Raw genomic sequence first — 55,804 nt, 5'->3', positions numbered from 1 at the left:
AAGAACACTGCTCCTGTCATATGTAGCATAATATTTTTAATACATGCTGTTGAGTATATACCAAAACCATCCTCGAAGAAGAGTTTAAAGATCATCATATCTGAATATAACAACGAGCAAATACAGTATCTGCCTGCAGCCGAAAGCCTGACTGTCCTCTTTGTATGGAAGGTGGGATTCTCCTTTGGTTGACTGCTAGATGTTTGCTTTCCATTGTGGGACACCACAGTTTAAATTTGGTCTGTTATATTTGTGTGAAATAGAGGCGCTTCTATCACGACAAGAGCATAAATGTAGCAGTGCGGTCACGCAAGCATTTTGACAAATCACTTAAAGCAAACAGATTTCCCCGTTGCTGGGTTCTGTGTGGTTCCACTCATTCCTCTGCATCCTCGAGTGTGCCAGGTACACACACACGCACACACACACACACACACACACACACACACACACACACACGCAATACAACATGACTTTCTTTTCCGGATTTTCATGAGATCATGAAAAGCAATATTACTGAGGTCATACTGAAAGTTTGTGGTCGTTATGGAGATGTGATGGGATTATAGATTTATTTAATGACAGGCTTAGACTACATCACATTTGTCTTTAGATATGGTCACCGTGTCTTTGCCAGGAGACAGGGCAAATTGTGCTCTCACCAAGGGCCATTGATTACCTTCTTTCAAACCATCTTTCAGAACTTCACTGGCCATTTGTCCAAATGCCTAAAATGGCCTATGTTTACATTTGCCTTAAAAGGGCCTCTAGTAGCTAAGTGAATTATTATGCTTGTCTGTCAGGAGCAAAAGCGTGACTGTGTTGTGCCAAAAAAACCCCTAAGGGAGAAGGAGGTGGTTGGGCCCTTTAAAGAATGTGACTTCGACGTGGTAGACCACTGCTTGCATCCTACGTCCTACCAACATCCAGCACTGCTGTCTTTTAATTATGAACATGATCTTTCCCCCATCTTCACTTTGTAGTTTTTTTTTTTTTTTTGCTTAAACGTAACCAAATGTTAAAAAAAGCAGAAACACTCTTATGGTTTCTTTTGGATGGCAATGAATAACCTTTTCTATTTGCTTTTTTTTTTGTTTAGTTTAGAACTTCACATAGCTCTCTGATGACCTGCATGATGTACTGTAATGAAGCGATCAGGCAGAGGCAGGGCAGAATCAGGAAAGTTAACCCCCATTGCATCGCAGATATTATTAGTAGGTGAAAGAAAGCAAACCTGCGGCACAGCTACAGAACTCCTCACCTTACCTGCTGATTTAATTATCTTTGAATCAATTATAGACCAGACTATCAGGCTTATTAGTCACACATTTGAATCAATCAATTAACCAATTAATAAAAAAGCACTGTGGCATGTGCAGAGTGGTCAGGAAGAAGCATTTCACAGTTTTTCAGTGCCTCATTTCCACCTTTGTTTCCTCTTGTGCAGACAAACTTAATGGTACAGACTCACACCTCTGCAAAACCCTGCATAGCACTAAGCTTCGTCATGCAAACAGTTACTGTGACGCTATTGTTCATGCACTTTCTTGCGTACTTTGTTTTTTTCTGGAGAATTAAAAAGCACTGTGTATAAATCATTCCTGTCTGAGTATTTCCCTTCTCACAAGTGACAACACTTAAAGAAGTTACAATGATTTACTATTGGTTTCAACTGATGAGATCGAGATCAGGAACAGAGAAACAGCCCCGGGCGATATTGCAGATGGTATTTACTAGTTTGACAAGCATAATTTGATTTTCCCTTCAAGATTTCGTGACATTGTTATAATGAACAGCTTTTTTATCCAGTTAAATATAAATACAATTTATTCATTAGTCAAATCCTATGACACACAACTGGCGGTCACTGGTCTTCTGTGCTTCTTGTGAGTTGTTAACCTTAATAATTCACAGTGTATACAGTGAGATAATTTGTACAACAGGCGCAGACTAGTAAATACCTAGGCATATTATCATGTATTGAAATGTAAGTACTGTTAAAGCTTTTTTCTGTTGTATAAAAGAAGATATAAATTGAATGAGGGGTGGAGGAACAGAGCCATAGCTGCAGGTTTCCAACTAGCACCAATGTAGGCTACCTAAGCTTTTTGTTTACAGCCTGTCATGTTTTCAGTGTCGCTCTTCATCTTTAAATATTGTGCGCATTGTTCACATATAGAATTCAGTCTAAATGACATGATTTAACTTAATGACACAAGGGAGACAACGTTATATTGTTCGCAGTGTGTTATAGCTTTGACACTGCGTTTCATTCCACAGTTGGGGTGGCTGGTTTACTACAAACACGTCAGTAAGTGTTCACAGATGGTGTAAAGTTGGCAGAAGTCAGTGTCCCCACCAGATACGTTCTCCTAACCTGAACATTTCATATGAGAGGGGTTTTGGCCTCACTTGGACACCAGCACAGGCAGACGGGAGGGACTATTTCCAAACGGCTATACAATGTGGGGATTAATTAGTAAGGAATACAATATGTCTTTGAGTCACCCAGTGTCAGCCTCACATTCTCTTTTTCTCTTTGCTTCACTCCACCCCTCTCTGCCTTCCTGTCTCTTTCTCTTAACAAGTCACTGAAAAAAAAAAAAATGTGTTTCCAATTAGGCGCTGAGGGAGAAAAGTACAACTCTCAGCTCTGTACACTAAAGAGCTGTCTGCTAGGTAACATGACATTTACATCTGAAAATATAGAGCCTATATATTTTCACAAGCTCACAGGGAAAATATGAAATGCACTTGTTTCACCTGTCTTGTCTTCAGAAGCCCAACCACAGCGTTCAGTTCAGAGTTGTAAAGATTTCTGTGAAGTTCAGCTAAATAAAATGTGCAGCACAGTTTCAATGCACTCTTTGTTGAATTTCGGTTTTTTTTTTTTTTTGCAGTGTGTGTTCATGTGTGCATGTGAGAGTGACGTCACATGCACTACTCCTGTGGTGTGTGTGTGTGTGTGTGTGTGTGTGTGTGTGTGGCGGTTGCTCAGTCAGAGGGAGAGAGAGAGAGAGAGAGAGAGAGAGAGAGAGCTGGAGAGTTGGCGGAGCGGCCGCGCCAGCGCAGAGAGGCACGGAGACGCAGCAGAAGAGAGCATCCGAGTTTCTTCATCTGGAACAAATAAATAAAGCATTTATTTATTTTTTCTCCAATAGACCGACATACTGGCGGCGAAACAATCGCAGGAGGTTTTGCTTTTTAGCACGGACATAAAATGAAAGGGCTACCTGGTTGCATATTGGATTTGGAGTCTAACGTTACGCTGCTGCGACTTTGACACACGGGTTGCGCAGGCAGAACCCAGTAGTTCTCTGCTGGAGGAACTTCAGGCACCCCGAATAAAACTTGAGCCGGACACCCAGGAGCCAGTAAGGGAGTGCTCTAAACTATCTACTGCTCTCGCTGGAAAAGACAACAGTAAGTTTGTTTTTGTCTTTAATTTCTTTTTTTTTTTTATTTCTTCTTATTGAATGAACCCTAAAAAAAAAAAAAAAAAAAAAAAGAAAATCACCTTTCATCCACAGAGAAAAGTTGTTTGGCTTGGGCACTATGCATGCGCAACATGGGCATCTTTACATAATCAAAGCTATACCTGCCACGTAGACGTGGCGAGAACACATTCGGTTTAGATAAAGGCTCTGATGGCATTAGCAGATGACCGAATCCGCAGCGCGCACCGTTATGTCGACGGGGAGACGCTCGCCTGTGCGCCTGCAGGAGGTGGCGAACGGGGGACGCGGCTGGAAGGAGTTGTTGCGCCAGCAGAACTGGGCTCTTAATCAACCTCTGGGTACTGGAACAGTGTTTGTGGAGAGTGTACAAAATAACAAATAAATAAATAAGAACAAATAAGAACAAGCGCGCGTTGGGTCTGGGAGTAAAAGTTGGACATCTGTCTTGATTTGCCACGCTCGTCTGCAGCCAGAGAACGCGTTTGGATTTTTTCTTGTAGCTTTCTTTACTGAATCCTCCTCAGCTCCACCCTCTCCCATCCAGCATCGTCCATCCAAGACCAAACACTTGTGCTGTCACTTTTTTACTAGGCTCTGAAACATAACGAGCAGGTCAGCGGTGTGTTGACAGTCCTCCAACATTTCTAGTGGCATCTTCCCAAACGTTACCTCCTAATGATGTGCATGTGTGCAACTGAAATTCAGCAGTTTTGTGAACTAGTTTGACTTCTCACTGCAGCAGTTTTAAAGATGTGGCACCGACGAAGGTAGGGCTTGGCCCTCTTCAGTAAGACAAGACCAGGAATGCCAGTGAGATTCTCAGGCAGGCTGGCAGTGCCCCACACCATCTGCACCGAGTATGATGAGATAAAGAACTCAGAAAAAGCAATAAACCTTGAAGTATTTGACTGTTTTCTTTGAGTGGCAGAAACATAAAGATCAGCATCTTATAATTTTGATGACAGATTGAAGGATTTATTTATTTTAAAAACTTTCGTTTCACCTACTTTTTACATGGACACTAATGGTTGCTAATAGGTTTATTCTTTTTTATTGATTGTAGAGGTCTACAGTAAAAAGCCACACGCTAAACCTTTTGATGGGACCTAATTAAAACTAACATGGGGCTCAAATGGGTGGCATTTGGATGTATATAGCTTATGTATTCGCAAGAAAGAGTGAGCATGCTGCTTACCTCCCACCTACTGCCACTAACCTCAGACTAACCTTTGATGCTGCAGGGGATTGCGAGGACCTTTTACACTCCTTAGTGACTTTCAAGCTGTTTTAATTGCTTTAGATGCAACTATCCCTGAGGGTCTCTTCAGCAACACGTATCTGAATGTACGATTTTACACAAGCCAGGCCACTGTGAGGGTTTATCAATCATGAGTAGATAAATAATAGAGTTGATTTGAAGTGACAGTGAAAGATTGAGACAGATAATAACTGCAACTGCAAGAGATAATGAGTTGAAGTGGTGAAGGTGGAGCTTCAGTTGGATTTGTGGCTCGTATTCAGGTGTACTATGATATTATTTTCCAGAACTTGTCACTACTGATTTGAATTTATCAATCTTCCAAGCTCTCATGGATTTAGCTGTGTGTGTATCTAGTGGATAGTCATACTGTGGTACCATAGATATGACACAGCAGCACTCCACATACAAGGACAAGATAGTTCTCAGGTGCTCAGCGGTTTCCTCAGTAACCAGAGAAGCAGCACAGGCCGTCAGTCCTCCAAGTTCTGATTGATAGACTTGAGAGAATCACTGAAACATCTGAAAGTTATTCCACAGTGATACGTTGATGCTTCTGACTTGTGACCTCCTTACTCAAACTAAACAAAACTCCCACTGCAGAGACTTTATCATCTCCCCCGAAGATGACTGGTTTACGTTTCCCTACATAAGCTCTGACATCCGTCAAACCAAAGTGTCCTTGAAACATCTGTGTTGTGATTACTTGAAGCATGATTTTCTCCTCCCCCTCGCCTAAGAAGCTGCATTCCACCCATTCTTGCTTCCAGCATCCAGATTGTTTCCACACTCGTGCAGGTAACAGAGTCACATTTTCTTTCAAGGCCGTATTGACAGGAAACTGACTCAAGCCAGAGTTTCAGCTTTGCAGCTATGGTCGTATTAACTTGAACATGATCTCTTAAGCTGTCTTTACATTGTCTTTAGCTGGACATCAGCTTTGTGATAGACGTCTCCGAGGTGTACCCTGCCTCTCGCCGTGGGGATAGGGAAAGGTTCCAGCATTCTCTCAAGGACATTAGATGGATGGAAGCTTTGCTCAACCGGCTTTAATCAAAACTGAAAGCAAATGCAAAACTATACCAATACTTTTTTTTTTTACCTAAAGCTCAACACCTTCTTGTTTTTATCATTCATCATGCTATAAACATCACGCTCTGTGTCATCAAGCTCCTCTGGCCAAACAGCAGCAGCACATTTAGCTGCAGTGTGGTTCACACCTTGTATCACCCTGTATCATTATTTGCGCAGCACTGTATAGAATATCATGACCACCATCATTTCACCATCAGTAGATGTCCTGCTGTGTGACTTTATGGGTGGCGAGAGTATAGCTCATGATAACGTTCAGCAGTCTGTGTCTTGCTCTCATATGGTGGTTGATTGATTCTAACGGATGCTATTTGCAGACACGCTTCATACCCTCTTTGTTCTGGAATTTCTCTTTTAATTTTACACACATTTGCTTGGGTCTTATGGACAAGGAAATGCAAATGTAATAATAGTTCTCTTGAAACTTCCCCTTCTGTAATCTTTATCTGCCTTAGCATGTGTGCTGTGGCTGTGACAGGAAGCTGCCCTTGTCAGCTTGATGACCTGTTATGTGTGACTAACACATATAGCATGTAATATAGGATACTTGGCATTTTTGATATTATTATCTTTCGATGTGGTTACTACTTGTTGGAAAAACAGTTTGAAGATAACATGTTGGAAGTCATGGTAGGAATTGTTTATCATATGTTCCAGTGGTTCTGTAACTTTTTGGCTCGTGACATCCCCTGTCACAGGATACATCTGGCGTTTTAATAATTTCCCTTTTGACTTGGCTGCACTTCATTAATCCTTAGAGAATGTGCATAACATTTGTTTTGTATGGTAGAAAAACAGCCAGTAGTTAGCTGGCTAGCTATCAGAGGTACAGTGCACACTGAAAATTGACTGAAAAGTCATGTTATTTTTAATTGCCTTGCTGGAAATACACCTCAAAATCCTGTAATGCATTTAACACATCCAGAGGGCTCAGAAATATGCAGATAGATACCGAGAAAATACAACAATCGTGAGAAAGAAACGCATTACAGTAGTCTTTTTAAAACATACATGTGTAGAACCATTTAGTCCACTCACTCGTTTACTGTGACAGATAGGCAAAGCAAGCAGCATCTTTGACAGCATGCATTTCAATTTCCAGAACCATGTAACCACGAAACTCCTGTGTGTAGTCCTGTGGTAGATGTCGTAATTGTCACCTTCTCAGAAGCAGATAAAGAAACAGAAATGCGATATAGCAATGCAGTGGTCAGCAGTATGATGTGATTTGCACTTATAATAGGGTAGTTTATCTAAATGTGGATTAAATTGACATTGCATCGATGACTCTCTGATTAGTTTATACTTCTAAACAAGGGAGCTTTGTAACTACTTATAAATATTGTATAAGCAAGTCCTGCTGCACTTCATCTGTTTCAGGCAACTAAATTTGAAGCAGTGAAAAGTATAATTTAATGCTGTGTTTTCAAAGTCAGCGTGCAAAATAGTTTTCTCTACTGCTGTTAGTTAGAATATTTGTTATATTTATAAATTTATTACGTTTGAGTATCAGTGTGAGAGATTCAGTACGTAAATCAATGTTATATCACAGACTGTCATTGCACTGCAATGAATAAATATTGCAAAATAACCTAATATGCTTCTTTGAATCTGCTACGAGATTCGTTCCTTTGCTGCAGTGGCGTTGAATACGCTGAAAGACAATGAAGGAACCCACGCAAGTTTTGGAAGTGCAGTTTTTCCCACGCTTTCCCAGTGCAAAACATGATTAGACCATTTAGTGTCTCAAGAGTGACTGTATATCTTAGGCAAATATTTACTGTGTCACTCTTAAATGTGTTAAAGATATCCAACTATAAGGAAATGTGTTGCTAAATCATGTTGTTCCACTTTTGCAGAGGGAAACAACATGTTTTAGAAGTCTCATCAGACTAAATGGCGTCAAATACTCAGACATTCTTGAGGACAAGGGACAACTTGAACCTGAGTGCACATAATCTAAGATGAGGACAAAGGTTTGCCTTGCAGCATGACAACAACCTTAAGCATACAGCCAAGACAAGGCTTGAGTGAAAGGCTTGGAGTATGTCATTGAAAGTCCTGAGGAGGCAGTTTACAGAGCGTTCAGTCCAACAGAGCTTGAGAGGATCTGTGAAGGACAGAAAAGCTGCATAGATAGCAACATGCTTACTTATTTTTTTACATTGACTGGGTTGGCCAGGCCACACTGTTGCTTGGCTATAAATATCCTTGGTTGTCATTTCTGTGCATTTCAAAAATAGTGTGCTGCTACATTGTTGTAAAATTGGGAACTTAGAGGCTATGAAAAGAAAGGGTAACAAGTTCACTGGTGAGCTGAACTTAAAGCTAAATGTCAGCACTTGAACCTGATAGTTATTGGTTGTCGTGTGTTGAAAAAAGAGCCAAAACAACAGAAAATGTGCCACTCTCCAAAAAAGTACCGACTGCACTTTATTTCAGTGCAGGGATTCTAGATTATGTGTAATGATGCATAAACAATGTTGTGTAAGACTGTATGCGTATTGTACACAAGCCTTGCAGAATGTGGTGGCACAGTAGCAATTGCCTTTGTTCTCAGTAATGAACTGAAAGAACTATTTTAAGTCAAACCCTGAAGGGTCACAGTCCCATACTGCACATGAGCTACGGTGATGTAATCTGTCAAATATGTCTCCAGTAGTATGATTTGACTGAACACAACCACAAATAACCTGCAGAGAAAGCTGACACAGACAGTAGAAGTTGTTTATTAGGATTCATCCACTAAATAAAAAAAATACATTGTAAATGTACTTCGTATTGCGTAAGGAGAACATCAAATGCTCCGGTCATGCAGAACCCTAAAGCCCTAAACAGAAGCCACATTTGAAATGAGTAATGTTCATGTTATGGGTTTCAGTTCCTTAGTTTCACTGTGTTAGTATGTGAGTGTATGTTCACTGTCATTCATTCACTATACAGTACATATCTATATTTTGGTGTGGATTATGTGGAACTCCTGTGAAGATGCATCATAGATAACGGTTTTACTGCCCTCATGTTTATCTGTGTTCGACCTAAATACACATATAATATAAAATACAAATAAAACTGGGAGGCATTTATTAAAACATTCCTCTGCACCGCTGCCGTCAAAAACCGACGAATGCCACAAATGTAAGTGTGAAGTTGTGTACAGTACTTGTACACACCATGTACCATGTATTTGTGTCATGTTGTGTTGATGTGGGTCTTAAACTGCATTTCTGAACGTTGTCCAAAAGATTAATTTCACTGTGATATTTTCTTGCTTGTTACGGCCATTAAGTCTGAAATCTGCTTTACCAAAACATGTGGTACAGATCATAGCAGAGAGACGTTTATTAGATGGACATTTTCAAAATGAAAGGGTGTCTTATGTTCTGCTCATAGAATAATAACCCCTGTGTCGGATGTCGGCTGTCACTAGGCTTTCCCTGGATGAAATTATAGCCAAATTAAGAAGGCTTTTATGTGTTATTTATGATTCTGGCTGTTATATTGAAATAAAACATCGCTTGCAGTGGCTTTGGGCAAACCAGAAGTCAGTGTGAAAGCCATTCAGGCTGTCTGTACAAAGCCGTGCGTAATTTAGAAGCAAAGTGTTGACTTCTTATTCATGGGGAGTAAAACATTGTTTTGTCAGAGTGCGTCCAACAGAAGTGCTTCTGTTGGTGGCGTGATGAAACGCTGCTCCATAAATCTCATTGTTATGAATATCATGCCCACGTTTTTTTTTAATAGTTGCTAAGAGAGACTATGTTTATGGATCATATATTAATATACTGGACAGACTCCCCTAATGGTCCTTGTCTGTTTAGTGTGGACTAGAAATCAAGTCAGGGTGTTATCTAGTCAACTCCACACATTCAACTCAATTTAACTCAAGTAAGTCGAATATTCTATTCTGGTCTTATTCAATTCAGTTCAATTCAATTTTATTTGAATTGAATTGAATTGAATATCTTGAATGAATGTCTTATGAAACTATTCACATGTTGTTCTGTTTGTATCTATTGTTCAAGTCAAACTTGAATATGTATGTATGTTCCCGAGGTAGATTTCTCCCAGAGAACTCTGATTACCAATGTAAACGTGTAACCTGGTTTCTGATCGTGTGTATGTGCATAATAGATCAACTAAATCTAAAGGAGTCTGTTTGTCCCTCTCAGGGTTGTCAGTCACCTCCTCTGAAACATGTGAACAATGGTTCCCAAACCAACACAGGCCAGAAAAGAAAATACTTTTTTGCTAAATGTATGCCTGGATTTCCAGTAACCAGGTGCATGTAAACTCATTCCCTAATTGCCTAAGAAACCTGGTTTCTCTCAGTAACCCAGTTACTGGAGTGCATGTAAATGCACTGTATTAGATATTTTCTCTCTATTGTTTCTCCTATTGTTTCTCCTAATGAGCCTATTTAGACCAGGGGTGACATAAAACCAACCTGGAGGATGCATTTGTGGTCTCTAACCAACTATTGTCACACTGAAGAAGCTACTTGGGTGAGTCCAGTTGCCATGACACATTTTCCAGATGTGGTTTGTGAGACTAATTCTAATCTATTCTATTCTATTCTATTCTATTATGATTCAACACATTTAATCACTGAACATGTGTCAGTTTGAGGCTTTGTGCACAGAGATGGCAGTGCTTAAGTGGTTAGAAGGGTATCATCCACCGGTGAGCTGTGAATCAGCCCGCGTTGTGGCTGCAGTCACACATGACTCAACACCAGCTCTCAATCCAGCCCTTGTCCTGAGCATGGCTGGTACACAGCCACTGTTTGAGAGTATGTGTGAGAGCGAGACTGTGTGTGCGATATGTGTGCAGTCGCCCATGATGTTAAAGAGAAAGTTGGAGAATGAAAGCCTATGTGTATCCTGGGTTGTAGAAGTCCTGTTTCGCTCTTTGCTTTCTTGGGATGGAGTATGAAAACAATGGGCACATTGTGTAGAGAGTTGGCAAAAAGGGGACGGGGAGGCGGAGTAGGTGGAGTGAGGTGGAGAGGAGAGGAGAGGAGGCGACAGGAGAGGAAAGCAGTGGAAAAGAGATATGATAGGAGATGAGTTGAAGGGGAAGAAGCGAGAGAAACAATAAGGGAGGAGTGTGGAGAAGAGTGCGAGGAAGGGAGAAACCACTGTGAAGAGATTGATAAAGAGCTTGTGATGCAAAGGAAACAACTGCCAGATGGAGAGAGAAAAGAGGAAAAAGACAAGCAAGTTTTCATAGAAGCTTTGCAAGTGAGGAAAAATGACAATGAAAAAGATGGAAGGTGAGATAAAAAAGTGGCCTGCAAAGATCTCACCATACAAATGCTTTGATGTATAACGAGAAGTAGATACCAGATGCTGTGAAGCAGACAGTTTTCTAATCCACTCAGCAAAGTTATATCACTTTCAAATGTTCTCTCCATCGCTCATTCACATCAAAGCCCGGTTGACAAAATGTTGCACGGCTGAACCCTACAATTTGGATGATTTATTTTATAGCCTAAAAATAGTTCCACATATCTTTAAAAAAAAAAAAAAGAAAAGCATGTTAATTCCCCAGATGTCTACAGTGGGTTCATTATTCAGTATGGTAATACATGCACAACTGTGACCCTTTGATTGGATCAAAATGATCAAATTCTCCAAAGCTGCAAACCACAGGGCTGAGAATGTACCCTGAGATGCCTCACTGACGAACAGCAGAGGACATTTGTTAGAGAAGAGAACATTCCCATTTCTCCTCTGAGATCCAAATGAGATTCATATGAACATATGTTCTACTATCTGTCTTGTTTTATCCATAAAAAGATACAGTTTTGGATTTGTCCTAATTCCCAGTGAAACTGCGGATGAGCTGGATGGACTTGAGTTATGTAATGGATCTGAGGGCTAAAATAATTAAGGAAGAAAAAAAAAACCCCCGTAGAATGCAGTGAAAAGCATATTTTAATTATCCATCTCTTGTCTCTGATCCCTGTGGGTTGTACATCTGCACAGACTCCCAGATTAGGTAATAGCCAGACATTTGTCTGACACACTAACACTGTTCACTAAAACAGACTAAACTTTCTCATAGTGTAGGAATAACATGTCAAACCTAAGATTTAGTGGTGTTCCTCTTTGGGCTCTCTTCTCCTCTCAGGACTGTATTAACAAAACCAACTTGTAGGTTGGATGATGAAGTGTTTAGATAGAGGACTGACGTTGTTGAATTCACTTTGCTTTTTACTCAACTGGCCTGGTAACTTGATCTCAGTGGCTGTTCAGGCAAATTCATACTAACTGGATTCGCACTAACATGGCGTCCATGTCCTTATTTAAATTGGTGATATGGACAAAACCATATATGTGGTTTGGTTAGGGTTAGAGAACGACAGTCCATAATCTTCCCCTCACCTTCACCCAGTCCTGTGATGCCTGAACCCAGCCATGAAAAACGTTAGTAAGATTAGAATCACAAAACGTGACATTGATCAGATATTTTGGCGGAGAAGAGCACAGGATGTTGCAGATCTGATATTTTGGTGGCATGTGTGCATTTACTTGATATGTTACGTAACATTGTATTTGCAACTTGTCGTTTCCACTTGTAAACACTTGTACAGCAGCTGCGCCTAGTCCATCCATCCTGATCATCACGAACTGGGATAGTTATGACATTTGGGTTATGGAGATGAACACAGACACAGAGACGTGGATGAATTCACATAAATGGTCCTTTTTCCTAAACTACTCAGCAAGTATGACACACATTGCGTTGTTTTTTTTTTTTAATGCTGTGTTGTTATGCTAAGGCACACCACTTGGGTTAGGCTAGATTTAGGGAAAGATCATTGTTTATGTCAAAATAAGCACATCGTTCAAATCAGGGAAGCAGCAAGGTTGAGTTTAAATGTACTCTTTGTTAAGATTGGGGGACGTCTGCGTCATGGTTACAGTAACAACCATATGGTTATGGTCAGGATGCGACTGCAGTCAATCTCCCGTGCTAAAGTCAGATATTACTTTTTATGACCCATAATTCCTCCCTCAGCTTCTATAATAGTGTCATACTGTTTCCTCCTTTGTGCCTGTCATAATTACTAGAGTCGCTAGAGGACTTTGTTACCCGAACATAAACATACTGTATACCTATCATTACGAGGCACTTACTAAAATCTCTTCAGATGACAATTTGAATGCTGAATGCTCTTGTCCATCAGTCTGTGACATCCTTTCTTTAATGCCCTTTTTTCAACAAGCCTTGTGAGATCCAATGAAAGTGGCATTTTCAAGTGGGATTTGGACTCTTGATCTTGCTGCTGAGTCTTTTAACAAGCTTTTAACAAGTGATGGGGCTGTCGAAATATAGGGGGTTGGGTCATTCTGTGTGGATTTAGTAGCATGTTTAGGTTTATACGTTTGCTCATTTGCAAACATCTGACAAACCAGAGAGAGAGACACCACAGTGCTTGGCGAGTGCGTCTGTTAATTAGCTGCACGTAATGAATATGCGGATGCAGACTTGCTGCTCGTGCTTGAGTTATGACCTCACTTGTATGGATTCCAGGGTGGTCTTTTCATAGCCTGTTAGACACGTACACGCTCACACAAAACACACTTTCTTCTCTGTCTCTCCACGCAGCCAGACTTTATCACACATTGCTAACAAGCATGAAGAGAGTGTGTCGACACACACTCATGCACAGCAAGGATTTTGTTCTCTATCTTTAACGCCCAGGGTTCTCCACACACACACACACACCCCACCCCGCATACTCACACTAAAAATACAACTCATTCAAATGTCTTTTATTGTGTGCATATCCACAGTCAGGAACATGGAAAGTTAAAACTCAATTCTTTCTGTGTCCTCTCTCTTGCTCAATCTTACCCTTCTTACAAGACCCACCCACCAGCTGTTGCAAGCAGACACACACACTAACACACACACACACACACAATGACAGGATCTCCCTCTGAAGGCTCCAAGGGTCTGATGAAAGTGTTGGGAATGTGAACTGAGAGGCCACTGACACTTCCTCCACTTTCTAGTACTGCTGAATTGCCTCAGCCATCTAACGTCCCAGTGAATGCTCCCTCTGGATGTTTAATGATCGTAAACCCCAGACGACAAACAGAATAGATGAGCTTTTTCCTCTGCTGTAGCAGTCAGTGGTAGAGTCTCACGCGCTGTGCATTTAGCCTGCATTACTTTTGCTGCTGCCCCTTTTCACTTCTTCTAATGGTTGAGTTGGTATAAGTGGCAATTAACCCCTCCTAAATCACATGGTTTCTTAATGTCCTTCTTAAAATCCATTAGGAATGACATAGACCCCAAAGGAAAGGGACGCTAAGAAAAACATCCCGAACAAGAAAAGGCTACCGTCTTCACATATTCAGCAGTTCAGGACTGATATGTGCTACTTTCAGAGCCGTAATGTCTGCATCAGCATTGTTAAAGATCAATTGTCATTATTTCTAAGACAACTCTAGATTTCTTTCCCCATCACGTTTCCTTTAGGGACCTGTTAATGGCTGATACTAACAGGAAGGATCCTGTTGGTTTCATTGAAACCAGTTTCATTGAAACCCATTTGACTGAACAGTACTGCATGGGCTCTTGACTGAAACGTTGCTCATTTCATCATTAGTTAAATGTTAAACACACATTTAAACTGCACAATAAAAGATACTGTATGTTTGAAAATGTGGCCCTGTTATAGGGATTACTGGTCAGTGTCTAGCGTTTGACATGTCCCTGCAGAAATCAGTGTCCTGAATGTAAGCAGACACATCCGGCCAGTCTGTCAGTACAGTATTAGCAGTAACTGAATATAGCTAATAGAATGTATCAATCCTCTTTCAGTGAATTGGCAATAACATTTTACATCCACTCCAAGCAAACATGGCTGCAGATGGAGATCACTGTCGGCCTGCATCAGGAAATTGGAGATGCAAGAGTCCCAGAAAATCATTTATTTAATTAATTAAAACCTCAATTTGAATGTTATTGATGCAGTGCCATTTGTAATGCTCACCCATTCTGGCTAAGGAATGGCGTTATACATTCAAACAGTAAGCTTAAGGGGAAGTATTTAGATTAAAAATGTGGGATATTAAGACATTTGTAACGTGGAGTAATATGAAACAATAGTTAAGAAATAAATGATGTGTTAAAGCTACTAGCAGAGAGATCCCACTACATTATATAACATGACTCCTATATCACAGCTGTCACAACTGCATTTTACCAAGGTGATTTAGCGTTTCTTTGCAGTAGAGGTGTGGGAGTTAGACAGTATTAATGGAATTTACTTGGAGCTTAAACCGCCTCATTTCCCAGCAGTAACTCTTGTTTTTCTTGGGAATTTCTTAGAGGTGATAGATTTGGTCTTTCTAAGAGGTGAAAGCTTTTCAACATTACAAATTAGTCCGGGGGAAAACAAAGCTCTTTGTGTTTGCGGTGCGGTTTTGGCAGAGTTGTGTCACTGCACAGATAAAACACAGTTTAAAGGAGCGGAGCAGTCTTATTAGAAGGTAAATCAAAAGAGAAGGATTTCCACAAAAACACCGGCCTCTGACCCTCAGCTTCTAATACTTGTTCGTTCCTTGTCTCCTCTTGTTTCTTCAGTTGCTTCCCCCACTCTATCACTCTTTGTCTTTGACTCACTCGTACACACACTTACACTCTACTCCAGCCCTGAGGTCCTGTTTCCGGTCGGCAGGAGTGAGTCTAGCCTCTGCATCTGTGTGGGACTGATTATTACACACATGTACGTAAACAAATATCTCCTGGGAGCTGGAGTTTTTGTGTGTGTGTGAGTTGAGTTGAGTTTAGTGTCATTTTGCTGCTGTTGCTACTTAGTTTTCTTTTTTTTTTTCTTTTTTAAGCAGGAACACTCATAAAATTTGGCCAGATGTGAGAAACATGCTTTAGCTTAATATCACACAGACAGATAAACAAATACACACACACACACAGAGCTTTGTATTGATCAAAGTGTAGTATGTGTATGCTTTCCTTGACTAAAGCACTAAAATAATCCATGCTCAGTAAAGTGTACACAGAAGTCATTTGTTTGGGTACTTCAAATCCAATATATATATATATATATATATATTTTTTTATCTTTAACTAATACATGCAAAGCAACACACACATTCTTAACACACAAACATGCATACTGCATAATCTGCTGTTAGTGGACAGACTACCAGTTTATGTCTGGGCTGACACAGAGAGACACATAATTCACACTTATTATTCATCTACAGGAAATGCAAAGTGGCCAGTTAACCCAACCGCATGTCATTGAACAGTGGGAGGAATTTTAAGCACCCAGAGCAGCCCACAACTGCATGGGCATAACATGCAAACTCAGTTACAGATCAGTGCACATGAGTTATAAAACTTTTTAGATAAACTCTCTTCAACCTGTTGGAGTACAAGCGCTGATCCGGTGAAATAACCACACTGTTATGTTATGTAATAAAGCTCCTAACAACTGTCATATACATCTATCTGATTTCCATAATGTTTTATATTTTCTTCTTTCAGAAAGCACCACTATCACTATGGATGAGGAACAGTGCTACTATAATGAGACCATCGCCTTTTTCTACAACCGCAGTGGCAAGTATCTTGCCACTGACTGGAACACTGTCAGCAGACTGGTAATGGGCCTGGGCATCACCGTGTGCATCTTCATCATGCTCGCCAACCTTCTGGTGATGGTTGCCATCTACGTCAACAGGAGGTTCCACTTTCCCATCTACTACCTTATGGCCAATCTGGCAGCTGCTGACTTCTTTGCTGGACTGGCTTACTTCTACTTGATGTTCAACACGGGACCAAACACAAGGCGTCTGACTGTTTCAACATGGCTGCTGCGCCAAGGCCTGATTGATACCAGTCTGACAGCATCTGTGGCCAATCTGCTTGCCATCGCCATCGAGCGCCACATAACCGTGTTCCGTATGCAGCTACATACACGTATGAGCAACCGGCGTGTGGTGGTGGTGATTGTCATAATTTGGACCATGTCCATAGTCATGGGGGCCATACCCAGTGTGGGCTGGAACTGCATCTGTAGTATTAAGTCTTGTTCCAACATGGCGCCGCTTTACAGCAACTCCTACCTGGTCTTCTGGGCAGTATTTAACCTGGTGACATTTGTTGTCATGGTAACACTATATGCCCACATCTTTATGTATGTGCGGCAGAGGACCATGAGGATGTCACGGCACAGCTCTGGACCACGACGCAATCGAGATACCATGATGTCCCTGTTGAAAACCGTTGTGATTGTGTTAGGTAAGAAAGAGAAATAATCTATCTATCTATCTATCTATCTATCTATCTATCTATCCATCTATCCATCTATCTATCTATCTATCTATCATAAGCGTTATCGAGAAAGTTGTGGATGAGTGTTGCACGCATACAACACTCTAATCTATAATTTTGCAGATTTCCAGAAAGTTGTGTTCTTTCCAAATACTGACTCTACATTGTGTCTGTGAGTCTTCTGTGTCTTGCTGCTTGTTTGGAAATCGGAAACCCATCCATTTGTGTAGCAGTGAGTGTGATATCTGAAGTCACCAGCAGCAAAAGAACAATGAATCTGTTGATGGGTCTCTGAGTCCAAGCATTGTGTCTGCCCAGCATGACTAAAAGCCTCATATACATCATCTCTTACTATACATCGAATGGCTGGTTTTAATTCATAAAACAAAGCACTGGTGCATTTCAATTAGGTATCAGTTTGCTGATGCCATATAGGGACAGTGTATATGGTCTGTATATAGAGATAGAGTCTCAGCAGTTGAAATAAGTAGGAAGCTCTTTATCATAGTTGAAAAGTGATAAATTCAAACAGTGTGAGGTTTGAAACCAGCTTCAGACCCTCACTGGGCGTTACTGTTTAGTAACTGGTTTGACTGTAGCTGTCACTTATCAGATTTTACACTGTACACATCACTCTACACTGCACTGCTATAAAGTCATCTGATTTCTGTTCAGTTGAAAGTTTTATGTCTGGGCATGCAGTAGGAGATATGTATTCCATATCTAGTTATCTATTTAGTTTGCTTATTTTTTGCATGTAGTGACAATAGCTGACTAACTTCGATGTGTGTAAACTGAGTGAGAGTGTGAACTGTGGGAAAAGGACTTCTTGGTGCCTGGAAGCAGGATGTGTTGGTCCTAGACAAAACATACCAAAGGATTCCATGTGATCTGTCTCCTATGTGCTGGTATCTCATCCTGTTGCCTCTGTTGTCTTTGCTCAACATTTAATTCAAAGCAGTGGACAGCAGAATGTGCACCTTCAGCCGACATACATTTCCTGCTGCTTTAGAGATGCTTTGCTTGTTTCTTCAAACCTGTGTTATAGTTCAGCCTCATCTGAGGCTAAAAGTAAAGTAAGTAAGTAAAGTAAGTAAATGTCAGTTGTGACTTTTTGAGTCAGTAGAGTCACGTGGCCTGCATTAATGATGTCTCAGTTCCACCTTGTATTTTTAGTTTAACTTGCAAGTTCAGTTGTGTTGTTGCTGCTGTTAACAGCGTCCTGGGCATCAATGTTCCATTTACTGCAACAGAAAAACACTAAAAATCATTCTTGCTATAGTATCTGTGAAAATTTTTTATAAATAAATAGATGGATGCAAACATGTTCCATCTGTTCACAAGAGACTTCATTCAGTAACAGCTGAGGATTCCTTAGAAATGAAACCAAAAAAGTCACACCCTATCTTAGATGTTTCCCAATACCAGGTTCTGCCAGTAAAAGGCCTGGCTTAGGGTCAATGTCCTGGGAGTATAAGCTTATTAATAGTTTACAAAAGCTGCACAGAAGGGGTTTAGTTGGCCACAGGTATTAAAGAACAATTAGATTTTAATATCAGAGAAGCAAATAATAATAACCTCTCAGAAATCTTCATGCAAGTGTGTAGCGTAGTAGATTCTCTGTCATTGGTGTCAGAAGTTTTATTCAAGTTATGACAGTTACATAAATCTCAATATTATACATTTAAATAAAAACTGTTTTGAATTCCTGGAACAATCACACTTGTTTTTAGAGACACTAAAAGTTCTCGAGCAAGGGTGTGATATGTTTTTGGTTGAGGCCTGGAATCCACTGCTGTTCCTGGGTGAGGTCATTCTGAAGCACTGAAGAATATGTTGAGTGTTTTTTTTTTTTTTTTTTTTGTTGCTGTTGTTGCACTGACAGAAGGGAGGTGATCGCCTGTTATATAACTGAGTAATAAAGTACAATCACTTATTCTGAACTCTTGCTCACTATTCCCCCATTTAGAAAAATCCCCGTTTGCCTGTTCTCAGGCCACTGTACAACAAAGAAGGTTGCAGGGTTGTAGGACGCTACATCTCTAGTGGGGTTCAGGTTGCCACAGAGTTCTGGGTTTTGATTATGTTCAACTTCTTGGGGGAAGGTTATGTTCAGTTCAGCCATTGATGCTTGACCAAAAAGTAAACCCCACCGCAATTCCATGTCCCGTTTCTCCCATCTGCTGACCAGATGATAGTAATCATTCCCCTGCTTCCTGCTGTCCTTTCCACTTGTTCCTCCTAGAATACTATAAAACCCGTTATGGGTGATTTCTTCTCGGAAGGACAGGATGAGATGGGAAAAAAAGATGGTTACACACACTTGCACATAAGTGCAGGCAAATACATAAACAGACATAGTCTGTCTCGCATTCACATGAACCCCTAGGCTTAATAAAGAACAGTGGGACACAAGGTTGGATTCATTCACATAAACTCTGATGTACTGATGATGTCAAGTGATAGGAAAAACAAAACCAGACTCTGGTTTGTACCTTATTTACTTTGCCAAAGCCAATAGAAATAGGGACGCATGAGGACATAGCATTCAAATACGTTATTAAGCAATAGTGGTGCTATGGAGCAAAGTTTTTATAAAATTGCCCTTGTTTTTTGACACAATACACATTCCTGCCAATGGTTTCGTGCTGTCCTACTGATCTACAGGTAGTGGGAACACGCCAAGAAACACAACAATGCGCCAACAAAGACAGGGCCGAAGAAGATGTAAACATGGATTTTAATAATGCATGTTTCAAAATATTGAAAGCATTGGTTTCTACAAATACTTTATTAAGATTCAAGTCTCACTTTTTTACCCCTGCAGAACACTGAAAGAATATGCTACCACGTTTAAAGGAAAAGTTCACAAAAATTCAGAGATTGAGTCTGTTATTTTGATGCTTCTCTCTTAAAATGAATGTTGACCCATGTCCATGGCTTTTTGCTAACTTATAAATTAGGCAACAATGAAACTTCCCTGCTTAGGAGAAATGGCTTTGAATGGCATTGACAGAAATTCTCTTCATCCCTCTTCAAATAGGACAAATTAAGCATGACCCATGTTCAGTGTGTGTGTGTGTCAGGTGTTGGCTCGTGTTAGGGTCCTCTGTGAATGATCTGATTATGTTAAAGCCGCTGCTGTTTGTGGTCGGGTCTTCGGACAGTGTGGCGCGCCAAGACATGCCATCCCCCAAACACATGCATCCAGATGCCATAACACTGACATACACTTGTTTCAAAATCAGCGTCAAGCAAATGATTTTTTAACCCAAGGACTCACTAATTTATATATTCTAAGTAAGTAAATGAATGATTACACATTCATATATTTACGCATTTGTGTCATTCCTCTGCTGCAATGCATGTGTGTCTTCTGCCTGACAGCAAGTCCAAACAATGAGAGCCAACAAAGAGCCAAGCCCTCCTGTCTGCTGTCAGCATGGAACCAGCACTAGTATGCAGCTACAGCTGTTTTCTGTATGTTAGAGTCTGTGTGGACTTGCAAGAAATTCTATTTCACAGTGCTGCTTTTCTGATCACTCAACAGCGACAACTGTCTTTATGAATCCTGTTTCAGCTGCATCAGTTGTTAATTTTTGGCAAATGCCTCAGTCTCCCTAAACATATCATTGTCTCACTGGATGCTTACATGGCGGGCACCTAAAACATGTCTTACTCTTTTTTTTTTTTTTTATTTGCTTCTTAGGAACAGCTTAAACTTGCATTTTTAGATCTAAATTATTCTATAGTGTCGCAAATTCTTTTTTCTTTCACAAACTATTAGTCATAATGCACCAGATTAGATCAGATTATTCTGTAGTTTAGATTTTATCTAAGATTGTCTATTAAACTATATTAATTTCTATTATATTTTTACCATATTTGTGGTTTGCACTTTACTTTTTCTATATTGTATATGCAATATGCACCACTTTGGATTCATTAATGTGTTAAAACAATAGTTTTGTGCCCTTTAGTTCACTTTTATATTAATGTTCCTCACAATGCCTATGCATAAGACTGGACAGTATCAAGTACCAGTACAAAGTACCATTACTACTAGTAGTATCAAGTATTATATAAAGTGTGAGGCCAGACAAACATGAGTGTGTTCCAGGGGGATTTTTTTTTATTAATGATGGCCTCAGAAGTCCAGTATTAGTCTCTAAATGTGGATATTTATAAAAACCCATACATGCTGATTAAGAACAACAGAGCTGCTATCTACTGTTGCAGAATACAAGTAGACTGACATTAAAAGATGAATCAAATAAAACAAAGATACCAATAAGATGCAATTTTGTGACATTTGGCAGAAATTGCTCATGACTGTTGCTATTAATCTTGGACATGGGCGTCTCAGTGTGCATTGCTTGTACTGTTGAGTTTTGTCTTTTTGTTCCAAAACAGTGACGGGAAAAAATGCAGACGCCAGGATTTAAAATTTGAAATCAGCACATGGAAGTGAATCATTATTGCTAACCAACTCTATATTACAGCCTTTTTGTGCTACCAGAGCAGAAGAAAAAACAAGAATGTCATCATTGCCATTTCAAAGAACCCATTGTACTTCCAGTCAAAAGCACATTTCTCCAACCATTAGATTTCTGTGGACGACCATCAGACTCCATTACTGTATATACCACAAATGTCTTTGTCAATAACTGTAAACACTTAGCTACAGAATGAGAAATTTTATCTCTTCTTCTGTGTGTGTGAGAGCTAGAGAGAGGTACAGGGGGTTGTGGGAAAGACGGGTGGAAAAAAGAGATCAATCAACACCCAGGAGGCTACCAGTTCATTTCAGAAGTACTGTACATAATGGTCTCAGTGCACTGGCTCTTTTTAGCAGGAACCTAGTCAGAACCACAGGTAATGCTTTGGTTAGGAAAATGACAGGGAGGAAAAAGGAGAAAGAGAAAAGTGAAAGCCAAGAGACAGACATGGCCATAGATAGAGAGAAGGTTGCAAGACAAGTGAGTGAGGGGGAGATACAGTAGAAAGGCAGAAAGACTGAAAGTAAATAAAGACAAAGAAAAGTAAGAGTAAAAATCAAAGAATATCTAAGAAGGGGATATAGTGAGTAATGGGAAGAAAGGGAGATGAATAAGAGCAGTAATTTAATATAAATGGTTATCCATTTTTAATGGCCTGGAAGAACTGCACTTTAGTGGAAACCCAAGCTGCAAGAAGGCATGCCAGAAATCGTTGTACAAAACGAAAATCCGAGATAGCAGATAGAGCATGTTAGTACATGTGGAATGTATCAGCACCGCTTAGAGACCGTGAGAGGTGTGAGACGCGGCTTTTCTTCATGCTGCAGTCATGTCAGGCAATGTCAGCAGAATGGGAAGAAACCGAAAGCAAAAAAAAAAACAAACAAACCCATGAACAGTTGATGTTAAGTGTTAAAATCACCAGAGAAATAACCTGTGCGAGTGCATATGCCCTAGTGTGACTCTGAGAAGGAATAAAAATACATTATATAATGTTCGTTACCTCTCTTGCACATGTTTCAAATGTCTGCAAGTTGTTGTGTTGAGTCATCTTTTGCTGAATGCCTGGAAACTCGTGGCAGCCTGAGATGCAGGCCATCAAAAAAGCATCACTTCTAGTTAGAGGGCTAAACATGTCAAATTGCCAGCATGATCCGTTAAACCATTTGACCTCATATTTATGTAATTCTGTGCTACACTACATGTGACTTTGAGCGTAAGAACAAGCTGCTGTCACTGGAAAAGAATACAATATGTGCTCGTAACGGCGAAAAGCCATAAACATCCTAATGATGACAAATGGAAGAAACATGACGCTTCAGCCGTTAGAGGTTTCCCAACAGATGCAAGGTTTGAATAGAAAAGGGATTTTTCCACATTTCCTAATCTGAAGTAGGAGGTTCATAGACAAAAGAAGACCTCAGAATGTACCAGGTAGGCCTACTAGGATTCAGTGTGCAGTTTTCGTGAGTGCTTCCCCAATACTGTTCAAATGTTTGAGTTGCCTTCTATCTGTCTTATGTCGAGTGTAAGTAAGTATTTGCCTGTGTTTGTGTCTGCACATGTGAGTGTTTATCAGTGTGTTTGTGTGTGTGAGGAACTGTGGGGTTCATTGCCATAGTCTGGTCTCCATTATTTCCTTATTTTTGTTCCCAGAGCCCTCTGTTCCCTTTTTATGCAAACACATTTCCTCCAGGAAAAGGAAAATAATGATCAAAGTAAAGAGTGATAATAAAGGAATGATGAGTCATTATCATCTGACACAAGGCCAGAACTTGACTTTCAAAGCCAACTCACGATTAGACAATATGATTTTTAAGATAGTAATTAAAAGTGATGTGAAAATATTTCGTTGTCATTTAGTTTTTGCTTTGGTTATCTGCTGTTTTTGACACGGTACGTATTCACACACAGCAATTTATTTCAAGAATGTACAGGGAGCACTTTGACCAACACGTTATTCATTGAATTTAGGATCCAGTGTGGCGTCACTGTGAGTATAACAACAAAACACCAGCTGGCTGAGATGGACAAAACACATTAGACTTCCATATATGTTGTATTACAGATCTGAGACATTATCGGACTGAACAGTGTTGATCATTTACCTATTGTCCAGTGCAGTTACATGACTTTCAAATCAGAAATATCACAGCGTGTCATCTAGGATACTGTTGCCATGAGTGGGACATTGCATCAACTCTATCAAGACCTGGAAAGTGGTAGTAGTAGTAGTTTTCCATACGTTTTCCAATCTTGCGCCAGAGCTGTGCATATTTACTTTCTTCTACTGACTTTCCATTTCTACCGTCTCTCTTTTTTTCTTCCATGTGGCATTTTCAAGTAGTGACAAGGCAAAATGATTCGCTTAAATTAGCCAGTAAAGTGCTTTTTTTTTTTTTTTTTTTTTTTACCGTAAACAACAAAACTGGTTTACCCTCTGTGAATCTGGTATGGCTGTAATGTTGCTCAATGTGGCGATGGTAAACCAGGCACATTCTTCTGGGCAATGTAAAGAGGCAATTTTGAGATGAAGTGTGTATCACAAGCAACCAATACACTCTGTTTCTGAGAGGGAATGAAAGAAGCTGGGAGTGAAACCTCTCATGGTCATGGATTCACACAAAGATTGTTTTCTTCCTCATTCTGAGGGAAAATCAGGACAAACATCTCGAAAATATGCATATGTTACGCTCCAGCCAAGCAGCATAATAGCAGCACTAATTCTTGGAGTCTGTAATTCCTATACAACCAAAATTTGGTTGTATAGGAATTACGGTTCTTGACTATATTATGTTTGCATCACATGAGAAGTGTTGCTGAAAGCAGAAATGGTGGTCAGATAAGGGGATTATATATTTTCTCACTGATTTCACCATGCTTCTACTGTATTTTTTTGCTGTTCAGAGTAAGTAAACACCAGTAAACAAATGCTGCTTTAACAAGCTATGTTATTAGACAACCAGAAAAGAGACAACTACACCTTCACAATTATATTATAAAACTTGCTTGGGATTATCTCACATCAGATAAAGAGTTAAATATTATTAAAAGGGTTATATAATGTTCATTACCTCTCTTGCACATGAGGTGTTTAATGTCTGCATGTTGTTGTGCCGAGTCATCTTTTGCTGAATGACTGGAAACTCGTGGCGGCCTGAAATGCGGGCCATCAAAAACGCATCACTTCTAGTTAGAGGGCTAAACCCTTGGTTTTTTGACTATATTATGTTTGCATCACATGGCACAGTGTTGCTGAAAGCAGAAATGGTGGTCAGATAAGAGGATTATAACTTTTTTTTTTCTCACTGATTACACCATGCTTCTACTGTGTTTTTTTTTTTTTTTTCTTTATGCTGAGCCCTGTGCTGTTCAGAGTAACATGTTTCTCTGAGAAACAAATACTTCAGATGGTTTGTCTGCAGGGCTGTGAACCATTTGAGAAATTTATCTAACTCTGGAGAGTCTGCCTGCATAGCTGGGAAGTGAGGTCAATCATTTGCTGCAGCTGCCGCCTGCAAAACACTAAAAGATAACAGGCCTGCCTGTCAAAAATCTCTCTTTCTCTTTTTCATCTCTGCTTGCTTAAAGCACATGTCCTATAGTTGTCCTATAGTTATGATACATAGCATTTAATGACTAAATGTACAGCACTTGAACTTTGACATTCATGAGTAATGAGTCTATGACCGCTTTCCTCTCTGCTAACACACTTGAGTCGAGATGCACTGTGGGCCGTTCACTCAAATAAGGTTAAAAGGTTGTAGATGCAGTGCTATGATAATGGAATAGCACAGATGTGGTTGGAATAATGAGGAAGGGGCCACATCTGTTTTCTGTAGATGTACCATGTCAAGAGAAAGATAATGGAGGAAGTGGATTGTGATTGGTTGGCTGATTTTCTATGAAGTCAGGAATCCCATCCTGTCTCCAACCACTAGAAACGATTGTTGGTTTTAACCATCAACTTTTCTGTTTTATCTGATGTTGTCTGTTTAGCTAATCTAATGAAACAGGGCTTTTATTTGGAATACAGTTATTGTACAGTAACTGACGTTAACTATGTCTGCTGTACTACTTTTGTAAGATATCTAATTCAGAGCACTCTACTGCACGTGGTTGCAGTAGAGTGAGGTCTGTAGATGGATTGTTGTGTGGTTGTTTGGTGTTGGTAATGCGACCGTATCATGGTTTTTGTTTCTGCCGTTTCAGAACCAACCTGCTTTTTTTTGTGGCTCAGTAGGGAGAAACCCTGAGAGAGAGAGAGAGACCCCGGGTTTAAAGTCTTCAGTGCTCAATTGAAATCTAAACAAACTGTTGTTTTGGAACTGAGAGCCATGCATGCTTAAATCTGAAAAACATCATATGGTGAAATTCTCCCGGTTAGTGATAACATCATATTCTTGTATTAGCACTGTAAGTGCACATCAACCTTTTTAGAATGCACAGCAAACCATGAATTGAGATTGTTCACTTAGTTCCTGGTTATAAAAGCAACAACAGGCACAGAGATAACCCACGATGAAGGTGGAAAAAGATAAAGCCTTTCAGACACTTGTTTCTGTGCTACATTTATGCATGTGTCTCAAAGTCTCTCTTTAAAAACAGTTCAGCACATAATCAGCATAACCTGGCAAGGATGTGTTAAAAGAGGTATAGTCCAGTCGCCACCGTGCTTGTATTGGTAACCATAGAACACTTTTGTTTATGTCAATTGTCAATGGTAATACATGTATATTTGTATCTACATATTTATATAAATCTGTAGTTTCACGCTTTCTTACTAATCCAAACGTTTTTGCTGTGCTGCCTCCTCAGGTGCGTTCATTGTCTGTTGGACCCCCGGCCTGGTCATCCTCCTTCTCGACGTTTTCTGTTCCAGCTGCAACGTGCTCTCATACGAAAAGTTTTTCTTACTTCTCGCCGAGTTCAACTCGGCCATGAACCCCATCATCTACTCCTACCGTGACAAGGAGATGAGCGCCACCTTCAGGCAGATCCTGTGCTGCCAGCGGCAGGAGAACATCAACGGGACAGCAGCGGAGGGGTCCGACAGGTCGGCGTCATCCATCAACCACACAGTGCTCAGTGGCGGCGCGCACCACCACCATCACCACAACGAGCACTCGGTAGTATAAGGCAAGCCTGGAAGTCATGGAGAGTAATCCGGCTGGTTTGAGGGGTTAATCTCTTTTGGAGACACTAACTGATGAAGGGTCAATGGAAGGTCAAGAGAGACTGTGAACGCAATATGAACATGATATTTAGACAGGAATGTCATCAGCTTGAGGATGAAGGTGCACTAGATGGAGTGGCGATAATAATAAGCTGGGTGAGATCAAAATGAAGGAATGGATGGTAACTGAAGAAAGAGAAAAGACTACTGCTATGTGGAGAAGGAACACAGGATGAGTCTGATCTTCAAAGACTCTGATAGGCTGTTAGTATTTTTGTTTAGTTTGTTTATTTTCTGTGTGTGTTCGAATATGTTGTCACGGTCAACAAATGAACTATTTAAAAGTAATCTGTGAAACTAAGGGAATGCCAGTATAGCCCCACCTCTTTCTCCATTCTTCTCGGATTTTGTAGCATCTAGTCAGGTAGGCTTCCAGCTTTTAACCTTGTAGATCCCCGTCATTCATTCTCATACACTACAGCGGGGGGGTGGGGGGTTCCTCTACATGAAGTTCAGGACATAGTCACTATAAATGCATCACTTTGGGTCTGAACCCAAATGCATTATTCAACTTTTTTTTTCTGTTATTGAAGCCTTCAGATGTGTGGACATTCAAGCCAACGTATGCCTTGTTGGTCTCATGACTCGTTACTGAATGTCAATACAAACTATCTCTAGTAGCTTTAAATTTCAGATGACCTTGCGGAGACTCGAGGTCAATGTTCTTGACAGTGTTTTAATCACATTCAGGGTTTTTAACGGTGCCACCGTAGTGACAAATGAAATGAAATGCTCGTATTTAGCGACTTAACCATTATGGAGTGTTAAAGTAAGCACAAGGGCTTTGGATTTGAAGGAGGGATGTTTGGGGCCTCAGAGAAGACTGTTTAAGACTGTGCCCCAGTGTTAAGTGGAGACAAGGTGAAGGTTATAGGTGGCGAGCATTACCAGACATCAGGTCATGAAATGTGCTGAGCTCTCTGCCTTTTAACCATGAAGCTGATGAGAAGAGGTAGTTAAACAATAATCTCTGTGTTTGTCAAAGGATCTCCTATTTGCTCTGAAACTGTAGTGTTAATTACTGTAAATTGAATGTATAATTAGTATTCTGAAAACATTCGATCCAATATACCTTCATATCATTATGTTAGGTGGCATTACATCTTTTCAGCATGAACGCGAAGAAACAAAGGATATAATTAGTGCGTGCATGAAATTGGGCTTACAGACTCCAAATGATGCAGTAGCTAATCTGAAATGGCTGCAAAAGAAGTGTTGACCTGCTTTATTTATCAGCAGCTGTTCAGGACTGAAGTTCCTGGTCAGGATGCATTAATCTCCGCCAATAGGAATTGAAACCCAGCAGGCCGCGCCAAACAAAATGGTAGAATGCCTTTATTTAAAATCATCCACATACAGTACATGGAGAATTAAGAAGTGTGCATCGATTATGACAGCATTTGAAGTGTTCAGTTTTAAAACACACTCTGTTGCTTTTCATTTAGGGATTCGTGGCCTAAAGCACCGCTCTAATATGTGTGCATGACCTTAACAGAAATGTATTTTCTGTTAACCAGATTCTACATGGTTTTTGTTGTGACAGTGTTATCAGTAGTACAGATGCCTATCCACATTACATAATGCTTTGTCTTTGAGATGGTTGGAGTGGTCATCCTTGAATGTTTACCATACCATGGTCATTAAATCTTATTAATTAGTCTACTGACAACAGCAACATATAAAATGTAACTCTTAAAATAACACTGTTTTTTTTTTTCTTAATGACTGACTTAAAGAGAGATGATAGTGTTACTATATTATTACCATACGTGCACTCTCTGACTTCTGCCAGTGCCAGCTGAAAGTCAAAATGGTGATTCTGTACAAAATTTCTGCTGAACTTTTTTTTTTTTTTGTCATGACTTGAATCTAAATCCTTTTTGGGGCAAAATAAATAAACAAAGCTCCCATCAGCTGATGGCAAAATGAGAAAGGCAGCCAAAATCACAGTCAAATATTTTCCAGAAAGGCGAGGTGTTTGTCTGGGGTTTAAGCTGCAGTGCTTAACATGAAGTATTATTGACTGCCCAAATATAAGATTTCAAATTTTCAACAAACACTATTAATATTTTTTCCGTCTCTATTTTGCCTTTGCATTTTTCCAGCTTTTATGACTCTGGTCCCAACCCTTCATATCTACCACTCACTGTAACAATTGTCTTTTTCTTTTATTTATATTTTTAAGTTTTAAATCAGGTTATATAGCAAACCAACTAAACATTCTGTCTTCGTATGTCTTTGTTTACCAGTGAGTCACTCTTACATACCATTGTAAGTATATGTGTACAGTGTATATGTATATAAAATATATTATTCAAAGTTAATCGCCAAAGGGAAAGTGTTTTTTTGTGTTTGTAAATTTAGCTGTTTTATACTCTGTCCAAATGTACTGTAGGTTTGTGTTTCTGTTTTTTATGCCATGAGTGCTTTTGTATTGTGACCTGAATTAATGAATTTCCTTTAGATGCGATTATAGTTATTAATGTGTTGCTGACCAAGAACTACATATCTATGTGTGCAGTGCCTTCCAGGTCTCGATAAAGAGTTACTTAACACTAGGCTGAAAATCTGTGCTTTGTTGTCCTCTCTGGTTGAAAGTTACAAGTCGACATCACTGCCATCTGAGGTCGGCAAAAAACAGATTTTTAGGTTCCGTTAAGTTAGTCTTTAAGCTTGTGTGTTGCTAACACTGTCGTCCTACAACTGCCTTAAAGTAGAACAAAGATTAGTGTCAGTGTGGAGCAATATTTGACTTTTGTAGCACAGTTTGACTAGACAGCATGGTTTTTAAATAAAGAAATTTTCAAAAAATAAAAAATGCCGGAGTGCGGAGAGAAATGGATCTTTGATTTTTTTGTTCATCAAGCATACAATGTGTGGCATCAACACAAAACAACAAAGGGCAACACACACTGCTGGTATACGGCACCTGTTAGTAGATAAGATAATACTTTGTTCATCCTAAGGGGAAATTTGCAATCTGAGATCCATACACCTGCTGCGTCTTGACAGGCAGCACACTGCAATACTCCATACCAGATTGGCATCCAGTACTTTCTGCAAGTGTCAAATGGCACAATGTTGCAGCTGGTGTGTGTTGCACTTTAGTGATGTCATGTTATACCAAAGGTTACTGTTGACCCCAAAGAGTGCACAGTATGTACAATATCAGGACCGGCGACTGATCTTCTGAGCTGCGGGTCTGAAACATTGTAAAACATGGCTTTAAATTGGCTCCATTCTCAACCTATGACTTAACAGTAAAAAGTAATAGTGACACAGGCATTAATGTGATTTCCATATCTATATTGTAGGGACAATATGAATGTCCAATCAGAGTCATGGTAATATTTCCCAGCAACAATAAATGCATATGAAAAATCGATTTTGTTGTTGTTGTTTTTTATGTGAAATTGATACTTTATTAGAGAAATAACAGTAAATCACAGTTCATTGCACTTACTTATACGCACAGAGACTGTTATTCAGTTCTTTATCATATGTGTTCAGCCTTGCTATGGTTGTTTCTTCTGTTATCCTACAGTGTTTTTGTTACCATGACATCTGAAACGTCAGCAACAAAACAGTAGACTGCACGGGGTCACAGCATAGCTAGACTTAATAATAATTTATAGACCTTGAGGCTGCTCACACATTTTAAACAGCCTTGACTGCAGACGTCCCTGTAGCTGCTTACCCTTCCCTAAAGCTAATGTGTGAATGTTTTGTGTTGCTGCACATGTTTGGTGGTGAGAAATTCCTCAATAAATTCATTCTCAACACATATGCTATATGGTTTATGCTCCGCGTTCAAGTGGTCTGTGTGAACGTACCTTATATGACACAGGTACCAAAAAACGAATCCAAAAAAGCCAAGAACCACACTGCAAATTTGTGAATTCTCTGTAGATTCATCGCAGCGACCCCATGAAACGTGACGTGAAGCAGACGCCACATGACGTACCGCACTGTACTGCAAATGTGGTGTGTATGTATGTTTAGTGCTACTGGAAGAGTGGTCAGGGACACGATGTGTCATTTATTACAAACAGCAGCCAAGCAACGCAGTGTTTGCAGGAAAGAAATGCTCTGTGTATGTGCGCATGATTGAGTGTGTGTGTGCTGTTGTATGACCAGCAGAGCAATGACCGAACAATGAAGTGACATTTTGAGGGAATTACCTTCAAAGGGCTTGGCTGTAGATCTGAGGTTAAAATTAGGTTTAGGTAAGGCTAAGGGTGAGGGTTGGGGGGCATTTAGGGTCTAGGGAAAGCATTTAGTCAATGAATCCTCACTTTGATGGTCATATGAGAGAGAGAGAGAGAGTGAGAGTGTGTGTGTGTGTGTGTGTGAGTTTGTGTGTGTGTTTATTGTTCCACAGCTTTGGGGCACTAGCCTCCATTTGACTGATATATGTCTCCCTATTTCCTGTTGCTCCCTGTGAATGGGCCAATCCGAGCCAGTGCAGCCACACAGGAAGTTGTGCAGACTGCGCCGTCGCTGAGTGAGGGGGATGTCACATCCTCGTCACAGTGTCAATATAGACATTTTCTGTGGGTCTCCTAATGGCTTGCTGAGAGACAAATGTGTCTTTTAGGTCAAATCTTCTAATGCATGTGTTGCAGATTAAAGTAAATGATTTTTTTTTTATAGGCGGATTCAGCATTTACGTTGCCAGTAAAAATTCTCATACATGGAAAAGTCAGCACGGCATAAAACGCTGAGCTGCTAAGGCGTCATCCAGGACTCGCTGCACTGCTGTTGTAACATTCTAAAACTTTCAACACATGAAACACATCCAGCCTACGTTGAAACATCATCAAATATCTGGCAGTGAAGATGTACTGAGCCAAGGGAGATTATGATGTCAAAACAGGAAGTGATTTTTCATGGCAATAATAATCAAAGATTGAGAGCTGCTGTTGCGAGTTGGAAAGAAGGTTACAGAGTCCATTGAGATAAACCTTTGGTTTGGAGATGGTGCAATTGGCTTTTGGGTTTGTTGTGAATGAGTAGGACTTCCCAGTATCAGCATCTGGGTGTGAGAAACAGTTTAAATTAAGTGTTTCAGAGAAAAAGAAGAAACAGCTAACCGAAATTATAGTGGAAACAGTGGTGAGGAACAAATTGACACAACAACAAGAGCAAGAAACAATAAGGAGAAAAAGACACACAGGAATTTGTAGGACAGCATGGACAAGGATAGAAAACTGAAGCAATGCTAGGTTTTAATAAATACCCACTAGCAGCAGCTTCTAAAGGGAGTAAATCATTTTTGTTACGTTTTCACGTGTGCTGCATAAATCAGCAACGCTGTCTTTTGTTTTACCTCACATGTGCATGACGCTGTACTGATGAAGGTTGTTAATGAAAGTAAAGTTTTACAGTAGTACTGATATCAGTGTTTGTGACCCTGCTTTAGAAAAAACTGAAATTGCCAAAACCCGTTTCAACATGTGTGCAACACAGACAATGAGGAAAAACATAAAACAAGGGAATCATAGGAAGTGGAACTAAAGAGATGAAACAAGAGTAAATAGGATGATGACAGATAAATGAGTAGGAGGTGAAAAGTGAAGAGAGGGAAGAACACATGGAGTGAGCCAGTCTGATCCACAGTTTAGATCAAGGAGAAGAGGGTTGAGCAGCCCGAGGCCAAACTGCATGCTGACTATTATAAACAGTTTACATTGTGCATCCCCAAAAATACACACACACACACAGACGGACACACACATTACGCACAGTAGACATCCTCCATGCAACTCACATATGTGCTGGAAAGCAAACACATACAACCCCACCTAAAAGGAAAGGACACATTACAGGAAACAGTGTTCTTGGTAAGAAATCCACAGAAGAAATGACTCATGTATGCGATAAGCTTCATGATCTGATGGAGCTGACCCCTCTGATCCCTCTTGTGGTCACTAATGACACTGCAGCATCCACATACTGAAAGTACATTTTTTATTACTGTTATTTATTTACTTTTTTCTTGGTTGGGGTTGGAGTGGGGACCTGTTACGGCACAAACAGGACAAATAAAGTATTGAAAAGAGAAAACTAGTCAGGGTCAGAAAATAAGAAATGTAGGTATCATAAACACATAACATAAGTCAAGGTAAAGTCCTACCAACAATTACAAATTAAAATCAATGATCAGTCTCATGATCAAGGTAAAATAGGAAAGGTTTAGTATCACACTTCTATGTTTACACAGATGATACCTCTATTGTCAGCATAGGGGACACATGCACACCTTTAGTCCACAAACTACTTTCACTAATGACCAGATTTGAAAGAAATATGTTGTTGTTGTTGTTTATTATTTATTATCATTCTTATGGTTATCTGCAAGCACTCATACACATATGATACTTAGAGTGAAACAACTGAATCAATGAATGTATGTACCATTTTAGGTAATGTTACATAAAAAGTGTAACGTCACACAACGTTTAAAAGGAAATAAAACATGTCATTGATCTGAGAGGCATCCCCAGTTCTGTTTCAAATAACATTTAATATTAAGCAGACAAAAGAAAACAAAAACTGCTTTGCGTAATCTACATGAGAGGATGACAAGACGATTGATGATGTTGACGCTGTATTGACGTTGTGCAATAATTAAATGACCCTAAGTTAATTTAACACAGTTGAACACAGACCAGAGTTTGATCTGTGATGGGAGAGTTGCAATCTTTGAGAGTCTCATAAAAAATTGTAGTCTTACAGAATGAATGACTTTTTTTCCACATCCAACCATGAGTCCATTTTGAGGCTTAATCCAGGTAGATACATATGGGTGCTGATGATTTATGATATAAGTGTAAAAAAAAAAGTTTGATTAACAACAGAAATGCCAAAAATGACACCTTCATGAAAAAAGAAACAGAAATAAAACAAGAATGCCCGAACAAAAATTGGAATAGCAAATCATAAAAACAAGCAACAGCAAAGATTTAAAGTGACTGTGTGCCACTGTGGAATTACGTAGAGGTGACTAAATGTGATTCCTACTATGACTAACCGCAGTTAGTCATAGTAGGAGGACAGCTCAAAGTGAAAGGAGAACACGTCTACATGCAAGGGATGAATAACAATGTGTCTGTTTTTTTTTTTAAAAGTCCTCATGATTTGAGGGTCTGTGACCACGGATAGAGCAGACCTGATGGATATGTGCTGGGAAATGGTGGTATTGAGTAAGCAGTATACAAATGACAGCAATCTGACACAAAGATTACCAGTTTGGGTCACCTATAGAAAAAAGAAAAGGCAAAGTAGAATGACTGTGTATTTTCAGACATCCAATCACTGCGTAACTTGTTTCTTTACACGTTTGTGTGAAAGGTTCCCAGGTTAGCAGTTAGCAGGCAGCTTCAGTGTCAGAGTTTACGCTCAGCGTGTTTTGATGCATGCGCTCCAGTATCCGGTGTATACTACTAAAGCTGGGCCTGTCTGACGGGTGAGTGCTCCAACAAAGCCGCATGAGATTGTACAGCTCCAGAGGACAGTTCTCAGGACAGGAAAGGATGTGACCATCCCTGACGTAGTAAATAACCTCCTCATGACCCATACCATAATACGGCTGCATCCCATGGGCGAAAATCTCCCATAACACCACCCCATATGCCCACACGTCTGATTCCGTTGTGTAGCGGTTGTAGAAAATAGACTCTGGGGGCATCCAGCGAATGGGGATGGCATCATTCTCATTGGCTTTGTAGTAATCAGCTGAGTAGATGTTCCTGGAGAGGCCAAAATCTGCGATCTTCACCACCATCTCCTCCCCTACCAAGCAGTTCCGGGTCGCAAGGTCACGGTGGACAAACTTGCGCTCGGACAGGTAGGCCATCCCTGCAGCGATCTGCTTGGAGACGGACAGCTGCTCAGCACAGGAGAGAAGTCCCGCCTCCAGCTCAGAGGAAAAGCTGCGACCTGATAGGCTGGCGCGGCTTAGGGTGCGCACCGATTGTGTTGGAGACCGACGACGCAGGAACTCGTTGAGGTCACCGTGGGCCATGTACTCAAACATCAGACACATCGGTTTACCCACTGCACACACACCTGTGGAAACCAAGCACACGGTCCAGTTCAGTTCATAATCTCTGACATCCACACGATATCCCGCTGATTACATAAGTTGCGCATTTTCCCACTGCAGATGTTTGCAAGAAGAAACACAAACACACACCCTCTTACACAGATGTTGGTGACATCACTAAAGCAAGCTGTATCAAGTGTATTTTTTTCTTGGGCAGTGTAACACATAGGCTCACCGTACAAAAGTAAGTAAATATTCAGCCTAGACGTAAACACAGACAAAACCATGTGAGATGTTTTACATTAGCAGCCCTCTGATGTAAACAGTATACCTGAAATGTGTGTGCATTTGCAAGTGAGGGCTTCCACAGCCTCTCAACATGTATAGATTCTCCATGTGGAAAGCAAACACAATAAAATACATCCATTTTTAAAAACTAATATCCAACCATTAATACATTTCCTACCACTGCAAATGCCCTAATGCCAGGCTTATTTACTTTCTACCTATAAATGACTGGTTGTCTGCTTGTTTATTTGTGCATTCCTGAGCAGTGCTTGAAGGAATTAGAGCACACACCGTTAGCGCTGCATGATTTGTGGATATGCCATTTACATGTGAGAGTAAACTAAATCAAATCGCTAGGTTTGCCAAAAAAAAAAAAAAAAAAAAAACTCTCGTGGTGTTACACAGTAGTTTCAGTTTCTCTTTCTACAGGCAGTTGTGACATTACTGCATGACTAGTGCATTTTCTTTGATTAGTCACATTGGCCACAATCATCATTTCGATCTAGCGAACTTCGCTGCTTCTGTCTGTGTGTGAAACGTGTCTTGCACCAGTAGCCCAGTCATTCCAACTACACAAAGTCAGTGTAAGAACTGCAACAACAACAACGTGGACCTGTGTGTGCGTATTCCACTCCATCCCTAAATATACAGAACTCAGCACATGCAACAAAGTGACACGTAGACACATGGCATCTCTAATTTTGACACGAATATTTGTGCGCAAGATTTGCGGTGTATTATTAGTCCATAGGGTAATTAGAAGGTTAAGGAAATAATCTATATGGCTCTGGTTTCATTTGTACCGCATACTTTGGCACCAGTGTGTCACTCTTTGGATGAGTCCTCGAAAACTAATATCACTCTGAACTGAACAGACATGAGTTCGATGCACCTTTTTTTTTTCTGAAGTGTTGATGTAAAAATATTTCACAACTACTGGAGCCACAAATAGAGCGAAGCAAACAAACCTCTTCCAGCACAGCCGATGACCAGTGGCTGTGTTTACTCACCGACAGAGCCAAATAGAGTGTACTGTATCTCTAAAAGTCTTCCTGGAAGTACAGTGTATTTGCACGCTAGTTGTTTGAATTAGATTAGATGACTTGTATTAGTGGAGATACACTGTAGTGTGACTCAATAGTTTATCACCAAGTGAGATAAATGTGGGGAAAATAACCCCTTTATTTTCACCTTTGTTCAATCTAATGCTAACATTTATGTACATTGTTTTATGTAAATCACCTCTTCTACTTATGACTATTGTCGTTCAAATTTCTGAAAATGCAAATACTGCAGTGAGGTGCAAGGTAAAAGCTGTATGATGGCGTTAAATTGTTCAAATCTACCAGCTAAAGGCTTTAGCTACCCAAACTTCACCACAGTCTACTTACCACAACAACATTAAATATGTTTCTATTATATCAGATGAAGATATTCTTTAACAGTCGAGAAAATAGCCTTTCTCTTTCTTTCTTTTTTTTTTTTTTGCCTTCTCTAAGTAGCTCATATAGTCTTTCTCTATTCCCGTGTGATTCTGTTTTTGCACTTTTCCTTCTCCCTCACGCAAACACACTCATCCAGCAGTTGGACAATGTAAAGTCCAGCTGTGACTTTGCAGCCTGTTTGGGAAATCTAGTTTTTGGCACGCGCTCGGTCTCAGCAACACAAAACATACATAAAAATACACCAACCGAGGAGTCGCACGATGTTTGGATGGTCAAACTCAGCCATGAGTGCTGCCTCTCTCTGAAAGTCATTCTGCATGTCGGCTGAGGCTTCCTCCTTGAGCATCTTCACAGCCACCATCGTGAAAGACTCCATCGGCAGCAGACCTGGCGCTCTGCAACAAACAAGATGTACGCATACACATAAATCTTCAAGAACAAATGTAGCTTTTGTTTTTGCCAACAGAACGTGCACAGTTAGTGCACAATTACTGTTTTGTACTGAACATGTCACCTGGCAAAAACATACACACACACACACACAAACACAGACATAATGTACTGTATATAGTACATGCATGACAACCTAAATAGACCAAAGCAGTAAATATCATCTTCCCTGACAGCTGGGCTTCTTGTGTGTGTGTGTGTGTGTGTGTGTGTGTGTGTGTGTGTGTGTGTGTGTGTGTGTGTGTGTGTGTGATTGTGCTCTTTCACTTTTATCTTTGTTATGATCAACAGGAGTTTTATACTGTGTTATTGAGTTTGTGATTAAAAAAATAGGACATTTTAGACCTCCTAGCTTTAGCCTTAAGGTTAAATTGTGACAGCAAGGTTACACATGCTGTATATACTAAGGAACAATTAAATCAATGCCTCAACATATATTGTGTCCGCATGCGGCTAAGTGATTTTTGTTTACGCTGCCGTTTCTCTGTGCTCTTGAGTGTGTCCAGGAAAGTCTTTATTTGCACAGGCTGTGTGGGTCTGATGACGCAAGCAGATTAGTGCATGTGTGTGTTCTTGGGCTCTTGTGTGTGCCTGTATTATGTTCCCAGGGTCGTCCATGTACTGCAGCATTCCAGTTTTCACTGAGGGCTTACCAACTGACCAGGAGTACATCTTTAAGACCTGGTGAGCTACACACTACACGTGCAACTGTTAACACAGCACGTGCTATTTTAGTGCTGTGCAGTATGTTCTGTACCACTTTAATTCTTGGGCTCCACATTTTTACAGTCACCTTCTAAGACCAAAATAAAGATTTAGGGTAGAAGAGAATAGGACCTAACGTTTTAGGAATACATCCTCTCTATGAGCCAGGTCTGGTATTCGCTCGAGACATTTGTGTCTTGCTGTGAACAGGGTCAGTGTGCAGTGTATGTGACATCTGTACCAGCTTCCCTTGTGACTTTGTGAATGACGCAGCAGTGCTCTGAAATGCCCAATGACCTCGTTTAGCCTCTCTCACCCTTCTATCTCTTCCTCTGCCTGAGAACTACCCACATTAACATGTTGGCCCCTGGCAATGAATTATACATTGACAGCATTACTAAATATGGGGTGGAATCTTTTTCATTCTTTTGTTCTCTCCTTTTTTCTAACCCCATGCATTTATCTAATAGAGTTATTTGCGGTCAACATCTATATTGAATTTTTCATCCACCTCCCCCTCTCACCTAGCTTGGAAAACCCGTCCAAAGGCTCCCTCTCCAATATCTCTAACGTATTGGATGTTATTCCGTGGATACTCGAGGGCCAGCAGCTTTGAGTTCAGCAGCAGGGGAACACGCTGGTACATGGGGTTGGGGTGCAGTCGATCCAGCAGGAGCTCTGATGGAAGAGCACTCAGTGTTGGGGTCTCCATCACCCTGTGCACAGAAACCCAGGGAGTGAGGTATGCAAAGGTAGATAAGGACCGCTGCATCTTGTCTTTTATTTACGTACCTTTTCCGGTTTCTCCACTGCCTCCTCCTCCTGCGACAGGCGAGGATGATAATGGAGAGGAAGACTCCAACTGCAAGTGCAGTCAGGACTATAACAATGACTGACATGGAGTAAGCTGGAGATGATACTGTGGTCATGGGAGGGACGCGAGGAATTTGACGAGGGCCAGATGATTCTGGCCCTATCACTGACAAACGCACAGAGATAAAGTCAAAGTCAGTATGCTACAGGCTTCTATAAACGATAATCTAGAAAGGTGATCTTGATTTTAAGTAAAAAAATACTACAATGATTTGATCAATCCAGAAAAGTCATCAGGCTGAGTGACCCTCAACTTTTGAAAGGTAGTGTATTTATTATAATGTGTATGTATGTTAGGTAGGCAGTGTAAATTTGAGTCTGAAGGTACAAAAGAGAGCAGAAGGCAGAACCTGGTATTGTTTTAGCCTCCCCACACTGTGGGACAGAGCAGTACTCCCATCGTATGTTTGGATTAGAGGTGAAACACCAGGGCTTGTCGCTGATTCCTCCTGGGTTCCTGCAATGGTTTTCTGAGTTCTTTAACTCGGGAATGACATCCACAGACAGACGGTGCTGGTGAGGAACCTGCAAGACAATGCATGATGGTAAGATGAAGAGTGCACTGCCAAGTGGTTATTGTGCATACCACATAACCACAACACAGCTAGGTTTGACTCGGGCTGGGGACCTTAGCTGCCCAAACTAAAGAATAAAGTTCTATAGTAATGGCTTGTGCAGCTGTTTTAGAGTGCCAATTCAAACACAGAACACCTGGTGTCTTCATGTGTCGTGTGCATCAGTCATCAAAATGGCAATGGTCCGACCTATCCCCAGAGTCACAAAGCTATAAGCTGAAAAGACTGGGTTTGCACGTCTGCTGCTGCAGCTGAATGTGTCAAGCAGACTGCTCACAGTGTTGATTTCCCACTGTTGCCAGGAATGTCAAAGCAACACATTTTAAGGCACAAGACATTTTGCAGCACTATAACAAGGTAAGGCCATACATCTGCCTTTGTGTTATTATTCCAAGAAGCACAAAATGCCGGTTGACGTAAAAAAACATGTTTTAGTGGCTTAAAAATGACTAATACTGTAAATTTGTCTGGTGAGAATGGTTAAATTAAATTAAATGCTCATTCTGTAGTGATTCAGTGTGTCATAGATCACATTTATGCTTAGTTTATACTTAACACATAAACTTGTTTCGCACACTTGGGGCATATTTTTAATACCATGAAGTCATCAGGGAAAACTAATGGAAAACATTTTTCAGATGGAGACTCACATACAAAAAATGATACACAATCATAGATTAGTAAAGATTTGCTCAGCTATCACATGCCAATAGTGATAGTGTTGTCCAGATGGTGCAAGATTTTGTCATCTGTAAAATAAGCAAATGCTTACATCTTGAAGTGATTAAATATTGCACGTTTTTCTTGGTTCTGACGACACAAAATTCTGCAGCATTTAATACAGCTAGATGACATTAATAGTTTTAATAGCTAGACATAAATTTCTGCAGCACAGTTATACTAGGAATTATTCTACATTTGCAAAACAGGTCTCTCACGCACATCTGATGCAACTTTTTAAAAAGCTTGATCAATATCACCAGGTGAAAACTATACAAAAATCAGCTTTGTACTGAATGTTCATAAAGACACAGCCAGAAGCATAATTTACAAGGTTTAAAGTTAAAGAAACAGTGGCACTGAGAGTTCAGTTTGCACAGTAAGGTGCGTACTAAACAGAGAGGAACTTCAAAATGCACACCACTACTGATGACAACAGCTCCAGTATGCTGAATATTATCATTAAGCCAAAGCAATTTTTGGCGATTCTGTTCCGATTGTGCTCTCAAGCATATGTCCACCAAGGCTTGGCGCCATTGTCACCTGACTTGAACCCCATATACAACCTTTAGTGGAATCTGAAGAAAGTGGTTGTAGCATGCAAATCTGTAAATATTATCGGCCGTTGCCAATAAGGAGCAGGCTAAATATCTTTAGAATCCTTTGAGAGTGGGTAAAAGTTGCATTTGTTGTTGAATTTGAAGGAAACACTTGATACATTTGTGTTGAGCTATTTAAAGTATCGTTGTTTCATCTGTTCATTGCAATCAACTGAACTTCATTTGCAGAGGGGGGATGAATCTTTTCGAGTGCACCTGTATTCTTTCATCATCCAGTTGGTTTTCTTGAATTCAAATGTACTAAAATTTAAATCAAGCTGGTGTCTGCAAAGTTAAAGTAAATGTGCCTGTACTGTAGTTCTTACAGAATTCTCTCACACACACCCACACTCAGATATTGCACCACCCACCCACACACACATGCATCTCCAGCCAATGTCAACCAGTAGACGAAGACAGTAAATCACATCATGTCTTTTCAGATTAAAGATGATGTTTGTTGAAAGAGGCACAGATGGTCAATATGCTGAGTATACGTTTGTGTGGGAAATCAAACCAGTCTGTTTATATGTGTGAAAGAGTGAGCATTTTTGCATGTTACAGACTATGATAGACAGTGCTCATATTTTTCATCTGGTTTTGGGTGTGTGAAGGACGTGTCAGAATGAAAAAAAAAAAAAAAAATTATTTGTGAACTAAAAATGTATGACAGCAATGTGTGAGGAGAGAAAGAGGAAGAAGATAGAGATTTCTCTTCAGTAAATTTCTCAGTTTCACATCTAGTATACTGTATATACGCAAGTGTGTCTGAGCAAGTGTAAAACATTCAAGTGTGTGTTTGTGTGCTGGTAATGGAGTCTGTGCAGCATATGCGTGTGAAAGCTAATTGCTTCCAGAGACAGGATATGACATGTTGAGCCCCTCCCTCCCTGCTGACCTGGCACACAGTTGCACACACACACACACACACACACACACACACACAAAGCACAGGAGAGTTGTAACGGGTTCACCCCAACAGATCCTCTCACTCAGCAAAGCCATAAAAACATAAAGGGGCTTTTAGGCCACAAGGAGTGCATGCGCGTGTTTGTGGGAACCTGCTTGTGTCAGTGTGAGCTTGTGTATGCACTTTTTGTGTGTTCTTTCTCTTTCTGAGTAAATGGCAGGAATGTTTCATATAAATCTACCCAAGAAACATCAGTCACACATCAATCATTTGCTGCTTTGAATCTGGGATCTCTGATATTTGGGAACATAAATGCAGGAAGCAGTCGTGTTGGTGGCCTTACTCTCAACTTCTAGAAAGCATCAACAACTGTTCAACAATTCCCATGATACTCCTTGAACCTTTTCCATCTTTAGTACATCCATCTTTGTCATGGGGTGATTGTAAGTAGCAGGTTAATTACTGTAATTAGCTACTGTAGACTCAACGCAATGATAGAGTAATTTTAAGCAGGCTACACAAGAAGCACAATTGAATTACATTATACTGACATGTGTACATTGCAATTAGTAAAAATTGCAAGCTCCGAGTTTGTCCTCCAACCCCTTTTTCACACGATGTTGCATTCTATATTTCACTTGTAGTAAAAGTTTGTGAGTTCTACACGTTGCGTATTGATGTGACACCGTGGCTTTGGGAACATGCATGGACACCATGATACCTGTTGGCTCCACGGCTGACACGGGATCCCAGACCTCGTCGCGTTCACACCCCCTTGGTAGAAACGCCCTTTGTCACTGTAACATGTGGCTGTTGATACAAAACAGTTAGAGTTAGAAGATTGACATTTTCTCACACTGATGATGGCGGAAATGCATTTTTGAGCCACTAAAATGCTTGTGTGGCTTACTTGTAACTTGATCTTTGTTGATGTCTGAAAAGTAGAAAAGAAAAATGTACATATTAAGAGGAAGTATAGCCATTAAATAATCTGATCAAAAATGTTTCCTGGAGGAATCAGTGCAGAACCAAAGATCCATTCAGTACAGTCAGGATAAGGTTACAGAGCAAACAGAACACATTCATATTCTTGTTACTTGATACCACAGACACACACATACATACACCTACAATTGTATATCTTGGCTTTGTCTAGATAGTTCATCTTAATGACCTCATCAGTTTCAGTGACCTGCAGTGTAGCAGGCCAGGCTTTATTTGGCCCAAGCAACGTTCACTTGTGTGCCTAAAAAGGTCTGCTAACGTGTTTTGATTGCAGTGCTCAACTGATTTTGCAGGACAGAACCAAAGTGTCTGAGTAAGAGATTTCTTACCTACAAAAGGGACATGTGTACAAGCATCGGGGTCTGTGCCAAGACTTGGTAAGACCTGGCAGTTGGGCAGCAGTGAACTGGGAGCGTGGGATCCTGTTACAGAGCTCAAGAAGCCAGGCTGGATAGAAGTGCTGCCCTCTAGTACCAGCCACTCTTTATGACAGTACAGCTCCTTCACTGCCAGGCAGTGTTCTCTGTCATGAATGGAAACAAATTGATCATCTTCCTTCATTTTTGCATTCAGTCATTCTGCAATTCCTCACTTTGTTAATTACTCTCCAGCATCTTCATAAACTGTCAAAAACAGACTGAACAAGTGACAACAAAGAGGTTTTACCTGCACACAGGTTTGGGTGCTGGTCCTAAACCGGATGGGTTGCAGTCGGGGAAGGAGGAGTGGCAGAGCAGTGAGCGAACTGCTGGGCTGCACAGCATACTGAGTCCTTCGAGCTCCTCCCACCAGCTCTGGACCAGGTACTCCTGCATGTCCTCGGGGTTCGAGAACGATGAGTTAAAGAAGACCAGCGAATCGTCTCGCAGTATTGAGCGGCAAACATCTCCACGATAGGCACTGCAATAGCCTGCGACGCCCTTGTAGAGTCTGAGCAGTGGAGACACACACATACTGTATGTATTAGGCTTTTATTGCTTTGGCTGAGAGTTAGTGAACTTTGGTGGAGGTATGTGCATTAAAGAAATACTCATTGGTGGTCAATCAACTATTATCCCTCTTAATATCATTTACATTCATTATTATTATTTGAAATGACATCCTGTCTGTAGGATTTTCATGCTGCCTCTTAATTGAACAGGTCAATCAATCATACTGTACATACAGTAAACCTGTGCCACGAACTCCCTGTGTTCCTGCCTGTTTAATACCCAATCTGTCTGCCATCTTCTTTTTCAGGTCATGTGTCTGTGTTTTAGTCATCCAACATGGAAATGATCCTCACGTCTCTAGGTATATTTCACATCCATGGCCTGCCTGCCTGTCTGACAGCAGTCCCTCCAGTTTGCTCTCTGCCTGTCACTACACTGCAGCTATTACAAAGCCCAGATGTTGCCTCTTGGGGAGGTTGGTGTTTCAGCAGAGTTAAAGTTGAATCGTCAAACTTAAGGTTGACTCTTAAATCTGTCAGCCATGCTATCATAGATTCCTTCTCTTTCTGTTCTCGCTTTAACACTGATGGACTCTTGTTAAATGCAATACATATATGGCCCATATGTGGTCATTGGTTGACAAATCTAACCATTAAGCTCGTCCTTTTTGTCTTTGACCTCCAATCTAAAGTTTTTTTTTTCTGCATTTCTACATGTGTGCAGCACTTTTCTTTCTTTCTATGTTGTCTTTTTTACCCCTCTCCATGAGTCTCACTTTTTTCATTCATATAGACCATATGTGGTAACAGCGGCTGTGCTGGTTCAGCAAAGTTCAAATTCAATTCACACCATATGGGTGACAAACACAGTAAGAAGCTGTAAAACATAAACCACTCTTACCTCCACTCTACGGGGAAGTGGCAATATCCAGAAGATGTTGGTTGTATGAGTAGAAGTAGGAGGAGAGGGAAGAAAAGGGAAGACAGAGAGATGAGGAGCAGCAGACAGATAAAACTCTGTCCCAGTTGAAACAAAAAACCAACCATGGTGTCCCCCTCACCAGTGCATAACTGGCTGTGAGGAGAATAAGGGGCAATCAGGTGGAGGGACAGTGTGTGTGGCCAGGGCGGGAGGGATATGTGTGTGTTTTTCTAGGTGACTGTGGTCATGGGGTGGGTGGGTGGGTATGGCTGGGGAGTATCAGACAAATGGGGGAGACGACAAACAGCTGAAGCCACAACACTAATACAACTGGCAGCTAACATAACACAAGACAAGCAGTAACCACAACCCATGCACAGACACAATAGCTACAAGTAGCGTTTGTACTAGAAGTGGCATTCAGTGTTTTTTTTTTTAATCCTATAGAAAAATAGAAATACAATAGAAGGATGTCTTTACCTTCAACAGTGACCCTAGCAGTTGCCTTGACTGTGTTGGCTCCAGCACTGTGTCTGTTGGAGGCCAGACATGTGTACAGAGCTGGTTTATTCACCGTCACTTTAAGAATGGACAGAATTACCTCTCCCACCAACGTCTCTTCGACCGACGCACCCGAAATCTGGAAAAAGAATCGGCAGCGATACAGCATGTCATTGTACGAAAGGAAAAATTACACTTAAAACTGCTTTAATTAATGTACAGGAACACCACAAGCAGCTAAAAATCATTGCTCATTGGCAAAAAATGCTGTTAAATTGTTAATAATGCTAATTTAAAATAGTAATATTATAGTCTGGGTGTTGACTTGATAAAATGCATGCTCCAATAATGTGGCTGGCATTCGCAGTATCCACTCGTGATCATTTAAGAGTTAAATACGCCCTGGTATTCACACAATGCAGATGTAGATAGATAAAATGGGTTTGTCGTTGGTAGCTTCTGTGTTTACACATACCTACATTTTATTGATATATGTCAGAGTCTGAAATGTGTGTGTGAGTAAGTGGGTCGAGGTGTTGAGATGCAGCATGTCTATATTTGACGTTGTGTCTGTTTTTAGGAGGAGTGCTATCCAGCCCTGTTAAAATTAATGACCTCAACGAGCTGCCAGGAAAGCAGCTCCCACAGTCATTTTAATCAGCACACACTAACATACATAGAATTTACAAGCATTATGGGCCTATAATCACATTGTACCTAGCATCCAAGACTGTTAAATACCAAAGAGGCACACATTGTTTCTGTCTGCATTCTTAAATATGTAAATCTTAAGAACAAAACCTCACTGTAGGGTTACAGAAGTGGCGGGGGAAAAATATGACCAATACACAAACTGAGTGATGAGGAGGTGCAAGTACATGACAAATGACAAGGTGCTGTTTTTAAAACTACTGCACTCTACATAATGTCAGCAGTCCACTCAATAGTGAGACACTTGCTAATAATCCTCCTATTTAAAAACTGAGAAGCACAGCGTTAACATCCTTAGCTCTACAACAGGGAGAGGGTGAGGGTGTTGAGAAGGTGCCCGTGACAGCCACAAGTGGTGAAAGACAGGCTAGTGAACATGACAGGCATGGCGCATCAACCACATGCTGCAAAGGCACGGAGACCACAGAGGAAGCCAGCACGCTCTGGTGCAGTGATGCACCAGAGCGTGATGGCCACTTAAAAACCACAGACATATTGTACATTGTCTGTTGGAGTAGGACATATTAGTCCTAATATAACAGAACCTGTGTGCTTGAATTCACATTTGCCCTACATTTTTAAACTGTGGTGTTACACCACCGGTGTGGTGGGCATTTTACACTCTAAAAACTAACTGACTCAGCTCAGCTTGCACGCTGCCCTCTTTAATATAGAGTGGTGAGCTATTCAAGTACACAAGGCTTGTTCCATGGCATGTGTCATGAATAATGTCTTGTCCTGCTGTCCCAAACTGCAGCACTGCGTGTCATTAAGCCGGCAATGGTGATTAAAACCAAACCATCCCAGTGATTCACTCGCTTGTTAGATCATAATGTTCCGATTATTAGTCATCTGGATGTTTGGCAGTCACTAAATCTGTTTTAATTATGCTGCTTGTTTATAGCATTCATCAGTCGGTACCTTTAGAGCTCCTATTGTTTATGTTGTCAATACACAACAGCCCTCTGTGAATCTGTAACAGCTACAGAATAAATCACAGTAGAGCTGTCTTGCGTAGTGTCGCCGGGCTGTTGGAAGAACCCTGATGATACACGCTTCTCCTTTGATAATAGCATCAGAGCAAAACAATTAAAGCTGATAACACTGCGTGTTATTGGCTAAATGGAAGGCAATCTCTTCAATCCCCTGTCACCATAATGAGAATTCCTTGGCTGTTTATATCACTGATCCCACAGCCAATGTGTGTGTGAGAGGGAGCATTGCACTGCATGAGTGCTCCAAGTGTAATGTTTTTCTATTTGACCTTGTTATGTACATGATTACTAAGACATTCGCTTTGGACTCATGGTTTTAATTGCATTGCCGATGCACAGCTACATGCACAGCATCTCTGTGCTGTACTAGAATATTATTAATGAAGAGTCATCAGCAAACAGGAAGCTCGCTGCTGAAGATGTACAGCATGAGTGCAGCCTATCTATCCATCAGCACTATGCGATGGGATGACTTTATAAATAAAGCCTTGTGAGGATTTCACTGGACTGTGACATAAGCTGGATGTCTGTTTTTGTCGCAGCTTTCCCATTATGTAGGGCTCTCCAGCTGACAATGTGTCACAATGTCTGCTACGTGATAAAAATTTCTCTGATCTTGGCTGTGCTGACTGACATTAGAGCCAAATGAGAACACTGTAAAGGAGACAAGAATATTCCTGTTGAGAGCACAGTCATTCATGCAAGGCCAAATGGACTGGACAGACATAAATAGTTGGATGGATGGATGGAAATGCTGTTGTAGAGGGTCTTTAAATTGTCAGGTTCGGCGCATGCAGCTACTCTTGTTGGTTAAACCATTAACAGGTATTGAACCTAAAAACTTACAGTATTCCCATTTTCCAGCCAGGTTATGGTGGGGATTGGATTTCCTGTTGCGTTACACTCCAGGGAAATCTGGCTGCCATACACCACTCTCTTCTCCTTAGGAACCCGCAGGATTCGTGCTGGAGCTGGACAAACACACACACACACACACACACACACACACACACACACACACACACACACAGCAGTGTTGAAATATTAATGTGCCACAGCAAGACAATTACATTATATTGTGGTACAGTATATTGTGGCAAGAAAAAGCATGTGACACATTTTGTTTTTCTGAAGCCATTCTGTTGTGTGTTTAGGGTCATTGTCCTGTTGCATTACTCTCACTTCTACAAAGTCATTCTGCCAAGACATTCTCACATTATCCTGAAGAATTTGGGAACTTGAGAATTCATCTTCTCCCCAATCACTACAAGCTGGTCAGGCCCTGATGCAGCAAAGCAGGCCCAAATCATGATGTTACCTCCACGATACTTAGTTGGGATGTTGCTTTTTCTTGTTACTGTATGTGTGTTATGAATTACAGCTGCTTTATGTGCATGCATAAAGTATAAAAGTATAAAAATCTTTAAAATACTTACCTTGTACTTCTATGGTGACAGGCTTTGAAAAGGCCAAACCAAAGCTATTCCTAGCTACACACCGATACTGTCCCGCATCCTCTCGCTGTATGTTATGGATCTTTAGTGCACCATAGTCGAGAATGGTAACACGATCACTGACCTGGAAGGGAGAAGGAAATTCTACTACTACTTCTACTCTATTGGTTAGAAAGATGCTTTACTGTCAGCAAATGGTTATTTAGCTGGTTACATTGGTGAAATGCTTCTTATAACTTGAAAACCTTCTAGAATAGTGTACAGTATGATGTCTTTCTCTATGTAGAAGTACATACCTTGATAAGCTCATCATCTTTGAGCCAGGTGACATCTGGTTTGGGGTTGCCAAGGGTAACACAGGGCAAAACTGCCTTGGATTCCACCAGAAGGGTTACATTAGTGGGATGGCGTTTGATCTGTGGCTCTGATGGAGAGACGCGCAAGACACAGTGGTTCAGCCTTTTGGTTTTACATTGAACAGAAGAACATTTTAGTGCCACATATGTTCACTTTCTTTCATCAGATCAAGATTGACTGGGCTCGGGCCCTACAACTTTGGAAGAAAACAGACATACTCATTTTAAGCTGCAGCGCCCCACAGCTCTTGGCAGGCTCCCCAATGCCATTATTAGCCAGGCAGCAGTACTCTCCATTGTCTGTCTCTCGGACATGAGGGATGATTAGCATCTGTCCATGCTCCCTGGTGATGTAGCGAGTGTCGTAGTACCTGGCGGAAGAAAAAGGAGGCATGTTAGTAAAAATGACCAATGGACTTTTGTTTTTACTGTAATTTATTCTTTAAGGTTCTGAAATATTAAGAGCTCTATATATCGTATACACAACAATAAAGTACATTTTAAATACTGCATGTGATGAATATAAATATTTGGAATTTTTGATATTTAAAACTCCTTGCAAATATTAACTTGGTTATATTTAACAGCTAATGATGATTGGGCCTCTGGGCTTTAATCAAATTATATCATTTTAGCCTAGCGGTGAGCTACTAGTTTTATTTCTTTATTATAATTTTTTATTAGTTTTGTCAAGTAGTAGTTAATGTTACCAATATTAACATTTTAAATTGCTTAGTCTTGCTGACCAAAATAACAGCTGACTTGACTTGACTTTAATCTTATAGTAACTAATTGCAATTGTCCAATGTTCACCTTTTATAGGTCATAATCATAATGTTAGTAACATTTTATTATCTTAATGGTAGTGTTGCCTTGGGAAAGACCAATATTCTCTATAATAAAGACCAACATGAAAGTATTAATTAATACTTCAATACTGAAGCTTAAAGAGGATTTAGTTGTAAACTTACATTATTGGTTGATTATTCTTGGTCCAGGTAATGTCAGCAGATGGGCGTGACTCCACTTCACAGATGAAGGTGGCATTGTGATCCAGGAGTACATCCAGTGTCTCTAACAAGGTGATGATACGAGGTGCTACAAAACAAACAAATCTGGTTAAGCCAGGTCCACATAGTGCAATCATTTATGCCTTGCATAACATAACATGGATTATTCCAGGAACATATAAACAGCTGCCTCTCTTCAGTCAGGTTCTTTGACATTCTTGGTGTTCTTATTTTAGGCTAAGTCATCCGTTTCAGTCCGCATCTGGTCATGTCTGTTGACTACTGGGACCAGATCAGAGGTTTTGAGGTTTGTATTTGTGGAGAGCAGAAGTTAGGGATGAAGGGGGATATTGAGGGAAAGAATATGTTTGCTTATTAGTGAAACTTACATCTGAAGCATTTCAGGATTTGCAGTGAAGAGAGATAGTTGAAGATGTCAGAGGATTCAAGCTGAAAGAAGTTGATTAAGCAGAACAGCAAGAGAGCCTGTGAAGTTGAACTTATCTTAACTTATCTGAAGTTACGAGGCACACTTGTGATAGTACACTTAATTTAATCAAGAAGAAGTAGAAGCAAGGACAACATTATAATTTAGTGTTTATGGATAGACTCCATCCCCAGCGCACACCCTGTTCTCCGCTATCTCATTTCAACACGTGGTCTTTTTTAAAAGGAGAATGAGTAGTTACAATCTCTGGGCAAACTGAAGTAGAACCACCTGTTATTCTATCCTGTTGTATTGAAACCAGGTGAAACCAGGGTAAAGCCGTGATCAGTATTTATTCCATGTGAGATTAAATCATGAAAAGGAGTTACAAGAAAAATGAGAAGAGGGATTATTTCCCGACAAGTGAATCAAGGTACAGTAACAAGGAAAGCATTTCATTATTATTATCTTTAACTCTGGGTGAATTTATTAATAGGGAAAGATGAGAGGGGGGCGTAAAAACAAATACACGCTGAAAGCAAAAATGGATGGAAGAAGATTTCAGTAGCGGCAGCTGTTTACACGTGGCTTCAGATCAGAGACATCAGGGTTGCTTTAAACTTTGTGTGAACCAATAGAAGCAGAAAACAGGAGTGAAGAAAGAGAAGAGGGGCTGCGGAGGAGAAAAGAAAAGAGAGCGAAGGGGGCGGACTGGCGTTTTAAAAAAGCATCGCGTTGTGTCTCATGTGAAGGAAAGATTTCACAATAATATAATTGGTAAAAAAAAAAAACGCTGCAGTACCCACATCCACATCTTCAACTTAAGGTCACCACTGCTATTTGAATCATGAGCAGTCGAGGGAAAGAAACTGTAAATCACTGATGTCCTCACATGGGGTCACACCTTGGCTTTAAACACCACGATACGATTTTAGCCAAGGTCAAAACCCTTATTTTAGCCATGTCCTATGGACGGCATCATTTGTCTTTTGGTCAGTCAACCAGCTTTACAGTATTGCAACTCGATTTTTAAACAGTCTTGGTGCCCGGAGGAGGATTGTCAGTGCCTCTATTGATCCCCTAACTTTCCATCTCGTTGTGATTATGTTCCACCACACGTTTTGCTGATGTTATTGCTGTCATTGCTTATAGACAGTGTTTGATGAGGTTCACAACCTACAGTACTTCCCCTCAGGAACTTTCCAAGAAAAGTGTTTAGCGTCTGCACGTTAAACCGGAGGCTTTGTTTTGGAGAATCTGCGTATCTTCCTGTTGCCAATATTATGTCTGAACAGATGGACAACATCTGAGGAGCGAAGGTTTCGCTATGGCTCATGTTTAGCCACATGACTCATTATTTAGAGCAAACGAGAGCCTCGCCGCGGCTGACCTCGTAAGACCTTGTGTTCTTGTTATGGACAATGATAGTTACGCAGTTCTGTTAAGTCCTTCCGAGGTGGTCATGCAGTTACAGTGGTCACAGCCATCACTTTCAAGTAATGTAGCATTACTTGACCCAAACTAACTTCCTTACATTTTTAATTGTCTTCTTTATTTTTAGTATTAAGTGTTTTTCCACTCCAAAAATATGAAACGATGCAGTCGCTCACGTGCAGGACGGAGATCTCATCCAGACAAGTGACTCAGCTGTTAATAGCATGGGCTCTTTTAAAGACACTAAACACGTATTCACCGTGTTTTCATCATGTTTTGTTTCCTGCGGTGTCCAATAGATCCCTGTCTACCTCTCCAAACTCCCTTTTTTTTCCCCCAGGGAGCCTGTAACGTGGGTTCCTTTTGTGTTTGCTTTGAAATCCAGTGTATCCTCCAGGTTTTTTCCATACTTTGAGTCACATTGTAAACAGCGTTGTCCTCTCTTCTCTCTGATGCTATCATGCAGACCAGATAGTTTTTATTTTTTATTTACTTTCGTTGTGGTCAAACAGAACAAACACAACTTTGTTTTCGTGGCATGTCGGGGGATCTGATGTCTGCAGAAGAGTCGGCCATTGTTTATGCTGATTCAGTCAAAAAATACAAGCTGAGCAGCATCAAACCCCCATTTTAACCTGTCGTGCTGCCTTTAAATGCAGTGCAAGTCATCTTGATAGATCCTGCTAGTTTTCTAGACTGACTCACAGGAAACTAGCTAACTTATTAACTCCTAATTATCAAAGACATCACTCATTTGGCAGAAGATGTTGCAAATAGCCACATGTTGTCTGCAGTAACCAAAATCTAATATTTTCTAACTGCTGCCCGTCACTGGTTCATTTATCTGAAAAATTGAAAGCTTAAGACTTGAAAGCTTTTCATTCAACGAGGAGGTCTTTAAAAAAAATATATTGTTTTATTAGGGGACACATCAATAATGATGGTTGTCATTTTATGTGTTTGCTCACGATCACTTCAAATTAAACCAACCACAGCTAATAGAAGCCAGCACAGCCCAGCAGAACACATGAAAGTGAGTCCTTTGTGTCATATAATTCAGCTTTACTCAAATAGTCCACGCCTTAAACCCACAACAAAAAGCAGACAATAAATGCTGAGTAACAAAATAATGTACTTTTACAGCGCTGGTCAACCCACTGTTACTAAATATTAATTTGCAAGAGCAATTGCAGTAAGTCGGGGATAATAAAGAGCCCAACCTTGTTCATATTCAGTCATTGTCAGACACAGTGTCTTTGATGATGCCTTGTTTATTCCGCTAGCTGCACCAAGAAGGTGAAGTTTTGTTAGCTTTGAATAAAAAAAAATTAGGCAACAATGGAATAGATTTCCGTGAAGTTTCCCACTGACTTTAATCCTCTGCCTTAGCTTCACAAAATGAAAAATCCATTGCATTTACTTCCATTACAAAGCATCAGCAGTTGCATTTGATCCATAAATGATTATATTATTATTATATCCTCACTTATGTAGCTAAATATGCTTGTTGAGAGGTTGACACAGTGCATTTGTTTCAGTCTTGTGATCACGGACATATTACAAAAGCTCAGGTTGTCCATTCCTGCACCATGCCAGCCCAGCCTAACTCCCCAGCTACAGGCAGCCACCTGTTTTCCTGAGCCTGAGTGTGTGGCATGTGCTGTATATCTATACTTATAAAAGATGTATTGTATGTCTACGACCTACTCTGCAGGCCCTGCGCATGTGACTGTAAAATTGTGCCAGTGTTTGATAGGATACACATCTCGCATGCCCAGCTCTTATGTCATTTTTTCCTCATTTCAGCACCAGTTTTCTTTTCATGTAAATGTTACAGTATATGGTGCTGATCATGTTTACTCGTAGTGTAAAGTAGCTGCAGTGGAAGTGTCCTAAATAAATGGAAATTGTCATATTAGGAACAGGAGTAGGGCTAGGTTAGCCACATTTACAGCAGTGTGCAGAGAGGATATGCCGGGGTGTAGGAAGGATATAGATTTAGTCACATTTACACTATGTGGGCCTTTGAACGCCTTCTCCTTTTCCCTGCAGGACGGTGGAAAACAGGTGATCTTGGTGTTAGACACGTGGGGAAACACAAGCTGCATTCTCTTTAGGAAAAGTCTTTACAGGGGGTGAAATACAGTTGCTATGTGCAGGGATGCTCTCCACGATATGTCCTTTGTAATATGTTGATGTTTGTGAGCTCTTCCTTGTTACCCCACATGTGCACGCATTATTAAAAAGGCTTCAAACTTAACGACCACCTCCACACTAGAGTAAGTTGAGATGTGCAGATGTCATGTTTTTTTATGATTACACCATGCGAGTATAAACATAGTGGCAAACTATGCCTTAAAAAACATTAAACAGAGGCAGTGCCTACATACGAAAACCTCACTTACCTCTCTGTATGCCATAACTCGAGGCGACCAACACCAACAGAAAAAGGATCTTGAAGACCAAACTCTTCATCCTGGCTCTGAAATGATCCATCTGGACAAAACCTTTATACAGCTACTAACTGTAATAATAAGCTGGAGGTTAGATTCCCATGGCAGGTGAGGAGACGTGCTCGTTGGTTCACTTGGTTTGTTTCTCCACTGTGTGCAACTGCGTGTGTCTTAGCCAGGGACAGCCATGAGCTCTTTGCTCAACATGGACTCGCCTCAGTCACTCTGTGTGTGTGTGTGTGTGTGTGTGTGTGTTTCAACTTTGTGATGGACAGTGGCAGCTGTTAGCTGTCCTCATACACAGCCGCTCAGGTTTTGTAAGCCCCCAAGGCTCCAGTGCTGTCGAGTTATCCATACACAACAGTGTCAGCCCACTGTTTGTTCACTGAACCACACGACAAGCTACAGTCAAGGTTCAGTTTTTTAGTGTCACGTCAGCTATGTAGAAATTAAAACACAGAAATCCCTGCTGTGTATGGTATAACACACACACATACATACATACAACATATAGTAGGACAAATGCTGCATTAATGTTGCGAAGAATAGTCGTACCACCCATCAGATGGAGACAAACACTCCTATAGAGCAAGTATAGATTCATCAAATAAACACAGAGTAGCTCAAATTATAGTATGTCCATCTATATCCTTTTTATTTTTAACGTACAGTCCAATGTGCATTACATATTTTTACAAACAAATGCACCCGCTCACTGTTAATACCTTGCTTACATTTTTTGTACACACACAGAGGGCCCAGGAAGCAGCCTTTGTGCCCACCTGTTGCCTGCCAGCCTGTATGTCCTGTTTTATTTTAGGAAAGGAATGGCATTTCACTTCATTTTCTCCGTATCCATTCTGCTTTGGATGGAGTCAGCCATTGTACTCCCTCGGTCACAGTATATGCTGTTTAGGCTATTGTTCATTGTTGTCAGGGGGGAAACACCTCTAGATAAGACATCTAGATTTTGTTTGCTTTGGATTTTAATTTGTGTTGTCCATCACAAAATAACAGTATTGTGCTCATAACATTATGGAGACAGTGGTGTTTCCTTGTCTTGTTAAATGTTTGAAATGAGTTTTAGATCTTTTCTCTGTTCTTACATTTATGTTTGACACCTCTCTCTGGCTTCATGTTGTAGAACTTTATGCATTAATACCACACTGTATTACTCTAAAGCAGTCCAGCTGAAGACTATGATTTTAGGGGCACTGATTATGCTACTAACCACTGGGTGATGCTGTTACAGAGGGTGAGCTGTAACTGCATAGGTGAGTAGGAGAGCGATTTTCAAACAGCTGGAATGCACCACTAAATTATCTTAAATGAGTAGCATACCAAAACAACACCAAAAGAAAAAAATATATATAAAAAACATAAACAAATACTATATAACATATGTATTATAAAAATATATTTTAAAAAATTCAGTATTACATTACTACATTGACAGAGATCTAAAGCACAGCATTGTTGAAACTCTGGCTCCATCTGCTGACAGAATCATAGCATTACCTAATCCTGAAGAAATTGCATTTAGCATTGGAAAAATACACTGCCTGTCACCGCCTGGATTTAATCAGATATCCAATAGGAGGTAAGAGCTCCCTATTGGATAATAAGTGCATGGATGATTATGTTCCAGCTGGAAACAATAAGTTATTTAACTCTAACTGATGTTAATCTGTTTGAGGAGGGTCAAATTATTGGCATGAATCAAACGAAAAAAAACATCTAAGGAGACTGATGAAACTACTAAAATTGGGTTAAGAACTGTCTAATCGAAGAAGGTCGTGTGGTCTGATGAGTCCAGATTTACCCTGTTCCAGAGTGATGGGTGCATCAGGCAGGTGAAGTGACGCACCCATCATGGATGACTCTCCCATCATCAATACAAGATCTTGGCACAAAATTAATGCAACTCTGGACAGGAATAATTGTGACATTGCAGGAGCTTATCAAAATGATGCTGTGTGCCATAACCAAAGCTAAAGGCGGTCCAATGAAATTGTAGTGTGAGACTTTTTTGGACATTTGTGGATTTGTTTTGTAACAGATGTATGAAACAGCTGTTTTCCCTTTGTAGAAGATGCACACCAAGTGTAGTTATGGTTCCACTTTTGCC

The 55,804-nt window shown here is 40.4% G+C and overlaps 2 protein-coding genes across 2 annotated transcripts; one reads left to right on the top strand and one right to left on the bottom strand.

The window, feature by feature from the left end:
- The first annotated feature begins 3,044 nt into the window (after window positions 1-3,044).
- On the top strand, window positions 3,045-30,262 carry lpar1 (lysophosphatidic acid receptor 1). Its single transcript, XM_026340380.1, has 3 exons — window positions 3,045-3,423; window positions 16,342-17,097; window positions 26,448-30,262. Exons 2-3 carry the CDS (start codon window positions 16,359-16,361, stop codon window positions 26,765-26,767), a joined length of 1,059 nt encoding a protein of 352 aa, XP_026196165.1. The 5' UTR covers window positions 3,045-3,423; window positions 16,342-16,358; the 3' UTR covers window positions 26,768-30,262.
- A 2,616-nt stretch (window positions 30,263-32,878) lies between these two features.
- On the bottom strand, window positions 32,879-53,845 carry musk (muscle, skeletal, receptor tyrosine kinase). The gene is given in 18 exon segments (XM_026339078.1): window positions 32,879-34,241; window positions 34,244-34,935; window positions 36,892-37,040; window positions 38,325-38,516; window positions 38,593-38,779; window positions 39,024-39,198; window positions 42,199-42,287; window positions 42,388-42,411; window positions 42,812-43,005; window positions 43,149-43,412; window positions 44,315-44,321; window positions 44,816-44,975; window positions 47,389-47,513; window positions 47,979-48,120; window positions 48,293-48,420; window positions 48,572-48,723; window positions 49,324-49,450; window positions 53,629-53,845. Coding segments are annotated over 18 exon segments (2,940 nt in total). The 5' UTR covers window positions 53,720-53,845; the 3' UTR covers window positions 32,879-34,199.
- Window positions 53,846-55,804: the final 1,959 nt, after the last annotated feature.

This window comes from Anabas testudineus, chromosome 22, assembly GCF_900324465.2.
Source record: "Anabas testudineus chromosome 22, fAnaTes1.2, whole genome shotgun sequence".
NCBI lineage: Eukaryota > Metazoa > Chordata > Actinopteri > Anabantiformes > Anabantidae > Anabas > Anabas testudineus.
This window is presented reverse-complemented; position numbering and strand designations above follow the sequence as displayed.

Bases quoted from the DNA above. Each gene is read 5' to 3' on its own strand.
- lpar1 (XM_026340380.1), top strand. From the start codon at position 16,359: ATGGATGAGGAACAGTGCTACTATAATGAGACCATCGCCTTTTTCTAC. The intron at 17,098-26,447 runs GTAAGAAAGAGA...CTGCCTCCTCAG, and splicing joins AACCGTTGTGATTGTGTTAG to GTGCGTTCATTGTCTGTTGG.